Raw genomic sequence first — 72089 nt, forward strand, 5'->3', positions numbered from 1 at the left:
CCAAGCAGAAATGTGCTCCCTCTCTCCCTCCCAATCCCCGGTCAGAATCTGCAACTAGTTTGTGTTTCCCACTCCCCCAAACACTCGGTTGGAGGAGAACATAGTCAGGGACAGTGCTGTGGCGATTCCTAATTGGTTAGTCACAGAAATTAATACCAAAGCTACACCTTACCACACTCAGCTTCTTGCAAAGTTGGAGATATTCAGTTCATACAAACACACACGCATACACACACACAGAGAGATGGGGGGACAGAGGGAGAGAGAGGGAGCGCAGAGGATAATTCCAGAGACCTTAGAAGCTCCGACTGGGCACATCTCCGCTGTGATATTAATCAATGGGTTTGGCAGCAGCTAGTCTCTGCTCTGAAAGATCAAATGCTTTGCAGATGTTTGTGCTTACCAGATAATTCCTTCTGGAGTGCACACCCCTAAATGATAATGATGAATCCAGATTTACATGTGCAAATGTATATTTTGCTGCCAGGAGGAAACATTCATTTTTTTGTTCTTTCTGATTTCCATCTCTTTTTCCCTAGGCCACAGGAGAGGACACCAATCTAAATGACCATCCTTCTAGTCATCTATAGTCCAAGACTACTTTTGTGACGTGACCCATGGAGCAACAAAGGTCAATTGACCAAACTTCAGAGGAAGGATCAGAAGAGACAGGAGAAGAACCCCATGAACCTAAGGCAAGAATGTTTTCAGTAATGGGTTAGCAGTTGAGATTCTGCCTGTCTCATCTCCAAGACATTGAGCCAAACGCTGTTTGTTTGTAATATGGAATGATAGTGACTGCTGTGGCTGGTTCTAACCACCAGCTATAATCTGAGATTGGGCCAGGTTGGGTGTGGGTGATGGGTTGGATGAATGGAGTGTGTGTGTTTCTGAATGGTTGAGGTTATGTTTGAGTTGTGAGCAGGTGTAGAAAGAGTGTGGAAACTTCTGATATTGTAAGGATGTGCTTGGAAAACTCTGACACTGCAATCCATGGATGTGGTACTTCCATTCCAGGGACTTGCAGCAGAAGAGGTTATAGCAGCACGATGGGGTTTGGGCATTAGAATAGAATGGGTTGCACATGTTTATATACAGTTCCACTTTTGCTTGCTGTGAAATCTTAACAAACCCCAGATTTTTTTCTGCACCCACATGTATAAATCAATCAGGTGGATTTTGTTATCGCCCCCCACCCCGCCCAAACTTCAGCTTGAGTATGTTTTATGATGGTTTTAATTTTTGTGAACCGCCCAGAGAGCTTCGGCTATTGGGTCATATAAAAATGTAATAAATAAACAAATAAATAAAAAAATTGAGCACTATGGAAATTCTTGAAAGTTCAAAAGCTTTCAAAGCTTAATAGCCAAACAGTATGTTTCAGTGCCTTTGTCAGGAGCCTGAGGCTTTCAGGGAACTAGAGCTACTACGCAGGTCTGTGCTGCGCAGGGACGTAGGGAGAAAAAACACAAAAGCAGGGAGGAAAGGAATGCCTTGCGCTTTGCAAGTCAGGGATGGAGGTGGTGGACTTCATGTTCTGAAATTAAGGTGGGGGGAGGAAAAGAAGCGGCCCTAGGAAAAGCCAGGTTTTAAAATGTGGGGGAAGAGGCAAGGAGCTGGACTTGTGACTGATGGAAATGCCGTTCAGGGGCAATAGGTGTGAGGAAGCAAGGGCCAAAAGACCTCCATTGCATGGAAGGAAAGTAACCTTCATTCAGCTTCCGTAGGACTGATGTAGCAGAAATAAAAAAACATAGGCGTGGGCACTGGATGTGCTGGGTGTCCCCAGGAACACCCTAATGCCTTTGAGAACACTTCCACTTTAATGTGCCTTTAAGGAGGACGTGAAAGCGCCTTCCCGAATTCTGCCAGGCTCGCTAATGGAGGCTGCCATTATCAAGCGTGGAGGAAATATGCACTTTCTGAAGGCCCCTTTAATCCCCAGTTGGAGCAGAGGAGAGGAGAGCCCACTTTCTGGGGCCTCCAGAAAGTGCCTAATTCAACCCACCATGCTAATGGCAGCCACCATTACTGTGGTGGTGGAGAATTACATACTTTCTCGAGGCCAAGGAAAGTGTGACTTCTCACCCCATTGAAAGGGGACTTGGACAGGGCTCTATCCCCTCCCCTGCTCCAATCAGGGCCTTTAAGAGTGCAGGACCTATGCAAAGAACAGTATGTTTTGTGCTCCGACTACTAGCAGCCTTGGTGACATGGACTTTACAGTGGTATATATAGATATAAATTAGCATATGCAGATTAGGCCCTATATCATCAGGCACAATCAACCTAACCTGAAAGGGCTCCTCTCTCTGGTTTCAGGGAGAATTTGAAGAGGGGGCTGAGAGGTCCACCATTTCAAGCCGGGCTGTGTCTGATGTTGAGCAGAGTTCATGGCGTACAGAAATGGAGGTGGAAGATGAAGATGCTGAGGCCAGACCATCAGGTAAGGGGGAAATATACCATTTTGTTCCTGGGTTCTGGATTGCTCTGAAACTCCCTTCTTGGCTAGATTCAACAATAGCTGCAGCAGCATTGCTTGTTGGAGGATGAAGCAGTAAATAACACACAGACACATAGCTTGGATACAACTTGGGCCTCTTTATTTATAATTAACCGGAGAAATCAACCCTCCCTGGATCTTCCTGTGAATTAATCATCACTCAGGCCATACTGCCTGTCCATATGGGCAAGCCACACTCAAAATGAGCAGCTGGTTAACCCGGCTCCTTGCTTATCAGTCACTTATGTAAGTGTGGGGATACCGCCCTGTTCCACCCCCGCTCGTTGCCATCACGACAGAGAGTAGATTAAACAGGAGGATCTCCAAAGGCATACCATGTCCTCACACGTAAACCGCGGAGCCCCACAGAGCAGGCCGTCTGGATATGCCAATCACCCAAACAGGTGCCAGTGTGCTGACCATCCAAGCTAAACTCTTTAATTCCCGCACATCCCTGCCAACAGATTAACCTATTTGTTCACCCTTCCCCTAAAACCTCCAGTATGGAGTAGTCAAAAAACCTGTGGGTAAAAATTCCTAGTCAGCCCCCTCTCCAAAGAGAACGACTGGCTAATCCCATACTAGAAGTGGAGGGAGGGTTGGGACAGCAAACCTGAAAGAGGCCGAGAGGCTGGTGCGGGCTGCTTATATAGCGCAGCCCCACCCAGCCCCTTGCACGTGACCTGGAAGAAGCTAGAAAGTTCTTTATGGCTCCTCCCCAAACGCAAGGACCGGGTTCCCGCGCAAACCTTCAGCTGGGCGGAGCCGGTTTTCTCTGAAAATCAATCCCCAAGAGTTCTCAGGTACAGCTACCCAATTTGACTTCTATTGACTTTTTCTTAATAAGGCAACTGAAATTGTCACTAATGTGAAAACTGCCAAGTTGATCTGTGATGCGGCGGTTTACTTATTTCTCCAGCAGAAAAAGATGGATTATGGGGAGAAATCTAGGGCAAAAGGAGAAAAGCTTGTGGGATTACATGAATCATCAGTTAGGACTCTAGATGAGAGAAGGAAGGGGATGATCCCGTTTCTTGCAGGTAGGGGGATTCAGAGCTTCAGATTTAGCCTTGATCAGCTTGAGTCAAACCTGCTTTAGACTCCAGATGTGATATTAGATTCAGAAAGCTGAGTTGTTCAGATTTTACATTTTGTCCAATGATTTGCATTGGAAATTAGAAATGCTGACAGTTATAAATTTTTATGATAAATACAAATGAAATTTGTATTTATCATAAAAATTTATGACAAATACAAATGAAATTTGGGGACCTCAGCCTTTTCTCTTTTCCACACTTTTGTACTAGCCACTGGTTAAAGTTGTTTTTTTCCACCCCATGAATATCTATTAAAACAAAGAATTGTTTTTGTGCTTTCACAGAAGTGCTTCGAACTTGTAGATATAGAAAATTTCTGTCAGATAAATCCAGTGGCTTTTGTGTTAGCTACGCATAAAGTTTCCTTTTCTCAAAAACTAAAACAAGAGGTGAAAAAACACCTGTCAAGCCTCATAGGAAATTAGAGTTCCTAATCAGAAAATATTTAATGTGACAATTGGGAAGTCACTATCCCTAATCTCTGGTGTAGGTTTTTCTTACATTTTTATTTTTTCTTTTTTTTTTTTTTTTTTTTTTTTTTGAAGTGCAAAACAAACCTTCTCCCCTAATACTTTCCTTTTGTCTGTCCTTAATCTGCCACTATTCAGCTTCCATGGATGGTCTTCTCATTAAGGAAAGGGAAAAAATGGATAAACCTTTCTTTGGCTGCAATACCCATTACCAACACAAATACCACTAGCTCTAATAAGACTCACATGGAAGAACAAGCAGCAAACAAAGTACATCTTAATAATATTGAGGAAGGATTTAAGGGAAAGGGATGGCTTGAAATGGAATTGAGAATGGCTGGGTAGTTAGCAAGGGATGAATAAACAAGTAAAGCTACACTATCACAACAAGAGAGAGGGCCTTCTCTTTGGTGGCCCCCCAGCTGTGGAACAATCTACCTGACAACTTCTGCCTGGCACTGATATTATTATCTTTTTGGCACCAGGCCAAGACTTTTCTCTTCTCCCAGGAATTTAGTAATATAAAATGAGCCTGGGTCTGTTTTTTTAGGCTCATAATTTTTTTAGTTGTTATAGTGGTTTTATATGTGGTTTTAAATATGTGTGTATATTGTATGTTTTTGTGGTTGTTAATTTTAGTATGTTGTTTTTAAATGTCTTAATATCACTAAAACATCCCATAGAGCTTCGGCTATGGGTCAGTATACAAATGCAATAAATAAATAGATTCGTCTGCATTTTTACAAAGCAATTTTGATCAATTTAAACTACTTCAGACCAGTCTGGTTTGGATCGAGAATCCAAACCAGTTTGGCTCAATTCAGCCTGCTCCGGTTTCAGAATTTGCAGTGGAGCAATGCACATCTTTAACATTTTCTCTTATTTATTCCATCAGATGCTGTGCAGGAGAGTGAGAATGAGGGAGAAAAACTTAGGACATCAGCAGGAAGAGCGAAAGTTGAAGAGGTAAAAGTGGTCTTGTGCAATCAGGATGGATCCAGAAGGCAGAGGGGAAACCATACACAGGAGAAGAAGGATGAATCCATTCCATCCCGCACTGGGCTCCACATTGAACAAGAACAACGGAAAGGAAGGAGACACAGAAAACGCCTCGGTGCTCATTTAAGAATCCACACAGAGGAGGAAGACAGTCAAAGCTTAGAATCTGTGAAAAGCAGCTGTCTGAGCAAACCAACTTTAAAACCTCCAATGCTTGACAAAAAGAGAAAAAGTCATAAATGCATCAAGTGTAAAATGAGGTTCACATGGAGCTCGCAACTTACAAGACACCATCAAGAAATTCATTCTGGAGAGGAAAGGTATGTTTGTACAGAATGCGGAAAGAGCTTCCAACAACAACAAAAACTCACAGAACATCAACGATGCCACAAGACAACCTTTAAGTGCTCATGGTGTGAAAAATGCTTCAGTTATAAAAAACACCTTACCAGACATGAAAGAATTCACACTGGAGAGAAACCCTTTAAATGCTCAACATGTGGAAAATGCTTCAGGGAAAGCTCACACCTTACCAACCATGAAAGAATTCACACAGGAGAGAAACCCTTTAAATGCTCAAAATGTGGGAAATGCTTCAAGCAAAGTGCACAGCTTACCAGACATGAAAGAATTCACACAGAAGAGAAACCTTTTCAATGCTCAAAATGTGGAAAATGCTTCAAGCGAAGTGAACACCTTACCAGTCATGAAAGAATTCACACAGAAGAGAAACCCTTTCCATGCTCAATTTGTGGAAAATGCTTCAAGCGAAGTGAACACCTTACAAGGCATAAAAGAATTCACAAAGGGGAGAAACCCTTTAAGTGTGAGATATGTATGGAAAGCTTCAGTGATGGCTCCAGCTTTCAGAGACATCAACAAACACATTCAGGAAAGAAACCATCTACATCTTGAGAATGTGGAAAGAGCTGAAACCAGAGAGCAACACTCATCAAACATCAGTGCTGCCTCACACAAGAGAGAAACCCTATAAATGCAAAAATGTGGAAAGAGATATGCAGACCCCTCATCCTTTACTGGACATGAAAGAATTCACAAAGGGAGAGAGATGTTAGCAATGTTCTGTGTGCAGTGAAACGTTCTGTTGTAGGAAACCACTTGTTAGACACCAAAGAATTCATACATGGGTGACTCCCTAGAAATGTTCAGTGGGTGAGGAAATCTTCATTGGCCTACTAAACCTCGCAATACATTACAATGACTTCCATAAACTGCAGGGACCATACAAACCCCCTAGTTCTATGATGTGCTTTTATGGTGAATTGATCCGTCATGAACATGAGAATGCAGAAACTCTATCATGGCCTGAAACGTGGTCAAACGTTCAGTCTCTGCTCAAACTTCACATGAAAGAAGCCATGGCTTCTCCCATTTGATCCTTGCAGCATAAGTAGGTTTTAAGCCAGGGGGATCCTTAAGACAGGTCTTGATGTCCTGGAAGGTGATTTCAGGAAGCCAGGCCTTCACAGGGGATGTGATACATGGGACACCCTACCTCTGCTTCAGTGGTTCAATTGCTGTATTACTTCTATGTTTTCATGGGTTGTTTTTATTGCTTCATTGTATTTCATCATTTTAGGAAAATACCAGAAAAGGATATGTCACATGAATGCTCAGAGATCATTTCAGAGTTCAGAACTTTCTGGAGAGCAAAGAATGCACACATGGGAGATTCCCTACATATGCTTATTATGTGGGGAAACTATCACTTGTATAGCAAACTTTACGATACATCTAAGTGTCCATTTAGGGGAAGGGCCACACAAATGTTCACACTGTAGAAATTTTTGGATAGCCAATCCAGCCTCCATGAATTTGGGAGTCCACATAGCAGGGAAATACCTTCACCGTTTGGAAGGTGGTAAAATGCAGTTTCAGCCCAATTATTATTTTCATCCACATTTGGGTGGATGCGATATGTGGAACTCCCTGTCTCTCGTTTTGTGACTGTATTAGACATTTTAGTGGGATGTTTTTAATAGCTTAACAGAGAAACCTTATTTATGTGCTTCTCTGATGTTATTCATTGAATGTTTTATCTGGATGGTTTTAAGAGTGTAATTGTACTGTACCATTTTATGACAACTGCCTTTGGGAGAAGCTGGAGAAATAGAACTTCCCCCTCTGCCAGAGAAATATCAACCAAATTTTGCTCTTTCTTGTTTTATGTGAGGGCCTTTACAAGGCAGGAGCCATACTAAAAAAATACCCAGGCTGGGTTGAGGGGTCTTCGGATTATTTTGCCAAGTTATAAATATCCGAAAGGTATTCCCGAAAGGGAATCCTGAATCCACACACAGGAGATATTAAGATGTGAAATGTTTCAAAGTCTTCTGCAGTTTCTCTCTTCTGGCAGTGAAATGGAAATCTGATCGGGCAGCTGTGGCTGGATTTTAGATGGCTTCTGTAACTTTCAGTGTGTTTGAATACAAATAAAGTTCTGTGTGTGTTTTCTCTGTTTCGTACTCTTGATTTCAATTGCCTCATTAAACAAGAATGGTCCCAGGTTGGATGTTCAGGCTGCCATTTTGTACAGAGCTCCAACCCTTTAGCCACAGGGAACATGGGGGAATTTTATCCTGGGGAAAGAACGGTTGGCTGCATTTTCAATGTACTGGAGCCAAGGGTAATTTCTTAATTCATAACACTTCTTTTATTGAGTGATGTTGTCATACTCTGTGCAAGCAAGGGGAAACTGGAAAATATTGTCCCCCCCTTCTTTTTGGTTCTTTCCACTAGTTGGAAGTCTTTGTGATTTGAAAGTGGAGCAACTGCAAGAAAGATGGACCACTGACTTTGTCACTTTCCACTCCTCTGATGGCATCCAAGTGCTCCTGCCTGCAGTTCCTCTGTACATCCAAATGGGGCAGGATGGTGAGGGTCTGTGTTTATCTTGCAGCCTTCATGTCTCTGTCTTCCTCCATGAAACCAGTATTTATAAAACAAGAACAAACAACGAGAAACCCTGGGTCTCCTGCAACCACTTTTAGATAAGGGCTGGGGGTGTTAACTTTAGATGTAGGGTGGGGATCTTAACAAGCAAATAAACTATAATGGTTCAAAGAAAGAAAAAAATAGAAAACTTTACTGGACAAGTATTAATGGGAAAGGCGTTTTACTTCTGGACAAAATCTACACAGATATTTCCTCTTCAAAAACGTTGGAGCTGTAAGGTAAATATAATAACCAGGAGAAACGCAGACAGCTACACTGAGCCCTGATTCTATCCAAGTTTCTTACCAGTAAGATCTTTTTCCATGGAGCCCAAGGTAGCACATATGATCTCCCTCCTCCACTTTATCCTCACAACAACCCTGTGAGGTGGGTCCGGCTGAGAGTCATTGACTTGGCCAAGGTCACCCAGTGAGCTTCATGGTCAAGAAATAAATTCAAACTTGATCTTCTTCTTTTCAACTGCTACACTAACGGTTACACCCCAGTGATTCCAGTTGGGGCAGGTTGGAGAGGGGCTGCGTTTATCCTGCAACCTTCATTCTCTGTCTTCCTCCATGAAACCACTATTTATAAAACAAACATAAACAAACAAAGAGAAACTCCTGGGTCTTCTGAAACTATTTTTACATAGGGGTGGGTGGGAGTGTTGCCTATTTGATAGGGTGGCCATATGAAAAGGAGGACAAGGCTCCTGTATCTTAAACAGTTGCATAGAAAAGAGAATTTCAGCAGGTGTCCTTTGTATGCATATCACACTTGGTGAAATTTCCTCTTCATCACAACAGTTAAAGCTGCAGGAGGTATACTGTGATCAGGTTTACAAGAGGTCAGGGCACCTGCAGCTTTAACTGTTGTGATGAAGAGGGAATTTCACCAGATTCCCCATATATACAAATGACACCTGCTGTAATTCCCTTTTCTATGCAACTGTTAAAGCTACAGGAGCCCTGTCCACCTTGTCATAGGGCCACCCTACTATTAGATGTAGGGTGGAGACCTTAACAAGAAAATAAACTATAATGGTTCAAAGAAAGAAAAAAGGACAAAACTTTACTGGACAAGTATTTATTAATGGGAAAGGAGTTTCACAACTGGACAAAATCAACATGGATACTCATTCTTCAAAACTATAATTGGCATAAGGTAAATATAATAACTAGGTTAAATGCATACAGCTAGCCTACAAACACTGTTTCCCCATTCTCTCCAAGTTTGTTCCCAGTAAGAACTTTTCCCAAGGAGCCCAAGGTAGCAGATGTGATCTCCCTCCTCCATTTTATTGTCACAAGAACCCTGTGATGTGGGTCAGGCTGAGAGTCAGTGACTCGGCCCAAGTCACCCAGTGATCTTCATGGTCAAGTAGGCACTTGAACCTGGATCTTCTCATTTTCACGAATCCTCTAACCATTACACCATAATGGCTTGTGAATGCAAACGGAATCTCCATGTTCAGGGATCATATATCTCTAAGAACAAGGAACTGGGAGCAACCAACAGTGGTGATGGCGTTGGTAGTGGGGAGGACTTCATGCTTTCCTCTCAGGCTTTTGAGAGACACATGATAGGCTGCGTTAATAGAAGTAGTGCTTCCAAATTATGTGAGTTACTGGTTCCCCTCTGTTCAGCACTGGTTTGGCCTCACATTGAGTATTGCGTCCAGTTCAGGTCTCCACTAATTCAAGAAGGACGCAGACAAACTGGAGGGGGTTCAAAGGAAGGCAATGAAGATGATCAGGTGTCTGCAAACAAAGCCCTATGAAGAGAGAGACTGAGAGAACAGGGCATGTTTAGCTTGGAGAAGAGAAGGCTGAGGGGACACATTATAGCATTGTGGGGTTGTTTAATTACACTGAACTCCATTTCCCTGTAGCCCTTGCAAGTCCCGTGTGAGTGTCCCACACCTGGCCCCATTTAGCTGAGCCAAGTGCTCAGCTTGGAGTGAGAAGACAATTAAGAGGCAGAGGAGAAGGAATAAATCCCCCTTCTGCAGGCCAAGAAAGCAATACAGTCAGCTTTCTGCTCTCTGCTTTCAGTTTTCTGAGGATGAGGGCTGTTTCCTTGATGTTCTCAGGTCAGTGACACCTCCAGGTTTTTGAGGAGCTTTACAGGAGAAACCTCCCTCTGTGAGTCTACGTTCTTACAGCTGTTGTTACCAGCAGCTTTTTCTCCTCCTCCTCCTCCTCCTCCCTGTCTGTTGTTGCTGGCAGCCCATGACACTTTCAAGTAGAGCTGATGAGAATTAAAAGAAAACTTGAAGTACATTTTGAGACTAAACAGGACACTGTAATCTAACCTTAGGCCACACTGCTAAAATCAAACTTACTGATTTGAAATCTCATGCTAGGCCTTCTCTTTGACATTCTTGAGTTTAAGTATGGCAGTGGAAGGCTGGCCTGAAAATATGGAATGGTCTCCACCTGGATTCTAAATATCACTGTATCTGGTGCAATATTTGGGACCATGTCTCCTTTTAGTAGGGCATTTATTGCTGGTATTTGATAGCATTGAGGTGAATGTATGTAGCAGGTGATGTTTGGTCTTGCAATCATTTTGCCAGAGTGGATTGAGGGATGACATTGGCTTCTAGATTTGTTTCAGGAACTGGTCTCTATGCCTTTCCGTCTCTCTTCTGTGGCCTGCTGTTCTGGGTGAAGTGTTTGAGCTTTAGAAGGTGTCTATAAACAAGGATGGATCTACTATCCAAGACCTTATCAGAATACATCAATATGTATTAACAAAACCACAGTGATGCTGGAATATAATTAAATGTTGAGAACTGTGGAAGCTGTGCTGAGATCCTTACATGAGGAACGAAGGAGGAACGTAAATGGGATGATGGCAGTGGTGGCGTTGATAATGATAATTGGGGTGTGCAAAGTGGATCTTCTATCCCTCGAACTTCAATCTGGAGCTCCGTAGAGGTGATTCTCTGCCAGGATTTTGGCGTCCCCCCCATTCCCCTCTCTATTTTTATTATTATTATTATTATTTATTTATATAGCACCATCATTGAATTACCCTTGAAGAACCATTCAGTATTCGGGTAACGGGTATTAACAGAAATGCTTACAGCTCCCTCATTTTTACAGATAAAGAGTTAGAACTTGACACAGTGATAGCTCTAAAGGAGCGCTGTAGCCCCACCAAGCCCCAATCATATTGGTTTATGCTTTATTTTTATCAAAAAATGTAAATGGAAACTAACACAAATGCGTATATCTGTGTACTTTTTATAGAAGGCTGGAGTGGGGAATTTTTTTAAAAAATCTTAAATTCAAGGCATGAATAGATCTGATTCAACTTGGAGAAAGCCCTCCTAAAGAGCTTTCCAAGTTGAATCAGATCTATTCATGCCTTGAGTTTTTAGGATTTTTTAAAAAATTCCCCACTCCAGCCTTCTCCAAACTGTTGCCCTCCAGATCTACCCCACCACTGAAATAAAGAGCTTCCCTGTGTCTAACTCAGGTTTAAAAGCTTTCTCACTCACCATGCTAGCCAGCCAGCACAGCAGTACATTCACACTGTAGAAATGTGGATGACTGACGTTTATGAGTCTGAGCAGAAACTTGCTCCCTCTCTCCCTCCCCCCCTCCAGCCAGAATCAGCAGCCGATTAGTGTTTCCCACTCCCCCAAACACTCGATTGGAGGAGAACATGGTCAGGGACAGTGCTGTGGTGATTCCTAATTGGTTAGCCACAGAAGTCAATATCAAAGCTACACCTGACCACACTCAATATCTTCCAAAGATGGAGATATTCAGTTTATATACACCCACCCACCCACCCACCCACCCACAGAGAGAGAGAGAGAGAGAGAGAGAGAGAGAGAGAGAGAGAGAGAGAGAGGGAGGGAGGGAGGGAGGGAGGGAGGGAGGGATACTTCAAGAGACTTTAGAAGCTCCAACTGGATACGTCTCTGCTGTGATATTCGTCAATAGGTTTGACAGCAGCCAATCTCTGCTCTAGAAGATTGAAGGCCCTGCAGATGTTCATGGTTACCAGATAATTCCTTCTGGAGTGCACACACCTAAATGATAATGATGAATCCTGATTTACATGTGCAAATGTATATTTTGCTGCCAGGAGGAATCATTCCTTTTTCTGTTCATTCTGATTTTCACCTCTTTTTCCCTAGGCCATAGGAGAGCACAACAATCTAAATGACCATCCTTCTACTCATCTATAGTCCAAGACTAATTTTGTGAAGTGAATCATGGAGCAACAAAGGTCCACTGGCCAAAGATCAGAAGAAGGATCAGAAGAGACACAAGAAGAACCTCATGAACCTCAGGCAAGACGGATTTCAGTAACGGGTTAGCAGTTGAGATTCTGCCTGTCTCATCTCCAAGACATTGACCCAAAGGCGGGTTATTTTTCATATGGAATGATAGGACCAGTGTGGCTGGTTCTTACCACAAGCTACAATCTGAGATTGGGCCAGGTTGGTGTGGGTGATCGGTTGGATGAATGGAGTGTGTGAGTTTCTGAAGTGTTGAGGTTATGTTTGAGTTGTGAGCAGGTGCAGAAAGAGTGTGAAAATTTCTGGTGTTGTAAAGATGTGCTTGGAAAACTCTTGACACTGCCATCAATGGAGGTCGTACCTCCGCTCCAGTGACTTGCAGCAGAAGGAGTTATAGTAGCAGGATGGGGTTTGGGCATTAGAGTAGAACGGGTTACACATGTTTATATACAGTTCCACCTTTGCTTGCTCTGAAATCTCAACAAACCCCAGATTTTTTCCTGCACCACATGTATGAAAGATTGATCACTACAGATCAATCAGGTGGATTTTGTTATCCCCTTACTGAACTTCAGCTTGAGCACTACGGAAATTCTTGAAAGTTCAAAAGCTTTCAAAGCTTGAGCTTTAATAGCCAAACTGTCTGTTTCAGTGCCTTTGTCAGGAGCCTGAGTCTTTCAGGGTACTACAGCTACTACGCAGATCTGTGCCGCACAGGCACATAGGCAGAAAAAACACAAAGTCAGGGATGAAAGGAGGGGTAGTGGTAGAGTTGGTGGACAATGTTCTGAAATTGGTGGTGGGGGAGGAGAAGAAAAGCCAGGTTTCAAAATGTGGGGGAAGAGGCAAGGAGCTCGACTGCGGACTGATGGAAATGTTGTTCAGTGGCAATAGCTGTGAGGAAGCAAGGGCCAAAAGACCTACATTGCATTGAAGGAAAGTAACCTTCATACAGCTTCTGCAGCACTGACATAGCAGAAATGAAAAAACCATAGGGGTGGGCACTGGGTGTGCCAGGTGTGCCCGGGAACACCCTAATGCCTTTGAGGACCCTTCCACTTTAAAGTGCCTTTAAGGAGGATGTGGAAGCACTTTCCAGAATCCTGCCAGGCTCGCTAATGAGGGCTGCCACTAGCATGCGTGGTGGAAATACGCACTTTCTGGAGCCCCTTTAATGCCCCAGTTGGAGCAGCGGAGAGCCTGCTTTCTAGGGCCTCTGGAAAGTGCCTAATTCCCCCCACCATGTGAATGGCAGCTACCATTACTGTGGTGGTGGAGAATTACATACTTCCTCGAGGCCAAGGAAAGTGTGACTTCTCACCCCCATTGAAAGGGGACTTGGACAGAGCTCTATCTCCTCCTTTGCTCCAATCAGGGCCTTTAAGACTACTGTTCTATGCAAAGAACAGTATGTTTTGTTTCCGGGCTACTAGCACCATTTATGACATGGACTTTAGTATATATAGATATGAATTAACATATGCAGATTAGGCCTTATATCATCATACACAATCAACCTAACCTGAAAGAGCTTCTCTCTCTGGTTTCAGGGAGAATTTGAAGAGGTAGCTGATAGGTCTTCCATTTCAAGCCAGATTACGTCTGATGATGAGAAGAGTTCATGGTGTCCAGAAACGGATGAGGAAGATGAAGATGCTGAGGCCAGACCATCAGGTGTGTGTGTGGGGTGTGTGTGTGTGATATGCCATTTTGTGTCTGGGTTCTGGATTGCTCTGAAACTCCCTTCTGGGCTAGATTCAACTCTAGCTGCAGCATCATGCTCTGAAAATCAATCCCCAAGTGGTATCAGGTAAAGCTGCCCAATTTGACTTCTACTGACTTTTTCTTAATACAGCAACTGAAATTGTTCCTAGTGCGAATACTACCAGGTTGATTTGTGATGCTGTGCTTTACTTACTTCTCCAGCACAAAAAAGGTGGACTATGGAATTTGGGGACCTTGGCAAACACCCGCCTTTTCTGATTTCCACACTTTTGTGCTAGCCACTGGTAAAGATTGCTTTTTTCACCCCCAGAATATCAAAGCAAAGAATTTTTTTTAATGCTTCCACAGAAGTTCCTGGAATTTGCAGTTATAGCAACCCCTATGGCTGTGACTGAATCTTCCAAATTTCAGTCAGTTAAATCCAGTTAATCAGTTAATTCCTTTTCTCAAAAACTAAAACAAAAGGCAAAAAACCCCACTTGTCAATCCTCACAAGGGAATAGAATTCCTAATCAGAAGATATTTAATGTGACCATTGGGAAGTCACTATCCCTAAACTCTGGTGTAGGTTTTGCTTCCTTTTTTCTTAGTACTTTCCTTTTGTCTGTCCTTAATCTGCCACAATTCAGCTTCAATGGATGGTCTTCTCATTAAGGAAAGAAAGAAGTTAAACCTTTCTTTGGTTGTAACACACATTACCTGGGAGTCAGTCACACTGAATTCAGGGGAGCTTATTTATTGCACTACTTCGCTTTCTCCACTCTGTATCATTTTATAAACCTCCCCCTTTTTTCTAGGTTATACAGACAAACATTGAAGCATTTTCTTGTAAAGGAGTTGTTCCAGACCCCTGCTCATTTTGGCAGCAATTTCCCAAATTTGTAAAAAGAATAGTAAGATGAAGCATTTAAGAAAAGCATTTAAGAAAGGCAAAGGCTATCAATGACGACTAGCCCTGATGGTTGTGTGCTATCTCCAGTGCTCAATTATGTGCATGCTTCACACATGCAGATGCACACGAGCTCAAAAGAAAAGCAGGTACAGAAACAAACAAAAAAGCACAACCTATTCAAGCTATAGTGGGCATAAGGGAAGTAAAACCAACACGAATGTCACTAGCTCTAATAAGACTCACACGGAGGAACAAGCAACAAACCTAAGTACATCTTAATAATATTGAAGAAGGATTTAAGGGAAGGGGATGGCTTGAAATGAAATTGAGAATGGCTGGGTAATTACCGACAGATGAATGAAGAAGTAAAGATGCACTATTGCAACAAGGGGCCTTTTCTGTGGTGGCCCCTCAGCTGTGGAACAATCTCTCTGGCGAGGCCTGCCTGGTGCCGAAATTAATGTTGTTATCATTTTGGCACCAGGTCAAGACTATTCTCTTCTCCCAGGAATTTAGCAATATGAAATGATCCTGGGTCTGTTCTTTTAGGCTAATAATTAAGTTGTTATAGTATTTTTAAATGTGGTTTTAAATATATGTGCATATTCTATGTTTTTTGTGGTTGTTAATTTTTGTATATTATTTTTAAGTCTTAATATTATGAAAACTGCCCAGAGAACTTTGGCTATGGGGTTGCATACAAATGCAACAAATAAATAAATGAATAAATAAATAGATTTGTCTGGAACTGTACAAAGCAATTTGGATCGATTTGGACTGCTTCAAACCAATCTGGTTGGGGTTCAGATCCAGAAGTGCTTCGGTCCAAAACAGCCTGCTTCGGTTTCAGAATTTGGAATGGAGGAATGCAGAGCAGTAACTTTTTATCTTGTTTATTCCATCAGATGCTGTGCAGGAGAGTGAGAATGAGGGAGAAAAACATAGGACATCAGCAGGAAGAGTGAGAATTGAAGAGGTAAAAGTGGTCTTGCGCAATCAGGATAGATCCTGCAGGCAGAGGGGATACCATACACAGAAGAAGAAGGATGAATCCATTCCATCCTGCACTGGGCTCCACATTGAACAAGAACAACAGACAGGAAAGAGACACAGAAAGCATCTTGGTGCTCATTTGAGAATGCACAGAGCGGAGGAACCTAGTCAAAGCTCAAAGTCTGTGAAAAGTGGCTGTCTGAGCAAACCAACTGTAAAGTGTCCAAAGCTTGACACAAAGGAAAAAAGTAATAAATGCTTCAAGTGTGGAATGCGGTTCACATGGATCTCGCAACTTACAAGACATCATCGAAAAATTCATTCTGGAGAAGAACTATATATTTGTACAGAATGCGGAAAGAGCTTCCAACAACAAAAACATCTCACAGCACATCAAGGATGCCATAAGAAATCCTTTAAATGCTCAACATGTGGAAAATGCTACACTAAGAGCTCATACCTTACCAATCATGAAAGAAGTCACACAGGAGAGAAACCCTTTAAATGCTCAACATGTGGAAAATGCTTCAAGGATAGCTCAAGCCTTACCATTCATAAAAGAATTCACACAGGAGAGAAACCCTTTAAATGTTCAACATGTGGAAAATGCTATGCTAAGAGCTCATACCTTACCAATCATGAAAGAAGTCACACAGGAGAGAAACCCCTTAAATGCTCGACTTGTGGAAAATGCTTCAAGGATAGCTCAAGCCTTACCATTCATAAAAGAACTCACACAGGAGAGAAACCCTTTAAATGTTCAACATGTGGAAAATGCTACACTAAGAGCTCATACCTTACCAATCATAAAAGAAGTCACACAGGAGAGAAACCCCTTAAATGCTCGACATGTGGAAAATGCTTCAAGGATAGCTCAAGCCTTACCATTCATAAAAGAATTCACACAGGAGAGAAACCCTTTAAATGTTCAACATGTGGAAAATGCTACGCTAAGAGTTCATATCTTACCAATCATGAAAGAAATCACACTGGAGAGAAACCCTTTAAATGCTCAACATGTGGAAAATGCTTCAGGTGGAGCTCAGGCCTAAAAAGCCATGAAAGAATTCACACAGAAGAGAAAGCATTTAAATGCTCAACATGTGGAAAATGCTTCAGGCGGAGCTCAGACCTTATCAGGCATAAAAGAGTTCACACAGGGGAGAAACCCTTTAAATGCCTAACATTTGGAAAGTGTTTCAGGGATAGCTCCAAACTTACCAAACATGAAAGAATTCACACAGGACAGAAAACTTTTCAGTGCTCGATATGTGGAAAATGCTTCAGGGAGACCTCAAGCCTTACAAGGCATGAAAGGATTCACAAAGGGGAGAAACCTTTTAAGTGTAAGGAATGTGGAGAAAGCTTCAGTGATGGCTCCAAATTTAAGGAACATCAACACATTCATTCAGGAAAGAAACCATCTACACCTTGAGAATGTGGAAAGAGCTTCAACCAGAGAGCAACACTCATCAAACATCAGTGGTGTCATACAGGAGAGAAACTCTATAAATGCAAAGAATGTGGAAAGAGATATGCAGACCCTTCATCCTTTACTCGACATGAAAGTATTCACAAAGGAGAGAGACGTTAGCAATGTTCTTTGTGCAGTGAAACATTCCGTTGCAGGAAACCGCTTGTTAGACATTGAAGAATTCATACACGGGGGACTCCCCAGAAATGTTCAGTGTGTGAGGAAATCTTCACTGGCCTACTAAACCTCGCAATACATTACAATGACTTCCATAAACTGCAGGGACCATACAACCATCCTCATTCTATGATGCGTTTTGATGGTGAATTGATCCGTCATGAACATGAGAATGCAGAAACTCCATCATGGCCTGAAATGTGACCAAAAGTTCAGTCTCTGCTCACACCTCGAAGTAGGTTTTCAGCAATGGGGATCCTTAAGACAGACCTTGATGTCCCGGAAGATGATTTCATGAAGCCAGGCCTTCTGAGGGAATGTGATACATGGGACAGCCTACATCAGCTTCAGCGGTTCAATGGCTGTATTACTTTTATGTTTCATGGGGTGTTTTTAATGCTTCATTGCATTTTATCATTTTAGGAAAATACCAGAAAAGGATATGTCACATGAATGCTCAGACATAATTACAGAGTTCAGAAGTTTCCGGAAAGCAAAGAATGCACACATGGGAAATTCCCTACATATGCTTATTATGTGAGAAAACAGTCACTTGTATAGCAAACCGTAAGATACATCTAAGTATCCATTTAGAGGAAGGGCCACACAAATGTTCATGCTGTAGAAATTTTTTGGATAGCCAATCCAGCCTCCATGAATTTGGGAGTCCACATAACAGGGAAATACCTCCACCGTTTGGAAGGTGGTAAGATGCAGTTTTTGCCCATATGTTATTTTTCATCAAAGGATCCACATTTGGGTGGATGCCATATGTGGAACTCCCTGCCTCACATTCTGTGACTGTATTAGATGTTTTAGAGGGATGGTTTTAATAGCTTTCAATGACCCTTTTCATGTGGTTCTTTGATGCTATTCATTGTATATTTTATCTGGATGGTTTTAAGAGTGTAATTCTACTGTACCGTTTTATGATAATTGCCTTTGGGAGAAGCTGGAGCAATAGAACTTCCCCTCTGCCAGAGAAAGGACAACAAACATTTTTTATTTCTTGACTTATGTGAGGGCGTTTCCAAGGAGCCCTACCAAGAAATGCTCCAGTTGGGTTGAGGGTTCTTCAGATTATTTGGACAGTTATAAATGTCCAAAAGGTCAATGTGGGGAATCCTGAATCCACCCACTGGAGATTTTAAGATATGAAATGTTTCAAAGACTTCTGCAGTTTCTCCCTTCTGGTGTTGAAATGGAAATCTGGTCTTGGAGCTGAGTCTGCTTTTTAGATGGCTTCTGTAACTTTCAATGTATTTGAATACTAATAAAGTTCTGTGTGTGTTTTCTCTGTTTCGTACTCTTGATTTCATTTGCCTCATTAAACAAGAATGGTCCCAGGTTGGATGTTCAGGCTACCATTTTGTACAGAGCTCCAACCCTTTACCCTCAGGGAACATGGGGGAATTTTATCCTGGGGAAAGAATGATTGGACTGCATTTTCAATGCATGGAAGCCAAGGGTAATTCCTTAATTCATAACACTTCTTTTATGGAGTGATGTTGTCATGCTCTGTGCAGGCAAGGGGAAACAGGCAAAATATTGTGCCCTCCTGCTATTTGGTTCTTTCCACCTGTTGGAAGTCTTTGTGATTTGAAAGTGGAGCAACTGCAAGAAAGACGGACCACTGAAGGGTTCACTTCCTACTGCTCTAAAGGGCATCCTAGTGCTCCTGCCTGCAGTTGCTCTGTACATCCAATTGGGGCAGGATGGAGAGGGTCTGTTTTTGTCCTGCAGCCTTCATTTCTCTGTCTTCCTCCATGAAACCAGTATTTATAAAACAAGAACAAACAAAGAGAAACCCTGGGTCTCCTGCAACCACTTTTAGATAAGGGCTGGGGGTGTTGGCTATTAGATGTAGGGTGGGGGTCTTAATGGTTCAAAGAAAGAAAAAATAGAACACTTTACTGGACAAGTATAAATGGGAAAGGAGTTTTACATCTGGACAAAATCTACACAGTTGCTCACTATTCAAAACTGTTAGAGCTGTAAGGTATATGTATTAACCAGGTTAAATGCAGACAGCTACACTGAGCCCTGATTCTATCCAAGTTAATTCCCAGTAAGATCATTTTCCATGGAGCCCAAGGTAGCACATGTATTCACCCTCCTCCATTTTATCCTCACAACAGCCTTGTGAGGTGGGTCAGGCTGAGAGTCAGTGACTCGGCCAAGGTCAACCAGTGAGCTTCATGGTCAAGTATGCACTTGAACCCGGATTTTCTCCTTTCAGCTCGTACTCTAACCATTACACCAAAGAGATTCCTGAGGAGTGATTTCAAATAGAACCTCCATGTTCAGGGATCATATCTCTCTAAGCACAAGGAACTGGGAGCCACCAACGGTGGTGATGGCATTGGTAGAGTGGAGGATTTCATGCTTTCCTTTCAGGCTTTTGAGAGGCACGTGATGCTATTTTCGTCTGCATTAATTGAAGTAGCGCTTCCAAATTGTGTGAGATACTGGTTCCCCTCTGTTCAGCACTCATTAGGCCTCATCTTGTGCATTGCATAGGGTGACCATATGAAAAGGAGGACAGGGCTCCTGTATCTTTAACAGTTGCATAGAAAAGAGAATTTCAGCAGGAGTCCTTTGTATGCATATCGCACTTGGTGAAATTTCTTCTTCATCACAACAGTTAAAGCTTCAGGAGCTATACTGTGATCAGATTTACAAGAGGGCAGGGCACCTGCAGCTTTAACTGTTGTGATGAAGAGGGAATTTCACCAAATTCCCCATATATACAAATGACACCTGCTGAAATTCCCTTTTCAACACAACTTTTAAAGCTACAGGAGCTTGTCCTCCTTTTCATATGGTCCCCCTGGTATTGCTTCCAGTACTGGGTACCACACTTCCAGAAGGATGCAGGCAAGCTGGAGGGGGTTCAGAGGAGGACAAGGAGGATGACTAGGGGTCTGGAAACAAAGCCCTATGAGGAGAGACTGAAAGAACAGGGCATGCTTAGCCTCCTTGAGGGGAGACATGATAGCATTGTGGGATTATTTAATTGCACTGAACTCCATTTCCCAGTAGCCCTTGCAAGTCCTGCGTGAATGTCCCACAGCTGGCCCCATTTCTCTGAGCCAGGTGCTCAGCTTGGAGTAAGAAGACAATTAAGAGGCAAAAGGGAAGGAATAAAACCCCTTTCTGCAGGCCAAGCAAGCAGTGCGGGGAGCTTGCTGCTCTCTCCATTCACTTTTCTGAGGATGAGGGCTGTTTCCTTGATGTTCTCAGGTCAGTGATGCCTCCAGGTTTTTGAGGAGCTTTACAGAAGAATCATCACTCTGTGAGTCTACGTTCTTACTGCTGTATTACCAGCTTTTTCTCCTCCTCCTCCCTGTTCTGACCTGCTTGCTTGGCAGTCAAGAGAGTCACTGAGCAAGAAGACAATGGCATCTCCTGCTCCTCCTTCTCACCACCACCATTGTCTGGGCCAGAAGGAGAAGCAGGTGAATGAACAGGTGGAAATGGTGAAAAGAAGAAGCTGATCCAGGGAGATCTTCCATGTGGGCCCCTGCTGGGGGTAGGACTTCAGTTGGTATCTCACAATGCCTGCCCTTGATGCTGGCTCCATCTAAGGTCATGCTTTGTGGAAAGTGCTGTTTGAAATGCACCAGACAAAAAGGAACGTCTATCCAGGGTCTAAGTTGGGGCTTCCAAATTAATTGGTATGTTAAGTCTGTTGATTGGAGGAGAACATGGTCAGGGACAGTGCTGTGGCGATTCGTAATTGGTTAGTCACAGAAGTCAACACCAAAGCTATACCTCAGCACACTCAGCATCTTTCAAATATGGAGATATTCAGTTCATACAAACACACAGGTAGAGCGAGAGCGAGAGCAAGAGCGAGCGAGAGAGAGAACAGGATAATTCCAGAGACCTTAGAAGCTCTGACTTGGCACATGTCCGCTGTGATATTAATCGATGGGTTTGGTAGCAGCTAGTCTCTGCTCTGGAAGATCGGATGCTCTGCAGATGTTCGTGGTTACCAGATAATTCCTACTGGAGTTCACAAACCTAAATGATAATGATAACGATGAATCCTGATTTACATGTGCGAATGTATATTTTGCTACCAGAAGGAATCATTCCTTTTTCTGTTCTTTCTGATTTCCACTTCGTTTTCCCTAAGCCATAGGAGAGCACAACAATCTAAATGACCATCCTTCCAGTCATCTATAGTTCAAGACTACTTTTGTGAAGTGACCCATGGAGCAACAGATGTCCACAGACCAAAGATCAGAGGAAGGATCAGGAGAGACAGGAGAAGAACCCCATGAACCTCAGGCAAGAATGATTTCAGTAATGGGCTAGCAGTTGAGATTCTGCCTGTCTAATCTAAGACATTGAGCCAAAGGCTGGTTATTTGGAATGTGGAATGATAGTGACTAGTGCGGCTGGTTCTAACCACCAGCTATAATCTGAGATTGGGCCGGGTTGGGTGTGGGTGATTGGTCAGATGAATGGAGTGTGTGTTTCTGAATGTTTAAGTTGTGAGCAGGTGCAGAAAGAGTGTGGAAACTTCTGATGTTGTAAGGATGTGCTTGGAAAACTCTGACACCGCAATCCATGGAGGTGGTATCTCTATTCCAGCGACTTGCTGCAGAAGGTGATATAGCAGCAGGATGGGGTTTGGGCATCAGAGGGGAATGGTTTACACATGTTTATATACACTTCCATCTTTGCTTGCTGCGAAATCTCAACTCAGATTTTTTTCTGCATCACTTCTATAAAAGACAGATCACTACAAATCAATCAGGCGTATTTTGTTATTTACTATGTAAATTCTTGAAATTTCAAAAGCTTTCAAAGCTTGAGCTTCAATAACCAAATAGTATGTTTCAGTGCCCTTGTCAGGAGCCTGAGGCTTTCAGGGAACTAGAGCTACTATGCAGGTCTGTGCCTCACAGCACGTAGGCAGAAAAACACAAAGGCAGGGATGAAAGGAATGCCTTGCGCTTTGTGAGTCAGGGATGGAGGTGGTGGACTTAATGTTCTGAAATTAAGGTGGGGGGAGGAAAAGAAGCGGCCCTAGGAAAAGCCAGGTTTTAAAATGTGGGGGAAGAGGGAATGAGGTGGAGTTGGGACTGATGGAAATGTCGTTCAGGGGCAGTAGGTGTGAGGAAGCAAGCATCAAAAGACCTCCATTGCATTGAAGGAAAGTAACCTTCATTCAGCTTCTGTAGGACTGATGTAGCAGAAATAAAAAAACATAGGCGTGGGCACTGGGTGTGCCGGATATGTGCAGGAACACCCTAATTGCCTTGGGGACACTTCCACTTTAATGTGTCTTTAAGGGGGCCGTGAAAGCGCCTTCCCGAATTCTGCCAGGCTCGCTAATAGGGGCTGCCATTAGCATGCGTGGAGGAAATATGCACTTTCTGAAGGCCCCTTTAATGCCCCTGTTGGAGCAGAGGAGAGGAGAGCGCACTTTCTGGGGTATCCAGAAAGTGCCTAATTCACCCCACCATGCTAATGGCAGCCACCATTACTGTGGTGGTGGAGAATTACATACTTTCTCGAGGCCAAGGGAAGTGTGACCTCACCCCATTGAAAGGGGACTTGGAAAGGGCTCTATCCCCTCCCCTGCTCCAATCAGGACCTTTAAGAGTGCACGCCCTATACAAAGAACACTATATTTTGTGCTCTGACTACTAGCAGCAAGGTGACATGTACTTTACAGTAGTATATATAGATACAAATTAACATATGCAGATTAGGCGCTATATCATCAGGCACAATCACCCTAACCTGAAAGGGCTCCTCTCTCTGGTTTCAGGGAGAATTTGAAGAGGGCGCTGAGAGGTCTTCCATTTCAAGCCAGACTGGGTCTGATGTTGAGCAGAGTTCATGGCGGACAGAAATGGAGGTGGAAGATGAAGATGCTGAGGCCAGACCATCAGGTGAGGGGGGATCCGCCTTTTTGTTCCTGGGTTCTGGATTGCTCTAAAACTCACTTCTGGGCTGGATTCAACTCTAGTTGCAGCAGCATTCTCTGAAAATCGTTCACCAAGAGTTATCAGGTAAAGCTACCCAATTTGACTTCTTTTGACCTTTTCTTAACACAGCAACTGAAATTGTCTCTAATGTGAAAACTGTCAAGTTGATCTGTTATGCTGTGGTTTACTTACTTCTCCAGCAGAAAAAAAGGTGGATTATGGGGAGAAATCTAGGACAAAAGGAGAAAAGCTTGTGGGATTACATTAATCATCAGTTAGGACTGCAGATGAGAGAAGGAAGGGGATGATCCCATTTCTTGTAGGGAGGAGGATTTAGAGCTTCAGTTTTAGCCTTGATCAGCTTGAATCAAACCTACTTCAAACTCCAGATCTGATATTACATTCAGAAAGCTGAATTGTTCAGATTTTACATTTTGTCCAATGATTTGCATTGGAAATTAGAAATACTGTCAGTTATTAATTTTTATGATAAATACATGACATTTGGGGACCTCAGCAACCGCCCGCCTTTTCTCTTTTCCACACTTTTGTACTAGCCACTGTTACAAGTTGCTTTTTCCACCCCACGAATATCTATTAAAACAAAGAATTATTTTTGTGCTTTCACAGAAGAGCTTCGAACTTGTAGATATAGAAAATTTCTGTCAGATAAATCCAGTGGCTTTTGTGTTAGCTATGCATAAAGTTTCCTTTTCTCAAAAACTAAAACAAAAGGTGAAAAAACAACTGCCAAGCCTCATAGGAGATTAGAATTCCTAATCAGAAGATATTTAATGTGACAATTGGGAAGTCACTATCCCTAATCTCTGGTGTAGGTTTTTCTTACATTTTTATTTTTTCTTTCTTTCTTTTTTGAAGTGCAAAACAAACCTTCTCCCCTAATACTTTTCTTTTTTCTGTCCTTAATCTGCCACTGTTCAGCTTCAGTGGATGGTCTTCTCATTAAGGAAATAAAAAAATGGATAAACCTTTCTTTGGCTGCAATACCCATTACCAACACAAATGCCACTAGCTCTAATAAAACTCACATAGAAGAACATGCAGCAAACAAAGTAAATCTTAATAATATTGACGAAGGATTTAAGGGAAAGGGATGGTTTGAAATGGAATTGAGAATGGTGGGTAATTAGCAAGGGATGAATAAACAAGTAAAGCTGCACTATCACAACAAGAGAGAGGGCCTTCTCTTTGGTGGCCCCCCAGCTGTGGAACAATCTACCTGACAACGTCTGCCTGGCACTGAAATTATTATCTTTTTGGCACCAGGTCAAAACTTTTCTCTTCTCCCAGGAATTTAGTAATATGAAATAAGCCTGGGTCTGTTTCTTTCGGCTCATAATTTTTAAAGTTGTTATAGTGGTTTTATATGTGGTTTTTAAATATTTTCTATATTGTATGTTTTTGTGTTTGTTAATTTTTGTATGTTGTTTTTAAGTGTCTTAATATTATGAAAACTGCCCATAGAGCTTCGGCTATGGGTCGGTATACAAATGCAATTAAGAAATAGATTCGTCTGCATTTTTACAAAGCAATTTCGATCAATTTGAACTACTACAGCCCCAACTGGTTGGGGTTTGGATCCAGACCTGCTTCGGTCTGAATCAGCCTGCTTCGGTTTCAGAATTTGGAATGGAAGAATGCACATCTTTAACATTTTCTCTTATTTATTCCATCAGATGCTGTGCAGGAGAATGAGGGAGAAAAACTTAGGACATCAGCAGGAAGAGCGAAAGTTGAAGAGGTAAAAGAGGTCTTGTGCAATCAGGATGGATCCAAAAGGCAGAGGGGAAACCATACACAGGAGAAGAAGGACGAATCCATTCCATCCTGCACTGTGCTCCACATTGAACAAGAACAACGGAAAGGAAAGAGAAACAAAAAGCGCCTTGGTGCTCATTTAAGGATCCACACAGAGGAGGAAGACAGTCAAAGCTTAGAATCTGTGAAAAGCAGCTATCTGAGCAAACCAACTTTAAAACGTCCTTTGCTTGACAATAAGAAAAAAGGTCATAAATGCTTCAAGTGTAAAATGAGGTTCACATGGAGCTTGCAACTTACAAGACATCATCAAGAAATTCATTCTGGAGAGGAACGGTATATTTGTAAAGAATGCGAAAATAGCTTCAAACAACAACGAAATCTCACAGCACATCAAAGATGCCACAAGACAACCTTTAAGTGCTCATGGTGTGAAAAATGTTTCAGGGATAAAAAAGACCTTACCAAACATGAAAGAATTCACACAGGAGAGAAACCTTTTAAATGCTCAAAATGTGGAAAATGCTTCAAGCAAAGTGGACACCTTACCAGTCATGAAAGAATTCACACAGGAGAGAAACCCTTTAAATGCTCAAAATGTGGGAAATGCTTCAAGCAAAGTGGACACCTTACCAGTCATGAAAGAATTCACACAGAAGAGAAACCCTTTCCATGCTCAATTTGCGGGAAATGCTTCAGGAACAATTCAGACCTTACAAGGCATAAAAGAATTCACAATGGGGAGAAACCCTTTAAGTGTAAGAAATGTGGGAGAAGCTTCAGTGATGGCTCCAGCTTTACGAGACATCAACAAATTCATTAAGGAAAGAAACCATCTACATGTTTAGAATGTGGAAACAGTTTCAACCAGAGAGCAACACTCATCAAACATCAGTGCTGCCCCACACAAGAGAGAAACCCTATAAATGCAAAAATGTGGAAAGAGATATGCAGACCCCTCATCCTTTACTGGACTTGAAAGAATTCACGAAGGAGAGAGACGGTAGCAATGTTCTGTGTGCAGTGAAACATTCCGTTGCAGGAAACTACTTGTTATGCATCAAAGAATTCATACACGGGTGACTCCCTAAAATGTTCAGTGTGTGAGGAAATCTTCACTGGTCTACTAAACCTCACAATACATTACAATGAAGTCTATAAACTGTAGGGACCATACAAACACCCTAGTTCTATGATGTGTTTTGATGGTGAATTGATCCGTCATGAACATGAGAATGCAGAAACTCTATCATGGTCAAATGTTCAGTCTCTGCTCAAACGTCACATTAAAGAAGCCATTTCTTCCCCCATTTGATCCTCGCAGCATAAGTAGGTCTTCAGCCGGGGTATCATTAAGACAAGTCTTGATCTCCTGGAAGGTGATCTCATGAAGGCAGGCCTTCTCAGGGGATGTGATACATGGGACAGCCTACTTCAGCTTCAGTGGTTCAATGGCTGTATTACTTCTATGTTTTCATGGGTTGTTTTTATTGCTTCATTGTATTTTATCATTTTAGCAAAACAGCAGAAAAGGATATGTCACATGAATGCTCAGAGATCATTTCAGTGTTCAGAACTTTCTGGAGAGCAAAGAATGCACACATGAGAGATTCCCTACATATGCTTAACATGTGGGGAAACATTCACTTTTATACCAAACTTTACGATACATCTAAGTGTCCATTTAGGGGAAGGGCCACACAAATGTTCACACTGTAGAATTTTTTTGGATAGCCAGTCCAGCCTCCATGAATTTGGGAGTCCACATAGCAGGGAAATACCTTCACCGTTTGGAAGGTGGTAAGATGCAGTTTCAGCCCATATATTGTTTTCATCCACATTTGGGTGGATGCGATATGTGGAACTCCCTGCCTCGCGTTTTGTGACTGTATTAGACGTTTTAGTGGGATGTTTTTAATAGCTTAACAGAGAAACCTTATTTATGTGCTTCTCTGATGTTATTCATTGTATGTTTTATCTGGATGGTTTTAAGAGTGTAATCGTACTGTACCATTTTATGACAACTGCTTTTGGGAGAAGCTGGAGAAATAGAACTTCCCCCTCTGCCAGAGAAAGGACAACCAAATTTTACTCTTTCTTGTCTTATCTGAGGGCCTTTACAAGGCAGAGTACATACTTAGAAATGCTCCAATTGGGTTGAGGGCTCTTCAGATAAGTTGGCCAAGTTATAAATGTCTGAAAGGTCAATGTGGGGAATCCTGAATCCACACACAGGAGATATTAAGATGTGAAATGTTTCAAAGTTTTCTGCAGTTTCTCTCTTCTGGCATTGAAATGAAAATCTGGCCCGGCAGCTGTGGCTGCTTTTTAGATGGCTTCTGTAACTTTCAGTGTGTTTGAATACTAATAAAGTTCTGTGTGTGTTTTCTGTTTCGTACTCTTGATTTCAATTGCCTCATTAAAAAAGAATGATCCAAGGTTGGATTTTCAGGCTGCCATTTTGTACAGAGCTCCAACCCTTTAGCCACAGGGAACATGGGGAATTTTATAATGGGGGAAAAATGGTTGGCTGCATTTTCAATGTACTGAAGCCGAGGGTAATTTCTTAATTCATAACACTTCTTTTATTGAGTAATGTTGTCATACTCTGTTCAAGCAAGGGGAAACTGGAAAATATTGCCCCCCCTTCTTTTTGGTTCTTTCCACTAGTTTGAAGTCTTTGTGATTTGAAAGTGGAGCAACTGCAAGAAAGATGGACCACTGACGTGTTCACTTTCCACTCCTCTGATGGCATCCAAGTGCTCCTGCCTGCAGTTCCTCTGGACATCCAAATGGGGCAGGATGGAGAGGGTCTGTGTTTATCTTGCAGCCTTCATTTCTCTGTCTTCCTCCATGAAACCAGTATTTATAAAACAAGAACAAACAAAGAGAAACCCTGGGTCTCCTGCAACCACTTTTAGATAAGGGCTGGGGGTGTTGCTATTAGATGTAGGGTGGGGATTTTAACAAGGAAATAAACTATAATGGTTCAAAGAAAGAAAAAAGAAAAAAACTTTGATGGACAAGTATTTTTTAATGGGAAAGGAGTTTTACATCTGGACAAAATCTATACAGTTACTCATTATTGAAAACTGTAAGAGCTGTAAGGTATATGTATTAACCAGGTTAAATGCAGACAGCTACACTGAGCCCTGATTCTATCCAAGTTTCTTCCGAGTGAGATCATTTTCCAAGGAGCCAAAAGTAGCACATATAATCACCCTCCTCCATTTTATCCTCACAACAACCCTGTGAGGTAGGTCAGGCTGAGAGTCAGTGTCTTGGCCAAGGTCACCCAGTCATCTTCATGGTCAAGTATGCACTTGAACCTTGATCTTCTCCTTTTCAGCTAGTACTCTAACCATTACACCAAAGTGATTCCTGAGGTGTGATTGCAAATAGAACCTCCATGTTCAGGGATCATATATCTCTAAGTACAAGGAACTGGGAGCCACCAACGGTGGTGATGGCATTGGTAGTGTGGAGGACTTCATGCTTTCTTTTCAGGCTTTTGAAAGGCACAAGATGCTATTTTCGTCTGCGTTAATGAAAATATAGCTTCCAAATTGTATGAGATACTGGTTCCCCTCAGTTCAGCACTTGTTATGCCTCATCTTGTGTATTGCATAGGGTGACCATATGAAAAGGAGGACAGGGCTCCTGTATCTTTAACAGTTGCATAGAAAAGAGAATTTCAGCAGGTGTCCTTTGTATGCATATCACACTTGGTGAAATTTCTTCTTCATCACAACAGTTAAAGCTGCAGGAACTATACTGTGATCAGATTTACAAGAGGGCAGGGCACCTGCAGCTTTAACTGTTGTGATGAAGAGGGAATTTCACCAAATTCTCCATATATACAAATGACACCTGCTGAAATTCCCTTTTCCTACAACTGTTCCTACAACAATTCCCTACAACTGTTGAAGCTACAGGAGCCCTTTCCTCCTTTTCATATGGTCACCCAGATGATCAGGGGTCTGGAAACAAAGCCTTATGAGGAGAGACTGAAAGAATAGGGCATGCTTTGCCTGGAGAAGAGAAGGCTGAGAGGAGACATGATAGCATTGTAGGGTTGTTTAATTGCACTGAACTCTGTTTCCCAGTATCCCTTGCAAGACCTATGTGAATGTCCCACAGCTGGCCCCATTTATCTGATCCAGGTGCTCAGCTTGGAGTGAGAAGACAATTAAGAGGCAGAGGAGAAGGAATAAATCCCCTTTCTGCAGGCCAAGCAAGCTTTGCGGGGAGCTTACTGCATCCTCCATTCACTTTTCTGAGGATAAGGGCTGTTTTCTTGATGTTCTCAGGTCAGTGATGCCTCCAGGTTTTTGAGGAGCTTTACAGAAGAACCCTCCCTCTGTGAGTATACGTACTTACTGCTGTATTATCAGCTTTTTCTCCTCCCTGTTATGACCTGCTTGCTTGGCAGTCAAGAGAGTCACTGAGCAAGAAGACAATTGTGTCTCCTGCTCCTCCTTCCCACCACCACCATTGTCTGGGCCAGAAGGAGAAGCAGGTGAATGAACAGGCTGAAGTGGTGAAGAGGAGAAGCCTGTCTATGGAGATCTTCCCTGTGGGCTCCTGCTGTGGGTCGGCCTTCAGTTGGTATCTCACAATGCCTGCCCTTGATGATGGCTCCATCTAAGGTCAGGCTTTGTGAAAAGTGTTGCTTGAAGTGCACCAGACAAAAAGGAACATCTATCCAGGGTCTAAGTTGGGGCTTCCAAATTAATTGGTATGTTAAGTCTATCAGAGCAGAAACACTTTTCTGAGGATTCAACCACCAAGATTGAATCATATCAAATGCTTATATCTGTGTACTTTTTATACATATTATTATTATTATTATTATTATTATTATTATTATTTATATAGCACCATCAATGTACATGGTGCTGTACAGAGTAAAACAGTAAATAGCAAGACCCTGCCGCATAGGCTTACAATCTAATAAAATCATAGTAAAACAATAAGGAGGGGAAGAGAATGCAAACAGGTACAGGGTAGGGTAAGCAGGCACAGGGTAGGGTAAAACTAACAGTAGAAAGTAACAGTAGAAGTCTGCACAACATCAAGTTTTAAAAGCTTTAAAAACATAAAGATATGAAACATCGTAAGGTGATAGCTCTTAAGGAGGGCTTTTGCCAAGTTGAATCAGATCTATTCATGTCTTGAGTTTTTTTGATTTATTTTTTTTAATTCCCCACTCCAGCCTTCTCCAAGCTGTTGCCCTCCAGATCTACTGGATGGACCTCCCCACCCACCCAACCACTGAAATAAAGAGGCTTCCTGTGCCTAATTCAGGTGTAGAAGCTTTCTCACTCACCATGCCAGTCAGCCAGCCCAGCAGTACTTTCACATTGTGGAAATTTGGATGATTGACTTTTATGAGTCTGAGCAGAAATGTGCTCCTTCTCTCCCTCCCAACCCCAGGTCAGATTCCACAACTAGTTTGTGTTTCCCACTCCCCCAAACACTCGGTTGGAGGAGAACATAGTCAGGGACAGTGCTGTGGCAATTCCTAATTGGTTAGTCACAGAAGTTAATACCAAAGCTACACCTTACCACACTCAGCATCTTGCAAAGTTGGAGATATTCAGTTCATACAAACACACACGCATACACACAGAGAGAGAGATGGGGGGAGAGAGGGAAAGAGAGGGAGCGCAGAGGATAATTCCAGAGACCTTAGAAGCTCCGACTGGGCACATCTCCGCTGTGATATTAATCAATGGGTTTGGCAGCAGCTAGTCTCTGCTCTGGAAGATGGAATGCTCTGCAGATGTTTGTGCTTACCAGATAATTCCTTCTGGAGTGCACACCCCTAAATGATAATGATGAATCCTGATTTACATGTGCAAATGTATATTTTGCTGCCAGGAGGAAACATTCCTTTTTTTGTTCTTTCTGATTTCTACCTCTTTTTCCCTAGGCCATAGGAGAGCACAACAATCTAAATGACCATCCTTCTAGTCATCTATAGTCCAAGACTACTTTTGTGACGTGACCCATGGAGCAACAAAGGTCAATTGACCAAACTTCAGAGGAAGGATCAGAAGAGACAGGAGAAGAACCCCATGAACCTAAGGCAAGAATGTTTTCAGTAATGGGTTAGCAGTTGAGATTCTGCCTGTCTCATCTCCAAGACATTGAGCCAAACGCTGTTTGTTTGTAATATGGAATGATAGTGACTGCTGTGGCTGGTTCTAACCACAAGATACAATCTGAGATTGGGCCAGGTTGGGTGTGGGTAATCGGTTGGATGAATGGAGTGTGTGAGTTTCTGAACGGTTGAGGTTATGTTTGAGTTGTGAGCAGGTGTGGAAAGAGTGTGGAAACTTCTGATATTGTAAGGATGTGCTACACTGCAATCCATGGACGTGGTACCTCCATTCCAGGGACTTGCAGCAGAAGAGGTTATAGCAGCAGGATGGGGTTTGGGCATTAGAGTAGACTGGGTTGCACATGTTTATATACAGTTCCACTTTTGCTTGATGCGAAATCTTAACAAACCCCAGTTTTTTTTCTGCACCCACATGTATAAAAGATTGATCACTACAGATCAATCAGGTGGATTTTGTTATCGCCCCCCACCCCGCCCAAACTTCAGCTTGAGTATGTTTCATGATGGTTTTAATTTTTGTGAACCGCCCAGAGAGCTTCGGCTATTGGGTCGTATAAAAATGTAATAAATAAATAAATAAATAAATAAATTGAGCACTATGGAAATTCTTGAAAGTTCAAAAGCTTTCAAAGCTTGAGCTTTAATAGCCAAACAGTATGTTTCAGTGCCTTTTCCAGGAGCGTGAGGCTTTCAGGGAACTAGAGCTACTACGCAGGTCTGTGCCGCACAGGCAGGGAGGTAGAAAAAACACAAAGGCAGGGATGAAAGTAATGCCTTGCGCTTTGCAAGTCAGAGATGGAGGTGGTGGACTTAATGTTCTGAAATTAAGGTGGGGGGAGGAAAAGAAGCGGCCCTAGGAAAAGCCAAGTTTTAAAATGTGGGGGAAGAGGCAAGGAGCTGGACTTGGGACTGATGGAAATGTCGTTCAGGGGCAATAGGTGTGAGGAAGCAAGCGCCAAAAGACTTCCATTGCATTGAAGGAAAGTAACCTTCATTCGGCTTTTGTTGGACTGATGTAGCAGAAATAAAAAAACATAGGCGTGGGCACTGGGTGTGCCGGATGTGTGCAGGAACACCCTAATTGCCTTGGGGACACTTCCACTTTAATGTGTCTTTAAGGAGGCCGTGAAAGCGCCTTCCCGAATTCTGCCAGGCTCGCTAATAGGGGCTGCCATTAGCATGCGTGGAGGAAATATGCACTTTCTGAAGGCCCCTTTAATGCCCCTGTTGGAGCAGAGGAGAGGAGAGCGCACTTTCTGGGGCCTCCAGAAAGTGCCTAATTTCCCCCACCATGCTAATGGCAGCCACCATTACTGTGGTGGTGGAGAATTATGTACTTTCTCAAGGCGAAGGAAAGTGTGACTTCTCACCCCATTGAAAGGGGACTTGGACAGGGCTCTATCCCCTCCCCTGCTCCAATCAGGGCCTTTAAGAGTGCAGGACCTATGCAAAGAACAGTATGTTTTTTGCTCTGACTACTAGCAGCCTTGGTGACATGGACTTTACAGTAGTATATATAGATATAAATTAGCATATGCAGATTAGGCCCTATATCATCCGGCACAATCAACCTAACCTGAAAGGGCTCCTCTCTCTGGTTTCAGGGAGAATTTGAAGAGGGGGCTGAGAGGTCCACCATTTCAAGCCAGGCTGTGTCTGATGTTGAGCAGAGTTCATGGCGTACAGAAATGGAGGTGGAAGATGAAGATGCTGAGGCCAGACCATCAGGTAAGGGGGAAATATGCCATTTTGTTCCTGGGTTCTGGATGCTCTGAAACTCCCTTCTTGGCTAGATTCAACAATAGCTGCAGCAGCATTGCTTGTTGGAGGATGAAGCAGTAAATAACACACAGACACAGAGCTTGGATACAACTTGGGCCTCTTTATTTATAATTAACCGGAGAAATCAACCCTCCCTGGATCTTCCTGTGAATTAATCATCACTCAGGCCATACTGTCTGTCCATATGGGCAAGCCACACTCAAAGTGAGCAGCTGGTTAACCCGGCTCCTTGCTTATCAGTCACTTATGTAAGTGTGGGGATACCGCCCTGTTCCACCCCCGCTCGTTGCCATCACGACAGAGAGTAGATTAAACAGGAGGGTCTCCAAAGGCATACCATGTCCTCACACGTAAACCGCAGAGCCCCACGGAGCAGGCCGTCTGGATATGCCAATCACCCAAACAGGTGCCAGTGTGCTGACCATCCAAGCTAAACTCTGTAATTCCCGCACATCCCTGCCAACAGATTAACCTATTTGTTCACCCTTCCCCTAAAACCTCCAGTATGGAGTAGTCAAAAAACCCGTGGTTAAAAATTCCTACTCAGCCCCCTCTCCAAAGAGAACGACTGGCTAATCCCATACTAGAAGCGGAGGGAGTGTGGGGCCAGCAAACCTGAAAGAGGCCGAGAGGCTGGTGCGGGCTGCTTATATAGCGCAGCCCCACCCAGCCCCTTGCACGTGACCCGGAAGAAGCTAGAAAGTTCTTTATGGCTCCTCCCCAAATGCAAGGACCGGCTTCCCGCGCAAACCTTCAGCTGGGCGGAGCCGGTTTTCTCTGAAAATCGATCCTCAAGAGTTCTCAGGTACAGCTACCCAATTTGACTTCTATTGACTTTTTCTTAATAAGGCAACTGAAATTGTCACTAATGTGAAAACTGCCAAGTTGATCTGTGATGCGGCGGTTTACTTATTTCTCCAGCAGAAAAAGATGGATTATGGGGAGAAATCTAGGGCAAAAGGAGAAAAGCTTGTGGGATTACATGAATCATCAGTTAGGACTCTAGATGAGAGAAGGAAGGGGATGATCCCGTTTCTTGCAGGGAGGGGGATTCAGAGCTTCAGATTTAGCCTTGATCAGCTTGAGTCAAACCTGCTTCAGACTCCAGATGTGATATTAGATTCAGAAAGCTGAGTTGTTCAGATTTTACATTTTGTCCAATGATTTGTATCGGAAATTAGAAACGCTGACAGTTATTAATTTTTATGATAAGTACGTGAAATTTGGGGACCTCAGCAACCGCCCGCCTTTTCTCTTTTCCACACTTTTGTACTAGCCACTGGTAAAAGTTGTTTTTTCCACCACACAAATATCTATTAAAACAATTAATTATTTTTGTGCTTTCACAGAAGTGCTTGGAACTTGCAGATATAAAAAATTTCTGTAAGATAAATCCAGTGGCTTTTGTGTTAGCTATGCATAAAGTTTCCTTTTCTCAAAAACTAAAACAAAAGGTGAAAAAACACCTGCCAAGCTTCATAGGAGATTAGAGTTTCTAATCAGAAGATATTTTATTTGACAATTGGGAAGTCACTGTCCCTAATCTCTGGTGTAGGTTTTTCTTACATTTTTCTTTCTTTTTTTTTGAAGTGCAAAACAAACCTTCTTCCCTAATACTTAATCTGTCCTTAATCTGCCACTATTCAGCTTCAGTGGATGATCTTCTCATTAAGGAAAGAAAAAAAATATGGATAAACCTTTCTTTGGCTGCAATACCCATTACCAACACAAATGCCACTAGCTCTAATAAGACTCACATGGAAGAACAAGCAGCAAACAAAGTACATCTTAATAATATTGACAAAGGATTTAAGGAAAAGGGATGGTTTGAAATGGAATTGAGAATGGCTGGGTAATTAGCAAGGGATGAATAAACAAGTAAAGCTGCACTATCACAACAAGAGAGACGGCCTTCTCTTTGGTGGCCCCCCAGCTGTGGAACAATCTACCTGACAACTTCTGCCTGGCACTGAAATTATTATCTTTTTGGCACCAGGCCAAAACTTTTCTCTTCTCCCAGGAATTTAGTAATATAAAATGAGCCTGGGTCTGTTTTTTTAGGCTCATAATTTTTTAAGTTGTTATAGTGGTTTTATATGTGGTTTTAAATATGTGTGTATATTGTATGTTTTTGTGGTTGTTATTTTTAGTATGTTGTTTTTAAATGTCTTAATATCATGAAAACAGCCCATAGAGCTTCGGCTATGGGTCGGTATACAAATGCAATTAAGAAATAGATTCGTCTGCATTTTTACAAAGCAATTTCGATCAATTTGAACTACTACAGACCAGTCTGGTTTGGATTCAGATCCAGAATCCAAACCGGTTTGGCTCAATTCAGCCTGCTTCGGTTTCAGAATTTGCAGTGGAGCAATGCACATCTTTAACATTTTCTCTTATTTATTCCATCAGATGCTGTGCAGGAGAGTGAGGATGAGGGAGAAAAACATAGGACATCAGCAGGAAGAGTGAGAGTTGAAGAGGTAAAAGTGGTCTTGTGCAATCAGGATGGATCCAGAAGGCAGAGGGGAAACCATACACAGGAGAAGAAGGATGAATCCATTCCATCCTGCACTGGGCTCCACATTGAACAAGAACAACGGAAAGGAAGGAGACACAGAAAGCGCCTTGGTGCTCATTTAAGAATCAACACAGAGGAGGAAGACAGTCAAAGCTTAGAATCTGTGAAAAGCAGCTGTCGGAGCAAACTGACTTTAAAACCTCCAATGCTTGACAATAAGAGAAAAGGTCATAAATGCTTCAAGTGTAAAATGAGGTTCACATGGAGCTCGCAACTTACAAGACATCATCAAGAAATTCATTCTAGAGAGGAACGGTATGTTTGTAAAGAATGCGGAAAGAGCTTCCAACAACAACAAAAACTCACAGAACATCAAGGATGCCACAAGACAACCTTTAAGTGCTCATGGTGTGAAAAATGCTTCAGTTATAAAAAAGACCTTACCAGACATGAAAGAATTCACACTGGAGAGAGACCCTTTAAATGCTCAACATGTGGAAAATGCTTCAAGGAAATCTCACACCTTAACAGGCATCAAAGAGTTCACACAACAGAGAAACCCTTTAAATGCTCAAAATGTGGAAAATGCTTCGGGTATCGCTCAGTCCTTACCAAACATGAAAGAATTCACACAGAAGAAAAACCCTTTCCATGCTCAATATGTGGAAAATGCTTCAGGACGAACTCAAACCTTACAAGGCATAAAATAATTCACAAAGGGGAGAAGCCCTTTAAGTGTAAAATATGTGGGAAAAGCTTCAGTGATAGCTCCAACTTTAAGAAACATCAACAAATTCATTCAGGAAAGAAACCATCTACATCTTGAGAATGTGGAAAGAGCTTCAACCAGAGAGCAACACTCATCAAACATCAGTGCTGCCTCACAAGAGAGAAACCCTATAAATGCAAAAATGTGGAAAGAGATATGCAGACCCCTCATCCTTTACTGGACATGAAAGAATTCACAAAGGAGAGAGATGTTAGCAATGTTCTGTGTGCAGTGAAACATTCCGTTGTAGGAAACCGCTTGTTAGACATCAAAGAATTCATACACGGGGGACTCCCTAGAAATGTTCAGTGGGTGAGGAAATGACGTCCATAAACTACAGAGACCATACAAACACCCTAGTTCTATGATGTGCTTTTATGGTGAATTGATCTGTCATGAACATGAGAATGCGGAAACTCTATCATGGCCTGAAACGTGGTGAAACATTCAGTCTCTACTCAAACTTCATTAAAGAAGCCATGTCTTCTCCCATTTGATCCTTGCAGTATAAGTAGGTTTTAAGCCAGGCGGATCCTTAAGACAGGTCTTGATGTCCTGGAAGGTGATTTCATGAAGCCAGGCCTTCTCAGGGGATGTGATACATGGGACACCCTACCTCTGCTTCAGTGGTTCAATGGCTGTATTACTTCTATGTTTTCATGGGTTGTATTTATTGCTTCATTGTATTTTATCATTTTAGGAGAATACCAGAAAAGGATATTTTACATGAATGCTCAGAGATCATTTCAGTGTTCAGAACTTTCTGGAGAGCAAAGAATGCACACATGAGAGATTCCCTACATATGCTTATTATGTGGGAAAACAGTCACTTGTATAGCAAACTGTACGATACATCTAAGTGTCCATTTAGGGGAAGGGCCACACAAATGTTCACACTGTAGAAATTTTTTGGATAGCCAATCCAGCCTCCATGAATTTGGGACTCCACATAGCAGGGAAATACCTTCACTTTTTGGAAGGTGGTAAAATGCATTTTCAGCCCATATATTGTTTTCATCCACATTTGGGTGGATGTGATATGTGGAACTCCCTGCCTCGTGTTTTGTGACTGTATTAGACATTTTAGTGGGATGTTTTTAATAGCTTAAAAGAGAAACCTTATTTATGTGCTTCTCTGATGTTATTCATTGTATGTTTTATCTGGATGGTTTTAAGAGTGTAATCGTACTGTACCATTTTATGACAACTGCCTTTGGGAGAAGCTGGAGAAATAGAACTTTCCCCCTCTTCCAGAGAAATGACAACCAAGTTTTACTCTTTCTTGTCTTATCTGAGGGCCTTTACAAGGCAGGAGCCATACTTAAAAATGTTCTAGTTAGGTTGAGGGTTCTTCAGATAAGTTTGCCAAGTTATAAATGTCTGAAAGGTCAATGTGGGGAATCCTGAATCCACGCACAGGAGATATTAAGATGTGAAATGTTTCAAAGTCTTCTGCAGTTTCTCTCTTCTGGCAGTGAAATGGAAATCTGGTCCAGCAGCTGTGGCTGGTTTTTAGATGGCTTCTGTAACTTTCAATGTGTTTGAATACTAATAAAGTTCAGTGTGTGTTTTCTCTGTTTCGTACTCTTGATTTCATTTGCCTTTTCAATTGTATGATTTTCTATGGATGTATTTGTCATGGCCTTCGGCTAGCACAATAAACTGATGATGATGATGATGATGATGATTTGCCTCATTAAACAAGAATGGTCCCAGGTGGGATTTTCAGGCTGCCATTTTGTACAGAGCTCCAACCCTTTAGCCACAGGGAACATGGGGGAATTTTATCCTGGGGAAAGAACGGTTGGACTGCATTTTCAATGCATTGAAGCCAAGGGTAATTTCTTAATTCATAACACTTCTTTTATGGAGTGATGTTGTCATACTCTGTTCAAGCAAGGGGAAACTGGAAAATATTGTCCCCTCCTTCTTTTTGATTCTTTCCACTACTTGGAAGTCTTTGTGATTTGAAAGTGGAGCAACTGCAAGAAAGATGGACCACTGACGTGTTCACTTTCCACTCCTCTGACGGGCATCCAAGTGCTCCTGCCTGCAGTTCCTCTGGACATCCAATAAGGACAGGATGGAGAGGGTCTGTTTTTGTCCTGCAATCTTCATTTCTCTGTCTTCCTCCATGAAACAAGTATTTATAAAACAAGATCAAACAAAGAGAAACCCTGGGTCTCCTGCAACCAGTTTTAGATAAGGGGTGGGGGTGTTGGCTATTAGATGTAGGGTGGGGGTCTTAATGGTTCAAAGAAAGAAAAAATAGAAAATTTTACTGGACAAGTATTTTTTAATGGGAAAAGAGTTTTACTTCTGGACAAAATCTACACAGATACTCCCTCTTCAAATTGTAAGAGCTGTAAAGTATATGTAATAACCAGGTTCAATGAGACAGCTACACTGAGCCCTGATTCTATCCAAGTTTCTTACCAGTAAGATCTTTTTCCATGGAGCCCAAGGTAGCACATATGATCTCCCTCCTCCACTTTATCCTCACAACAACCCTGTGAGGTGGGTCAGGCTGAGAGTCAGTGACTTGGCCAAGGTCACCCAGTGAGCTTCATGGTCAAGTAAGTAATTCAAACTTGATCTTCTCCTTTTCAGCTGCTACACTAACGGTTACACCCCAGTGATTCCAGTTGGGGCAGGATGGAGAGGGGCTGCGTTTATCCTGCAACCTTCGTTCTCTGTCTTCCTCCATGAAACCACTATTTATAAAACAAACATAAACAAAGAGAAACTCCTGGGTCTTCTGCAACCATTTTTACATAGGGGTGGGTGGGTGCATTGCCTATTTGATAGGGTGGCCATATGAAAAGGAGGACAGGGCTCCTGTATCTTTAACAGTTGCATAGAAAAGAGAATTTCAGCAGGAGTCCTTTGTATGCATGTCACAGTTGGTGAAATTTCCTCTTCATCACAACAGTTAAAGCTGCAGGAGCTATACTGTGATCGGATTTACAAGAGGGCAGGGCACCTGCAGCTTTAACTGTTGTGATGAAGAGGGAATTTCACCAGATTCCCCATATATACAAATGACACCTGCTGTAATTCCCTTTTCAATACAACTGTTAAAGCTACTGGAGCCCTGTCCTCCCTGTTATATGGTCACCCTAATATTAGATGTAGGGGGGAGATCTTAACAAGAAAATAAACTATAATGGTTCAAAGAAACAAAAGAAATAAAAAAAAACTTTACTGGACAAGTATTTATTAACGGGAAAGGACTTTCACAACTGGACAAAATCAACATGGATACTCACTCTTCAAAACTATAAGAGGCATAAGGTAAATATAATAACAAGGTGAAATGCATACAGCTAGCCTACTAACACTGTTTCCCCATTCTCTCCAAGTTTGTTCCCAGTAAGAACTTTTCCCAAGGAGCCTGAGGTAGCACATGTGATCTCCCTCCTCCATTTTATCCTCACAACAACCCTGTGAGGCAGGTCAGGCTGAGAGTCAGTGACCTTCATGGTCAGGTATGCACTTGAACCTGGATCTTCCCATTTTCACGAATCCTCTAACCGTTACACCATAATGGCTCGTAAACGCAAATGGAACCTCCATGTTCAGGGATCATATATCTCTAAGCAGAAGGAACTGGGAGCAACCAACAGTGGTGATGGCATTGGTAGTGGGGAGGACTTCATGCTTTCCTCTCAAGCTTTTGAGAGACACATGATAGGCTGTGTTAATAGAAGTACAGCTTCCAAATTATGTGAGTTACTGGTTCCCCTCTGTTCAGCACTGGTTTGGCCTCACATTGGGTATTGCGTCCAGTTCAGGTCTCCACAATTCAAGAAGGACGCAGACAAACTGGACCGTGTTCAAAGGAAGGCAATGAAGATGATCAGGTGTCTGGAAACAAAGCCCTATGAAGAGAACAGGGCATGTTTAGCTTGGTGAAGAGAAGGCTGAGGGGAGACATGATAGCATTGTGGGGTTGTTTAATTGCACTGAACTCCATTTCCCAGTAGCCCTTGCAAGTCCCATGTGAGTGTCCCACACCTGGCCCCATTTAGCTGAGCCAGGTGCTCAGCTTGGAGTGAGAAGACAATTAAGAGGCAGAGGAGAAGGAATAAATCCCCCTTCTGCAGCCAAGAAAGCAGTACAGTCAGCTTTCTGCTCTCTGCTTTCATTTTTCTGAGGATGAGGGCTGTTTCCTTGATGTTCTCAGGTCAGTGACACCTCCTAGTTTTTGAGGAGCTTTGCAGGAGAACCCTCCCTCTGTGAGTCTACGTTCTTACTGCTGTTGTTACCAGCAGCTTTTTCTCTTCCTCCTCCTCCTCCCCCCTGTCTGTTGTTGCTAGCAGCCCATGACACTTTCAAGTAGAGCTGATGAGAATTAAAAGAAAACTTGAAGTACATTTTGAGAATAAACAGGACACTGTAATCTAACCTTAGGCCACACTGCTAAAATCAAACTTACTGATTTGAAATCTCATGCTGGGGCTTCTCTTTGACATTCTTGAGTTTAAGTATGGCAGTGGAAGGCTGGCCTGAAAATATGGAATGGTCTCCACCTGGATTCTAAATATCACCATATCTGGTGCAATATTTGGGCCCATGTCTTCCTTTGGAGCAGGGCATTTATTGTTGGTATTTGATAGCATTGAGGTGAATGTATGTAGCAGGTGATGTTTGGTCTTGCAAACATTTTGCCAGAATGGATTGAGGGATGACATTGGCTTCTAGATTTGTTTCAGGAACTGGTCTCTATGCCTTTCCGTCTCTCTTCTGTGGCCTGCTGTTCTGGGTGAAGTGTTTGAGCTTTAGGAGGTGTCTATAAACAAGGATGGATCTACTATCCAAGACCTTATCAGAATACGTCAATATGTATTAACAAAACCAAAGTGATGCTGGAAAATAATTAAATGTTGAGGACTGTGGAAGCTGCGCTGAGATCCTTGAAAGAGGAATGAAGGAGGAACATAAATGGGATGGTGGCAGTGGTGGCGTTGATAATGATAATTGGGGTGTGCAAAGTGGGCCTTCTATCCCTCGAACTTTGATCTGGAGCTCCGTAGAGGTGATTCTCTGCCAGGATTTTGGCGTGCCCCCCCCCTTCCCCTCTCTCTGCCTCATTGAATTACCCTCTGAGAACCATTCAGTATTCATGTAACCGGTATTAACAGAAATGCATACAGCTCCCTCATTTTTAAAGATAAAGACTTAGAACTTGGCACAGTGTTAGCTCTTAAGGAGCTCTGTAGCCCCATCAAGCCTGAATCATATTGGTTTATGCTTTATTTTTTCCAAAAAAATGTAAATGGAAACTAACACAAATGCTTACATCTGTGTACTTTTTATAGAAGGCTGGAGTGCGGAATTAAAAAAAAACTCCTAAAAACTGAAGGCATGAATAGATCTGTTCAACTTGAAGAAAGCCCTCCTAAAGAGCTTGCCAAGTTGAATCAGATCTATTCATGCCTTGAGTTTTTAGGATTTTTTTTTAAATCCCCCACTCCAGCCTTCTCCAAGCTGTTGCCCTCCAGATCTACTGGATGGACCTCCCCAACCAACCAACCACTGAAATAAAGAGGCTTCCTGTGTCTAACTCAGGTGTAGAAACTTTCTCACTCACCATTCCAGCCAGCCAGCCAGCACAGCAGTACTTTCACACTGTAGAAATGTGGATGATTGACTTTTATGAGTCTGAGCAGAAACTTGCTCCCCCTCTCCCTCGCCCTCCCCCCCCCCCCTGGCCAGAATCAGCAGGCGGTTAGTTTTTCCCACTCCCCCAAACACTCGATTGGAGGAGAACATGGTCAGGGACAGTGCTGTTGTGATTCCTAATTGGTTAGCCAGAGAAGTCAATATCAAAGCTACACCTCACCACACTCAGTATCTTCCAAAGATGGAGATATTCAGTTTATATATACCCACCCACACAGATAGAGAGAGAGAGAGAGAGAGAGAGAGAGAGAGAAGGATAATTCCAGAGACTTTAGAAGCCAGTCTCTGCTCTGAAAGATTGAAGGCTCTGCAGATGTTCGTAGTTACAAGATAATTCTGCCTGGAGTGCAAACCCCTAAATTATAATGATGAATCCTGATTTACATGTGCAAATGTATATTTTGCTGCCAGGAGGAATCATTCCTTTTTCTGTTCATTCTGATTTCCACCTCTTTTTCCCTAGGCCATAGGAGAGCACAACAATCTAAATGACCATCCTTTTACTCATCTATAGTCCAAGACTTATTTTGTGAAGTGACCCATGGAGCAACAAAGGTCCACAGGCCAAAAATCAGAGGAAGGATCAGAAGAGACACGAGAAGAACCCCATGTACCTCAGGCAAGAAGGATTTCAGTAATGGGCTAGCAGTTGAGATTCTGCCTGTCTCATCTCCAAGACATTGAGCCGAAGGCGGGTTATTTGTAATATGGAATGATAGGACCAGTGTGGCTGGTTCTAACCACAAGATACAATCTGAGATTGGGCCAGATTGGTGTGGGTGATCGGTTGGATGAATGGAGTGTGTGAGTTTCTGAAGTGTTGAGGTTATGTCTGAGTTGTGAGCAGGTGCTGAAAGAGTATGGAAATTTCTGGTGTTGTAAAGATGTGCTTGGAAAACTCTTGACACTGCAATCCATGGAGGTCGTACCTCCGTTCCAGTGACTTCCAGCAGAAGGAGTTATAGTAGCAGGATGGGGTTTGGGCATTAGAGTAGAATGGGTTACACATGTTTATATACAGTTCCACCTTTGCCTGCTCTGAAATCTCAACAAACCCCAGATTTTTTTCCTGCACCACATGTATGAAAGATTGATCACTACAGATCAACAGGCCGATTTTGTTATCCCCTCCTTAAACTTCAGCTTTAGCACTATGGAAATTCTTGAAAGTTCAAAAGCTTTCAAAGCTTGAGCTTTAATAGCCAAACTGCCTGTTTCAGTCCCTTTGTCAGGAGCCTGAGTCTTTCAGGGTACTACAGCTACTACGCAGATCTGTGCCGCACAGGCACATAGGCAGAAAAAACACAAAGTCAGGGATGAAAGGAGGGGTAGTGGTAGAGTTGGTGGACAATGTTCTGAAATTGGTGGTGGGGGAGGAGAAGAAAAGCCAGGTTTTAAAATGTGGGGTAAGAGGCAAGGAGCTGGACTGGGGACTGATGGTAATGTTGTTCAGTGGCAATAGCTGTGAGGAAGCAAGGGCCAAAAGACCTCCATTGCATTGAAGGAAAGTAACCTTCATACAGCTTCTGCAGCACTGACATAGCAGAAATGAAAAAACCATAGGGGTGGGCACTGGGTGTGCCAGGTGTGCCCTGATGTAGCAGAAATTAAGAACCATAAGCATTGGCACTGGATGTCCCCAGGAACACCCTAATGCCTTTGAGGACCCTTCCACTTTAAAGTGCCTTTAAGGAGGATGTGGAAGCACTTTCCAGAATCCTGCCAGGCTCGCTAATGAGGGCTGCCACTAGCATGCGTGGTGGAAATACGCACTTTCTAGAGCCCCTTTAATGCCCCAGTTGGAGCAGAGGAGAGCCTGCTTTCTAGGGCTTCCGGAAAGTGCCTAATTCCCCCCACCGTGTGAACGGCAGCCACCATTACTGTGGTGGTGGAGAATTACGTACTTCCTCGAGGCCAAGGAAAGTGTGACTTCTCACCCCATTGAAGGGGGACTTGGACAGAGCTCTATCCCCTCCTTTGCTCCAATCAGGGCCTTTAAGAGTACTGTTCTATGCAAAGAACAGTATGTTTTGTTTCTGGGCTACTAGCACCATTTATGACATGGACTTTAGTATATATAGATATAAATTAGCATATGCAGATTAGGCCTTATATCATCATACACAATCAACCTAACCTGAAAGGGCTTCTCTCTCTGGTTTCAGGGAGAATTTGAAGAGGTGGCTGAAAGGTCTTCCATTTCAAGCCAGACTACGTCTGATGTTGAGAAGAGTTCATGGTGTCCAGAAATGGATGAGGAAGATGAAGATGCTGAGGCCAGACCATCAGGTGTGTGTGGAGTGTGTGTGTGAGATATGCCATTTTGTGTCTGGGTTCTGGATTGCTCTGAAACTCCCTTCTGGGCTAGATTCAACTCTAGCTGCAGCATCATGCTCTGAAAATCAATCCCCAAGTGGTATCAGGTAAACCTGCCCAATTTGACTTCTACTGACTTTTTCTTAATACAGCAACTGAAATTGTTTCTAGTGCGAATACTACCAGGTTGATTTGTGATGCTGTGCTTTACTTACTTCTCCAGCACAAAAAAGGTGGACTATGGAATTTGGAGACCTTGGCAAACACCCACCTTTTCTGATTTCCACACTTTTGTGCTAACCACTGGTAAAGATTGTTTTTTCACCCCCAGAATATCAAAGCAAAGAATTCTTTTAATGCTTCCACAGAAGTTCCTGGAATTTGCAGTTATAGCAACCCCTATGACTGAATCTTCCAAATTTCAGTCAGTTAAATCCAGTTAATCAGTTAATTCCTTTTCTCAAAAACTAAAACAAAAGGCAAAAAAAAAACCCCACTTGTCAATCCTCACAGGGGAATAGAATTCCTAATCAGAAGATATTTAATGTGACCATTGGGAAGTCACTATCCCTAAACTCTGGTGTAGGTTTTGCTTCCTTTTTTCTTAGTACTTTCCTTTTGTCTGTCCTTAATCTGCCACAATTCAGCTTCAATGGATGGTCTTCTCATTAAGGAAAGAAAGAAGTTAAACCTTTCTTTGGTTGTAACACACATTACCTGGGAGTCAGTCACACTGAATTCAGGGGAGCTTATTTATTGCACTACTTCGCTTTCTCCACTCTGTATCGTTTTATAAACCTCCCCCTTTTTTCTAGGTTATACAGACAAACATTGAAGCATTTTCTTGTAAAGGAGTTGTTCCAGACCCCTGCTCATTTTGGCAGCAATTTCCCAAATTTGTAAAAAGAACAGTAAGATGAAGCATTTAAGAAATGCATTTAAGAAAGGCAAAGGCTATCAATGACGACTAGCCCTGATGGTTGTGTGCTATCTCCAGTATTCGAAGTAGGAAGCCTGTGTGCATCAGTTTATTTATTTATTGCATTTATATAATGCCCCATAGTGGAAGCTGTCTGGGAGGTTTACAAAAGTTAAAAACAGTAAACTTTAAAAACAAATATACAAAGTTTAAACACATAAAAAGCATAAAAACAACAGTATTCCTATAAAAACAATTGCTGGGGAACATGGGCGGGAGGGTGCTGTTGCACCATGTCCTGCTTGTTCATCCCTGACCAATAGCTGGTTGGCCATTGTGTGAAGAGAGTGCTGGACTAGATGGCCTCATGGTCTGATCCAGCAAGGCAATTCTTATGTTCTTATAAAGCCTAGTATATCATGTTCTTGTTATCGACATTTGATGTCCACAAGGGCAAACACACGACAAGGTACCCTGCGTTTCTTTTTCTTTCTTTTTTTAAGTAAAATAAAACAAAGGGTCATTTTACAGGGAGCTAAGTCATAGTCACCAGCATGACCGGTCAGCCACCACTAAGGTGGGCACTTTCAAGGCTGGCACAGTCCCTCTGTCAGTGGAGGAACCGTGCATCGCAGCATGGGTGGCAGAAGCTGGTGGAGGAGGAGGGCAGGAGAAAGGAGGGCACCGTGCAGGCCTGGGGTGGGCAGGGTGGCTGGCAGAGAGGGAGCTATTAAGCCATAAGCCCATGGCATTGAAGTCTCCAAGCCCAATTAACCACTACAGAAGAAGGAGGAGATGTTCCCCTTAGCAGGCTGCTGCTACTGAAAGCAGAGAACAGGAGGCATGTGGGTATGGTGTGTAGTGCTTTGTCCCACAGTATATATTGGACTGCTTTGGCCGTACGCTGTTTGCCTGTGCACAATTAGGTGCATGCTTCACACATGCTCACGCACACAAGGTCAAAAGAAAAGCAGGTACAGAAACAATCAAAAAAGCCCACCGTATTCAAGCTATAGTGGGGATAAGGGAAGTAAAACAAACACAAATGCCACTAGCTCTAATAAGACTCACATGGAAGAACAAGCAGCAAACCTTTTTGGAGCCAAGTCACGCAATTTAATGATATGAAATGTTCCCATGTCTGTTTTATTTAAATCATTTAAATGTGGTTTTAAATATATGTGTATATTGCATGATTTTGTGGTTGTTAATCCTTGTATGTTGTTTTTAAGTGTCTTAATATTATGAAAACTGCCCAGACAACTTCGGCTATGGGTCGGTATACAAATGCAATAAATAAATAGATTTGTCTGGATTTTTACAAAGCAATTTGGATTAATTTGGAGTGCTTCAGACCAATCGGGTTGGGATTCGGATCCAGACCTGCTTTGGTCCAAATCAGCCTGCTTCACTTTCCGAATTTGCAGTGGAGCAATGCTTCTTTAACATTTTCTTTTATTTATTCCATCAGATGCAGTAGAGGAGAGAGAGAATGATGGAGAAAAACATAGGACATCAGCAGGAAGAGTGAGAGATGAAGAGGTAATAGTGGTCTTGTGCAATCAGGGTGGACCCAGAAGGCAGAGGGGAAACCATACACAGGAGAAGAAGGAGAAATCCATTCCATCCTGCACTGGTCTCCACATTGAACAAGAGCAACAGACAGGAAGGAAATACAGAAAGCACCTTGGTGCTCATTTGAGAAGGCACAGAGAGGAGAAACCCAGTCAAAGCTCAGAGACTGTGAAAAGTGGCTGTCTGAGCAAACCAACTTTAAAATGTCCAGTGCTTGACATAAAGGAGAAAGGTAATAAATGCTTCAAGTGTGGAATGAGGTTCACATGGGCCTCACAACTAACAAGGCATCATCAAGAAAATCATTCTGGAGAGGAAATGCATATTTGTACAGAATGTGGAAAGGGCTTCCAACAACAACAACATGTCATAGCACATCAAGGATGCCATAAGAAATCCTTTAAGTGCTCATGGTGTGAAAAAAGCTTCAGTGATTATTCATACCTTACTAGTCATGAAAGAATTCACACAGGGGAGAAACCCTTTAAATGCTCAATATGTGGAAAATGCTTCAAGAAAAGCTCACAACTTACCATTCATGAAAGAATTCACACAGGAGAGAAACCCTTTAAATGCTCAACATGTGGAAAATGCTTCAAGCAAAGCTCACACCTTACCATTCATGAAAGAATTCACACAGGGGAGAAACCCTTTAAATGCTCAACATGTGAAAAATGCTTCACGAATAGCTCAGACCTTACCAACCATAAAAGAGTTCACACAGGAGAGAAACCTTTTAAATGCTCAACATGTGGAAAATGCTTCAAGAAAAGCTCACACCTCACCAGTCATGAAAGAATTCACACAGGAGAGAAACCCTTTAAATGTTCAACATGTGAAAAATGCTTCAAGGATAGCTCAGGCCTTACCATCCATGAAAGAATTCACACAGGAGAGAAACCCTTTAAATGCTCAACATGTGAAAAATGCTTCACGAATAGCTCAGACCTTACCAACCATAAAAGAGTTCACACAGGAGAGAAACCTTTTAAATGCTCAACATGTGGAAAATGCTTCAAGCAAAGCTCACACCTCACCATCCATGAAAGAATTCACACAGGAGAGAAACCCTTTAAATGCTCAACATGTGGAAAATGCTACACTAAGAGCTCATACCTTACCAACCATGAAAGAATTCACACAGAAGAGAAACCCTTTCAATGCTCGAAATGTGGAAAACGCTTCGGAGAGAACTCAAACCTGACAATGCATAAAAGAATTCACGAAGGGGGGAAACCCTTCAAGTGTACAGAATGTGGAGAAAGCTTCAGTGATGGCTCCAAATTTAAGGAACACCAACAAATTCATCCAATCCAGCCTCCATGAATTTGGGAGTCCACAGAGCAGGGAAATACCTTCACCGTTTGGAAGTTGGTAAGATGCAGTTTTGCCCCATATATTATTTTTTATCAAAGGATCCACATTTGGATGGATCCGATATCTGGAACTCCCTGTCTTGTGTTCTGTGACTGCTATATATGTTTTAGTGGGATGGTTTTAATAGCTTAACAGAGAAAACCTCTTTATATAGTTTTCTGATGTTATTCATTGAATGTTTTATCTGGATGGTTTTAAGAGCATAATTGTACTGCAGCATTTTATGATAATTGCCTTTGGGAGAAGCTCGAGGAATAGAACTTTCCCCCTCTGCCAGAGAAATGACAACGAACGTTTTCTCTTTCTTGTCTTACGTGAGGGGATTTCCAAGGCAGGAGCCCTACCAAGAAATGCTCCAGTTGGGTTGAGGGTGCTTCAGATTATTTGGCTATGTTATAAATGTCTGCAAGGTCAATGTGGGGAATCCTGAATCCACCCACAGGAGAAAGTAAGATATGAAACGTTTCAAAGTCTTCTGCAGTTTCTCCCTTCTGGCATTGAAATGGAAATCTGGTCTGTCAGCTGTGGCTGCTTTTTAGATGGCTTCTGTAACTTTCAATGTGTTTGAATATTAATAAAGTTCTGCGTGTTTTTTCTCTGTTTCATAGTCTTGATTTCATTTGCTACATTAAACAAGAATGGTCCCAGGTTAGATGTCCAGGCTGCCGTTTTGTACAGAGCTCAAACCACTGGGAACATGGGGGAATTTTATCCTGGAGAAAGAAGGGTTGGACTGCATTTTCAATACATTGAAGCCAAGAGTAATTTCTTAATTTACAACACTTCTTTTATGGAGTGATGTTGTCATGCTCTGTGCTGGCAAGGGGAAACAGGCAAAATATTGTGCCCTCCTGCTATTTGGTTCTTTCCACCCATTGGAAGTCTTTGTGATTTGAAAGTAGAGCAACTGCAAGAAAGCGGACCACTTCCTACTCTTCTGATGGGCATCCAAGTGCTCTTGCCTGAAGTTCCTCCAGACATCCAATTGGGGCAGGATGGATAATGTCTGTTTTTCTCCTGCAACCTTCATGTCTCTGTCTTCCTCCATCAAACCAGTATTAATAAAACAAGGACAAACAAAGAGAATCCCTGGGTCTCCTGCAACCACTTTGAGATAAAGGTTTGGGGGGTGTTGGCTATTAGATGTAGGGTGCGGATTTTAATGGTTCAAAGAAAGAAAAAAGTAGAAAACTTTACTGGACAAGTATTTTTTATTGGGAAAGGAGTTTTACATCTGGACAAAATCTACACAGTTGCTTACTATTCAAAACTGTAAGAGCTGGAAGGTATATGTAATAACCAGGTTAAATGCAGACAGCTACACTGAGCCCTGATTCTATCCAAGTTTCTTCCCAGTGAGAACATTTTCCAAGGAGCCCAAGGTAGCACATATATTTGCGCTCCTCCATTTTATCCTCACAACAACCCTGTGAGGTGGGTCAGGCTAAGAGTCAGTGACTCGGCCAAGGTCACCTAGAGAGCTTCATGGTCAAGTATGCACTTCAACCTGGATCTTCTCCTTTTCAGCTACTACTCTAACCGTTACACCAAAGTGATTCCTGAGGTGTGATTGCAAATAGAACCTCCATGCTCAGGGATCATATATCTCTAAGCACAAGGAACTGGGAGCCACCAACGGTGGTGATGGCATTGGTAGTGTGGAGGATTTCATACTTTCCTTTCAGGCTTTTGAGAGGCACCTGATGCTATTTTCGGCTGCGTTAAAGGACGTATAGCTTCCAAATTGTGTGAGATACTGGTTCCCCTCTGTTCAGCACTCGTTAGGCCTCATCTTGTGCATTGCATAGGGTGACCATATGAAAAGGAGGACAGGGCTCCGTTATCTTTAACAGTTGCATAGAAAAGAGAATTTCAGCAGGAGTCCTTTGTATGCATATCGCACTTGGTGAAATTTCTTCTTCATCACAACAGTTAAAGCAGCAGGAGCTATACTGTGATGAGATTTAAAAGGAGGGCAGGGCACCTGCAGCTTTAACTGTTGTGATGAAGAGGGAATTTCACCAGATTCCCCATATATACAAATGACAACTGCTAAAATTCCATTTTCCTACAACTGTTCCTACAACAATTCCCTACAACTGTTAAAGATACAGGAGCCCTGTCCTCCTTTTCATATGGTCCCCCTGGTATTGCTTCCAGTACTGGGTACCACACTTCCAGAAGGATGCAGGCAAGCTGGAGGGGGTTCAGAGGAGGACAAGGAGGATGACCAGAGGTCTGGAAAAAAAGCCCTATGAGGAGAGACTGAAAGAACAGGGCATGCTTAGCCTGGAGAAGAGAAGGCTGAGAGGAGACATAAAAGCATTGTGGGATTATTTAATAGCACTGAACTCCATTTCCCAGTAGCCCTTGCAAGTCCTATGTGAATGTCCCACAGCTGGCCCCATTTATCTGAGCCAGGTGCTCAGCTTGGAGTGAGAAGACAATTAAGAGGCAAAAGGGAAGTTATAAATCCCCTTTCTGCAGGCCAAGCAAGCAGTGTGGGGAGCTTGCTGTTCTCTCCATTCCCTTTTCTGAGGATGAGGGCTGTTTCCTTGATGTTCTCAGGTCAGTGATGCTTCCAGGTTTTTGAGGAGCTTTACAGAAGAACCCTCCCTCTGTGAGTATATGTTCTTACTGCTGTATTACCAGCTTTTTCTCCTCCTCCTCCTCCCTGTTATGACCTGCTTGCTTGGCAGTCAAGAGAATCACTGAACAAGAAGACAATGGCGTCTCCTGCTCCTCCTTCTCACCACCACCATTGTCTGGGCCAGAAGAAGCAGCAGGTGAATGAACAGGTGGAAATAGTGAAGAGAAGAAGCCGGTCAAGGGAGATCTTCCCTGTGGGCCCCTGCTGGGGGTGGGCCTTCAGTTGGTATCTCACAATGCCTGCCCTTGATGCTGGCTCCATCTAAGGTCAGGCTTTGTGGAAAGTGCTGCTTGAAGTGAACCAGACAAAAAGGAACACCTATCCAGGGTCTAAGTTGGGGCTTCCAAATTAATTGGTATGTTAAGTCTGTCAGAGAGGAAACACTTTTCTGAGGAAGGGTTTTTTCTTCTTCTTGATGTTCTCAGGTCAATGATGCCTCCAGGTTTTTGAGGAGCTTTACAGAAGAACCAGCTCCCTCTTTGACAATTTCAAGTAGAGCTTATGAGAATTAAGAGAAAACTTGAAGTACATTTTCAGAACCATCAGGACAGCGTTATCTCACCTTAGGCCGCACTGCTAAAATCAAACTTGCTGATTAGCAATCTTATGCTAGGGCTTCTCTTTGACATTCTTGTGTTTAAGTACGGCAGAGGAAGGTTGTCCTGAAAATATGGAATGGCATCCCCCTGTTGCCTCTCCCCCTCTCTTTGTCTTGTTGAATTACCCTCGAAGAACCGTTCAGTATTCAGGTAACTGGTATTAACAGAAATGCTTAAAGCTCCCTCATTTTTAAAGATAAAGAGATAGAACATGTCACAGGGATAGCTCTTAAGGAGCACTGTAGAACCACCAAGATTGAATCATATTGGTTCATGCTTTGATTTTTTAGGAATTTTTAAAGGGAAGATAACAAAAATGCTTACATCTATGTATTTTTTATACATAAAGATATGAAACATGGTAAGGTGATAGCTCTTAAGGAGGGCTTTTGCCAAGTTGAATCAGATCTATTCATGCCTTGAGTTTTTAGGATTTTTCATAAAAATTCCCCACTCCAGCCTTCTCCAAGCTGTTGCCCTCCAGATCTCCTCAATGGACCCCACCACCCATCCAACCACTGAAATAAAGAAGCTTCCTGTGCCTAACTCAGGTGTAGAAGCTTTCTCACTCACCATGCCAGTCAGCCAGCCCAGCAGTACTTTCACATTGTGGAAATTTGGATGATTGACTTTTATGAGTCTGAGCAGAAACTTGCTCCCTCTCTCCCTCCCAACCCCAGGTCAGATTCCGCAGCCAGTTTGTGTTTCCCACTCCCCCAAACACTCGATTGGAGGAGAACATGGTCAGGGACAGTGCTGTGGCGATTCCTAATTGGTTAGTCACAGAAGTCAATACCAAAGCTACACCTTACCACACTCAGCATCTTGCAAAGTTGGAGATATTCAGTTCATACAAACACACACACATACAGAGAGAGAGAGAGAGAGATGGGGGGGGAGAGAGGGGAAGAGAGAGAGCGCAGAGGATAATTCCGGAGACCTTAGAAGCTCCGACTGGGCACATCTCCGCTGTGATATTAATCAATGGGTTTGGCAGCAGCTAGTCCCTGCTCTGGAAGATCGAATGCTCTGCAGATGTTCGTGGTTACCAGATAATTATTTCTGGAGTGCACACACCTAAATGATAATGATGAATCCTGATTTACATGTGCAAATGTATATTTTGCTGCCAGGAGGAATCATTCCTTTTTCTGTTCTTTCTGATTTCCACCTCTTTTTCCCTAGGCCACAGGAGAGGACACCAATGTCAATGACCATCCTTCTAGTCATCTATAGTCCAAGACTACTTTTGTGAATTGACCCATGGAGCAACAAAGGTCAATTGACCAAACTTCAGAGGAAGGATCAGAAGAGACAGGAGAAGAACCCCATGAACCTCAGGCAAGAAGGATTTCAGTAATGGGTTAGCAGTTGAGATTCTGTCTCATCTCCAAGACATTGAGCCAAAGGCTGTTTATTTGTCATATGGAATGATAGTGACTGCTGTGGCTGGTTCTAACCACAAGATACAATCTGAGATTGGGCCAGGTTGGATGTGCGTGAATGGTTGGATGAATGGAGTGTGTGAGTTTCTGAACGGTTGAGGTTATGTTTGAGTTGTGAGCAGGTGAAGAAAGAGTGTGGAAATTTCTGGTGTTGTAAAGATGTGTTTGGAAAGGTCTCAAACTGCAATCCATGGACGTGGTACCTCCATTCCAGGGACTTGCAGCAAAAAGGGTTATAGCAGCAGGATGGGGTTTGGGCATCAGAGTAGAATGGGTTGCACATGTTTATATACAGTTCCACTTTTGCTTGCTGCGAAATCTCAATAAACCCCAGATTTTTTTTTACACCCACGTGTATAAAAGATTGATCACTGCAGATCAATCAGGTGGAATTTGTTCTCCCCCCCCCCCCGCCCAAACTTCAGCTTGAGTATGGTTTTAATTTTTGTGAACCGCCCAGAGAGCTTTGGCCATTGGGCGGTATAAAAATGTAATAAATAAATAAATAAATAAATTGAGCACTATGGAAATTCTTGAAAGTTCAAAAGCTTTCAAAGCTTGAGCTTTAATAGCCAAACAGTATGTTTCAGTGCCTTTGCCAGGAGCCTGAGGCCTTCCGGGAACTAGAGCTACTAGTCAGGTCTGTGCCTCACAGCACGTAGGCAGAAAAACACAAAGGCAGGGATGAAAGGAATGCCTTGCGCTTTGCAAGTCAGGGATGGAGGTGGTGGACTTCATGTTCTGAAATTAAGGTGGGGGGAGGAAAAGAAGCGGCCCTAGGAAAAGCCAGGTTTTAAAATGTGGGGGAAGAGGGAATGAGGTGGACTTGGGACTGATGGTAATGTTGTTCAGGGGCAATAGGTGTGAGGAAGCAAGGGCCAAAAGACCTCCATTGCATGGAAGGAAAGTAACCTTCATATATCTCCTGGAGGACTGACATCGCAGAAATCAAAGAACCATAAGCGTTGGCACTAGATGTCCCCAGGAACACCCTAATGCCTTTGAGAACACTCCCACTTTAATGTGTCTTTAAGGAGGACGTGAAAGCGCTTTCCCGAATTCTGCCAGGCTCGCTAATGGGGCTGCCATTAGCACGCGTGGAGGAAATATGCACTTTCTGAAGGCCCCTTTAATCCCAAGTTGGAGCAGAGGAGGGGAGAGCGCACTTTCTGGGGCCTCCAGAAAGTGCCTAATTCACCCCACCATGCTAATGGCAGCCACCATTACTGTGGTGGTGGAGAATTACATACTTTCTCGAGGCCAAGGAAAGTGTGACTTCTCACCCCATTGAAAGGGGACTTGGATAGGGCTCTATCCCCTCCCCTGCTCCAATCAGGACCTTTAAGAGTGCACGCCCTATGCAAAGAACAGTATATTTTGTGCTCTGACTGCTAGCAGAAAGGTGACATGGACTTTACAGTAGTATATATAGATATAAATTAGCATACGCAGATTAGGCCTTATATCATCAGGCACAATCAACCTAACTTGAAAGGGCTCCTCTCTCTGGTTTCAGGGAGAATTTGAAGAGGGGGCTGAGAGGTCTTCCATTTCCAGCCAGACTGGGTCTGATGTTGAGCAGAGTTCATGGCGGACAGAAATGGAGGTGGAAGATGAAGATGCTGAGGCCAGACCATCAGGTAAGGGGGAAATATGCCATTTTGTTCCTGGGTTCTGGATTGCTCTGAAACTCCTTTCTTGGCTAGATTCAACTCTAGCTGCGGCAGTATTCTCTGAAAATCGATCCCCAAGAGTTATCAGGTAAAGCTGCCCAATTCGACTTCTATTGACTTTTTTTTTTTAATACAGCAACTGAAATTGTCTCCAATGTGAAAACTGCCAAGTTGATCTCCAGATCTGATATTAGATTCAGAAAGCTGAATTGTTCAGATTTTACATTTTGTCCAATGATTTGCATTGGAAATTAGAAACACTGACAGTTATTAATTTTTATGATAAATACATGAAATTTGGTGACCTCAGCAACCGCCCACCTTTTCTCTTTTCCACACTTTTGTACTAGCCACTGGTAAAAGTTGCTTTTTCCACCCCACGAATATCTATTAAAACAAAGAATTATTTTTGTGCTTTCACAGAAGAGCTTCGAACTTGCAGATATAAAAAAATTCTGTCAGTTAAATCCAGTGGCATTTGTGTTAGCTATGCATAAAATTTCCTTTTCTCAAAAACTGAAACAAAAGGTGAAAAAACACCTGTCAAGCCTCATAGGAGATTAGAGTTCCTAATCAGAAGATATTTAATGTGACTATTGGGAAGTCACTATCCCTAATCTCTGGTGTAGGTTTTTCTTACATTTTTTCTTTTTTCTTTTTCTTTTCTTTTCTTTTTTGAAGTGCAAAACAAACCTTCTCCCCTAATACTTTCCTTTTGTCTGTCCTTAATCTGCCACTATTCGGCTTCAATGGATGGTCTTCTCATTAAGGAAAGGGAAAAAATGGATAAACCTTTCTTTGCCTGCAATACCCATTACCAACACAAATGCCACTAGCTCTAATAAGACTCACATGGAAGAACAAGCAGCAAACAAAGTACATCTTAATAATATTGAGGAAGGATTTAAGTGAAAGGGATGGCTTGAAATGGAATTGAGAATGGTGGGTAATTAGCAAGGGATGAATAAACAAGTAAAGCTGCACTATCACAACAAGAGAGACGACCTTCTCTGAGGTTGCCCCTCAGTTGTGGAACAATCTACCTGACAATGTCTGCCTGGCACTGAAATTATTGTCTTTTTGGCACCAGGTCAAGACTTTTCTCTTCTCCCAGGAATTTAGTAATATGAAATGAGCCTGGGTCTGTTTTTTTAAGCTCATAATTTTTTAAGTTGTTATAGTGGTTTTATATGTGGTTTTAAATATATGTGTATATTGTATGTTTTTGTGGTTGTTAATTTTAGTATGTAGTTTTAAATGTCTTAATATCATGAAAACTGCCCAGGGAGCTACGGCTATGGGTCGGAATACAAATGCAATAAATAAATAGATTCGTCTGCATTTTTACAAAGCAATTTCAATCAATTTGAACTACTTCAGACCAGTCTGGTTTGGATTCGGATCCAGAATCCAAACCAGTTTGGCTCAATTCAGCCTGCTTCGGTTTCAGAATTTGCAGTGGAGCAATGCACACCTTTAACATTTTCTCTTAATTATTCCATCAGATGCTGTGCAGGAGAGTGAGAATGAGAGAGAAAAACTTAGGACATCAGCAGGAAGAGCGAGAGTTGAAGAGGTAAAAGTGGTCTTGTGCAATCAGGATGGATCCAAAAGGCAGAGGGGAAACCATACACATGAGAAGAAGGACAAATCCATTCCATCCTGCACTGGGCTCCACATTGAACAAGAACAACGGAAAGGAAGGAGATACAGAAAGCACGTTGGTGCTCATTTGAGGATCCACAGAGAGGACGAACCCAGTCAAAGCTTAGAATCTGTGAAAAGCAGCTGTCTGAGCAAACTGACTTTAAAACCTCCAATGCTTGACAATAAGAGAAAAGGTCATAAATGCTTCAAGTGTAAAATGAGGTTCACATGGAGCTCGCAACTTACAAGACATCATCAAGTATTTCATTCTGGAGAGGAACGGTATATTTGTAAAGAATGCGGAAAGAGCTTCCAACAACAACAAAAACTCAGAGAACATCAAAGATGCCATAAGAAAACCTTTAAGTGCTCATGGTGTGAAAAACACTTCAGGGATAACGCACACCTTAACAATCATGAAAGAATTCACACAGGAGAGAAACCCTTTAAATGCTCAACATGTGGAAAATGCTTCAGGGAAAGCTCACACCTTAACAGGCATAAAAGAGTTCACACAGCGGAGAAACCCTTTAAATGCTCAAAATGTGGAAAACGCTTCAAGCAAAGTGAACACCTTACCAAACATGAAAGAATTCACACAGAAGAGAAACCCTTTCAATGCTCTATTTGTGGAAAATGCTTCAGGGACAACTCAAACCTTACAGGGCATAAAAGAATTCACAAAGGGGAGAAACCTTTTAAGTGTAAGGAATGTGGGAAAAGCTTCAGTGATGGCTCCAACTTTAAGAGACATCAACAAACTCATTCAGGAAAGAAACCATCTACATCTTGAGAATATGGAAAGAGCTTCAACCAGAAAGCAACACTCAACAAACATCAGTGCTGTCCCACACAAGAGAGAAACCCTACAAATGCAAAAATGTGGAAAGAGATATGCAGACCCCTCAACCTTTACTGGACATGAAAGATTTCACGAAGGAGAGAGACGTTAGCAATGTTCTGTGTGCAGTGAAACATTCCGTTGCAGGAAATTGCTTGTTATGCATCAAAGAATTCATACACGGGTGACTCCCTAAAATGTTCACTGTGTGAGGAAATCTTCACTGGCCTACTAAACCTCGCAATCCATTACAATGACGTCCATAAACTGCAGGGACCATACAAACACCCTAGTTCTATGATGTGCTTTTATGGTGAATTGATCCGTCATGAACATGAGAATGCAGAAAGTCTATCATGGCCTGAAATGTGGTCAAATGTTCAGTCTCTGCTCACTCTTCACATTAAAGAAGCCAGGTCTTCTCCCGTTTGATCCTCGCAGCATAAGTAGGTTTTCAGCCAGGGGGATCCTTAAGACAGGTCTTGATGTCCTGGAAGGTGATTTCAGGAAGCCAGGCCTTCTGAGGGGATGGATACATGGGACACCCTACCTCTGCTTCAGTGGTTCAATGGCTGTATTACTTCTATGTTTTCATGGGTTGTTTTTATTGCTTCATCATATTTTATCATTTTAGGAAAATGCAAGAAAATGATATGTCATATGAATGCTCAGAGATCATTTCAGAGTTCAGAACTTTCTGGAGAGCAAAGAATGCACACATGGGAGATTCCCTACATATGCTTATTATGTGGGAAAACAGTCACTTGTATAGCAAACCGTACGATACATCCAAGTGTCCATTTAGGGGAAGGGCCACACAAATGTTCACACTGTAGAATTTTTTTGGATAGCCAATCCAGCCTCCATGAATTTGGGAGTCCACATAGCAGGGAAATACCTTCACTGTTTGGAAGGTGGTGAAATGCGGTTTCAGCCCATATATTGTTTTCATCCACATTTGGGTGGATGAGATATGTGGAATTCCCGGCCTTGCGTTTTGTGACTATATTAGATGTTTTAGTGGGATGTTTTTAATAGCTTAAAAGAGAAACCCTATTTATGTGCTTCTCTGATGTTATTCAGTGTATGTTTTATCTGGATGGTTTTAAGAGTGTAATCGTACTGTACCATTTTATGATAACTGCCTTTGGGAGAAGCTGGAGAAATAGAACTTCCCCCTCTGCCAGAGAAGTGACAACCAACTTTTTCAGTTTCTTGTCTTATGTGAGGGCCTTTACAAGGCAGGAGCCATACTAAGAAATGCCCAGGCAGGGTTGAGGGGTCTTCGGATTATTTGGCCAAGTTATAAATGTCTGAAAGGTCAATGTGGGGAATCCTGAATCCACACACAGGAGATATTAAGATGTCAAACGTTTCAAAGTCTTCTGCAGTTTCTCTCTTCTGGCAGTGAAATGGAAATCTGGTCCGGCAGCTGTGGCTGGTTTTTAGATGGCTCCTGTAACTTTCAATGTCTTTGAATACTAATAAAGTTCTGTGTGTGTTTTCTCTGTTTCGTACTCTTGATTTCATTTGCCTCATTAAACAAGAATGGTCCCAGGTTGGATGTTCAGGCTGCCATTTTGTACAGAGCTCCAACCCTTTACCCACAGGGAACATGGGAGAATTTTATCCTGGGGAAAGAACGGTTGGCTGCATTTTCAATGCACTGAAGCCAAGGGTAATTTCTTAATTTACCAGACTTCTTTTATTGAGTGATGTTGTCATACTCTGTGCAAGCAAGGGGAAACTGGAAAATATTGTCCCCCCCTTCTTTTTGGTTCTTTCCACTAGTTTGAAGTCTTTGTGATTTGAAAGTGGAGCAACTGCAAGAAAGATGGACCACTGACTTTGTCACTTTCCACTCCTCTGATGGCATCCAAGTGCTCCTGCCTGCAGTTCCTCTGGACATCCAAATGGGGCAGGATGGTGAGGGTCTGTGTTTATCTTGCAGCCTTCATGTCTCTGTCTTCCTCCATGAAACCAGTACTTATAAAACAAGAACAAACAAAGAGAAACCCTGGGTCTCCTGCAACCACCTTTAGAGAAGGGGTGGGGGTGTTAACTGTAGATGTAGGGTGGGGATCTTAACAAGCAAATAAACTATAATGGTTCAAAGAAAGAAAAAATAGAAAACTTTACTGGACAAGTATTAATGGGAAAGGCGTTTTACTTCTGGACAAAATCTACACAGATATTTCCTCTTCAAAAACGTTGGAGCTGTAAGGTAAATATAATAACCAGGTGAAACGCAGACAGCTACACTGAGCCCTGATTCTATCCAAGTTTCTTACCAGTAAGATCTTTTTCCATGGAGCCCAAGGTAGCACATATGATCTCCCTCCTCCACTTTATCCTCACAACAACCCTGTGAGGTGGGTCCGGATGAGAGTCATTGACTTGGCCAAGGTCACCCAGTGAGCTTCATGGTCAAGAAAGAAATTCAAACTTATCTTCTCCTTTTCAGCTGCTACACTAACGGTTACACCCCAGTGATTCCAGTTGGGGCAGGACGGAGAGGGGCTGCGTTTATCCTGCAACCTTCATTCTCTGTCTTCCTCCATGAAACCACTATTTATAAAACAAAAATAAACAAACAAAGAGAAATTCCTGGGTCTTCTGCAACCATTTTTACATAGGGGTGGGTGGGGGTGTTGCCTATTAGATGTAGGGTGGAGAGCTTAACAAGAAAATAAACTATAATGGTTCAAAGAAACAAAAGAAATAAAAAAACTTACTTGACAAGTATTTATTAATGGGAAAGGAGTTTCACAACTGGACAAAATCAACATGGATACTCACTCTTCAAAACTGTAAGAGGCATAAGGTAAATATAATAACTAGGTTAAATGCATACAGCTAGCCTACCAACACTGTTTCCCCATTCTCTCCAAGTTTGTTCCCAGTAAGAACTTTTCCCAAGGAGCCCGAGGTAGCACATGTGATCTCCCTCCTCCATTTTATCCTCACAACAACCCTGTGAGGTGGGTCAGGCTGAGAGTCAGTGACTCGGCCAAGGTCAACCAGTGAGCTTCATGGCCAAGTAGGCACTTGAACCTGGATCTTCCCATTTTCACTAATCCTCTAACCATTACACCATAATGGCTCGTGAATGCAAATGGAACCTCCATGTTCAGGGATCATATATCTCTAAGCACAAGGAACTGGGAGCCACCAACGGTGGTGATGGCATTGGTAGTGGGAAGGACTGTTAGATCAATGTTCTTTTCACCCAAGGACGAAATCTAAACAGCCCGTAAGCATGACTCTACCATTCCAGCGACAGAGGGTTCAAAAGCGCTTTATTGATTAGTAATCAAGGCCTGGTCTCTTCAAAGGGAGCAATCAGACAAAAAACATAGGGAATACGGTACAGTATTTGAGCTTTCAAAGGGCAGGGCCCAGCAGCAGCATTAACCAATCAGAACATAACACTGGGGCATAGCTAATTATGCTAAACAGTTCTGTAAACAATACCTTTGGCCTGACAGTAAGTTATAGAAGTTAACTTCGACACAGCAGCACTTGGAGCCAGTGGCTCTTGTTTATATTAGATAAGAAGGATGCAAGGATGCACACAAGGAGACATTCTCATACAGGGCATCATGGCGTTTTGCTTGGTGTGCAATGGAGACTTTACAGTTTCCTGTTAAAAATGGAGGTGGTTATGCTAACAGGTGTTCTTGCTTTCATTTCAGGCTTTTGAGAGGCACATGATAGGCTGCGTTAATAGAAGTATAGCTGCCAAATTGTGTGAGGTCCTGGTTCCCCCCTGTTCAGAACTGGTTAGATCTCATCTTGAGTATTGCGTCCAGTTCTTGGCTCCACATTTCAAGAAGGGCACAGAAAAACTGGAGGTGGTTCAGAGAAGGGCAGCAAGGATGATCAGGGGTCTGGAAACAAAGCCCTATGAGGAGAGACAGAGAGAACAGGGCACGTTTAGCCCAGAGAAGAGAAGGCTGAGGGGAGACATGATAGCATTGTGGGCTTATTTAATTGCACTTAACTACAGCTCCCAGTAGCCCTTGCAAGTCCTGTGTGAATGTCCCACAGCTGGCCCCATTTATCTGAGCCAGGTGCTCAGCTTGGAGTGAGAAGACAATTAAAAGGCAGAGGAGAAGGAATAAATCCCCCTTCTGCAGGCCAAGAAAGCAGTGCAGGGAGCTTGCTGCTCTCTGCTTTCATTTTTCTGAGGATGAGGGCTGTTTCCTTGATGTTCTTAGGTCTGTGACGCCTCCAGGTTTTTGAGGAGCTTTACAGAAGAAAAGCTGTGAGTCTACGTTCTTACTGCTGTATTACCAGCTTTTTCTCCTCCTCCTCCTCCCTGTTATGACCTGCTTGCTCCCCAGTCAAGACAGTCACTGAGTAAGAAGACAATGGCGTCTCCTGCTCCTCCTTCTCACCACCACCATTGTCTGGGCCAGAAGGAGAAGCAGGTGAATGAACAGGTTGAAAAGGTGAAGAGAAGAAGCCGGTCCAGGGAGATCTTCCCTGTGGGCCCCTGCTGGGGCTGGGCCTTCGGCTGGTATCTCACAATGCCTGCCCTTGATGCTGGCTCCATCTAAGGTCATGCTTTGTGGAAAGTGCTGCTTGAAGTGAACCAGACAAAAAGGAACGTCTATCCAGGGTCTAAGTTGGGGCTTCCAAATTAATTGGTATGTTAAGTCTGTCAGAGCAGAAACACTTTTCTGAGGAAGGGTTTTTTTTTCTTGATGTTCTCAGGTCAGTGATGCCTCCAGGTTTTTGAGGAGCTTTAAAGGAGAACCAGCTCCCTCTATGACAATTTCAAGTAGAGCTGATGAAAATTGAGGGAAAACTTGAAGTACATTTTGAAAACCATCAGGACAGCATTATCTCACTTTAGGCCACACTACTAAAATCAAACTTGCAGATTAGCAATCTCATGCTAGGGCTTCTCTTTGACATTCTTGTGTTTAAGTATGGCAGAGGAAGGTTGTCCTGAAAATATGGAATGGCATCCCCCTGTTGCCTCTCCCCCTCTCTTTGTCTTGTTGAATTACCCTCAACGAACCGGTCAGTATTCAGGTAACCGGTATTAACAGAAATGCTTACAGCTCCCTCATTTTTAAAGATAAAGAGATAGAACATGGCACAGTGATAGCTCTTAAAGAGCACTGTAGAACCACCAAGATTGAATCATATTCGTTCCTGCTTTGATTTTTTAGGAATTTTTAAAGGGAAGATAACAAAAATGCTTACGTCTGTGTACTTTTTATACATGAAGATATGAAACATGGTAAGGTGATAGCTCTTAAGGAGGGCTTTTGCTAAGTTGAATCAGATCTATTCATGCCTTGAGTTTTTAAGATTTTTCATAAAAATTCCCCACTCCAGCCTTCTCCAAGCTGTTGCCCTCCAGATCTACTGGATGGACCTCCCCACCCACCCAACCACTGAAATAAAGAGCCTGCCTGTGCCTAACTCAGGTGTAGAACATTTCTCACTCACTTTGCCAGGCAGTACTTTTACACTGTGGAAATGTGGATGGTTGTCTTTTATGAGTCCGAGAAGAAATGTGCTCCCTCTCTCCCTCCCCACCCCTAGCCAGAATCAGCAGCCAATTCGTGTTTCCCACTCCCCCAAACACTCGATTGGAGGAGAATATGGTCATGGACAGCGCTGCAGCCATTCCTAAATGTTTAACCACAGCAGTCAATATCAAAGCTACACCTCACCACGCTCAGCATCTTATATTCAGTTCATACAAACACAGAGAGAGAGAGAGAGGGAGAGAGAGAGAGTGCACAGGATAATTCCAGAGACCTTAGAAGCTCTGACTGGGCACATCTCCGCTGTGATATTAATCAATGGGTTTGGCAGCAGCTAGTCCCTGCTCTGGAAGACCGAATGCTCTGCAGCTGTTCGTGGTTACCAGATAATTCCTTCTGGAGTGCACACCCCTAAATGAAAATTATAAAGATGAATCCTGATTTACATGTGCAAATGTATATTTGCTTCCAGGAGGAATCATTCCTTTTACTGTTCATTCTGATTTCCACCTCTTTTCCCCTAGGCCGTAGGAGAGCACAAGAATCTAAATGACCATCCTTCTAGTCATCTATTATCCAAGACTACTTTTGTGAAGTGACCCATGGAGCAACAAAGGTCCACAGACCAAAGATCAGAGGAAGGATCAAGAGAGACAGGAGAAGAACCGCTTGAACTTCAGGCAAGAAGGATTTCAGTAATGGGCTAGCAGTTGAGATTCAACTGTTGAGATTCAATGTCTTGAGACCAAGACATTGAGCCAAAGGCTGGTTATTTGTCATATGGAATGATAGTGACTGCTGTGGCTGGTTCTAACCACCAGCTATAATCTGAGATTGGGCCAAGTTGGGCGTGGGTGATTGGTCAGATGCATGGAGTGTGTGTTTCTGAATGTTTGAGTTGTGAGCAGGTGCGGAAAGAGTGTGGAATCTTCTGATATTGTAAGGATGTGCTTGGAAAACTCTGATACCACAATCCATGGAGGTTGTACCTCCATTCCAGCGACTTGCGGCAGAAGGAGACATAGCAGCAGGATGGGGTTTGGGCATCAGAGGGGAATGGTTTACACATGTTTATATACACTTCCATCTTTGCTTGCTGCGAAATCTCAACCCAGATTTTTTTCTGCACCACTTCTATAAAACACAGATCACTACAAATCAATCAGGCGTATTTTGTTATTTACTATGTAAATTCTTGAAATTTCAAAAGCTTTCAAAGCTTGAGCTTCAATAACCAAATAGTATGTTTCAGTGCCCTTGTCAGGAGCCTGAGGCTTTCAGGGTACTACAGCTACTACGCTGATCTGTGCCGCACAGGCTCGGAGGCAGAAAAACACAAAGGCGGGGGTGAAAGGAGGGTCTTGTGCTTTGCAAGGCAGGGATGATGGTGGAGTTGGTGGACAATGTTCTGAAATTGGGGGGGGGGGAGAAGAAAAGAAGTGGCCCTAGGAAAAGCCAGGTTTTAACATGTCGGGGAAGAGGGAATGAGGTCAACTTTGGACTGATGGAAATGTCAATCAGGGGCAATAGGTGTGAGGAAGCAAGGGACAAAAGACCTCCATTGCATTGAAGGAAGGTAACCTTCGTACAGCTTCTGCAGGACTGACATAGCAGAAATCAAGAAAACAGAGGCGTGGGTACTGGGTGTGCCAGGTGTGCCCAAGAACACACTATTTACTTTGAGGCCACCTCCATTTTAATGCAACTTTAAGGAGGATGCAGAAGCGCTTTCCAGAATACTGCCAAGCTTCCTAATGGGGGCTGCCACTAGGATGTGTGGAGGAAATATTCGCTTTCTGAAGGCCCCTTTAATGCCCCAGTTGGAGCAGAGGAGAGCTTGCTGTCTGGGGCCTACAGAAAGTGCCTGATTCCCCCCACCACGCTAATAGCTACCATTAATGTGGTGGTAGAGAATTGGGTACTCTCTCGAGACCAAGGATAGTGCTACGTCTCCCCCCCCCATTGATCGGGTCCTTGGAGAGAGCTTTATCCCCTCCTCTGCTGCATTCAGGGCCTTCAAGAGTGCACACCCTATGTAAAGAACAGTATGTTTTGTTCTCCAACTACTAGCACCCTTGGTGACATAGACTTAAGGGTAGTATATATATAGATATAATTTAGCATATGCAGATTAGGCCCAATATCATCAGGCACAATCAACCTAACCTGAAAGGGCTCCTCTCTCTGGTTTCAGAGAGAATTTGAAGAGGGGGCTGAGAGGTTTTCCATTTCAAGCCAGGCTGTGTCTGATGTTGAGCAGAGTTCATGGCAGACAGAAATGGAAGTGGAAGATGAAGATGCTGAGGCCAGACCATCAGGTAAGGGGGAAATATGCCATTTTGTTCCTGTATTCTGGATTGCTCTGAAACTCCCTTTTGGGTTGGATTCAACTCTAACTGCAGTATAATTCTAGGAAAATCGATTCCCAAGAGTTATCAGGTAAAGCTACCCAGTTTGACTTCTATTGACCTTCTCTTAAAACATCAACTGAAATTGTACCTAATGTGAAAACTGCTAAGCTGATCTGTGATGCTGTAGTTTACTTACTTCTCCAGCAGAGTAAAGGTGGATTATGGGGAGAATCTAGGACAAAAAGAGAAAAGCTTGTGCGATCATATGAAATCAGTTAGGATTCTAGATGAGAGAAGCAAGTGGATGAGAGAAGGAAGTGGATGATTGTATTGCGTCCAGTTCTGGGCTCCACAATTCAAGAAGGATGCAGACAAGCTGGAGCATGTTCAGACGAGAGCAACCAGGATGATCAGGGGTTTGGAAACAAAGCCTATGAAGAGACACTGAAATAACTGGGCATGTTTAACCTGGAGAAGAGAAGATTGAGGGGAGACATGATAGCACACTTTAAATACCAACTCTGCTATTTTAGTTTTCTTGATAAATACATGAAATTTTGGGACCTCGGCAACTTCCTGCCTTTTCTCTTTTCCACACTTTTGTACTAGCCACTGGTAAAAATTGCTTTTTTCTCCTCAATAATATCTATCAAAGCAAAAATATTATTTTCTGTATGCTTCCACAGAAGTGCCTGGAATTTGAAGATATAGCAACCCCTAAGGCTGTGACTGAATCTTCCACATTTCAGTCAGTTAAATCCAGTGGCTTTTGTGTTAGCTATGCATAAAGTTTCTTTTTCTCAAAAACTAAAACAAAAGGAAAACACACACACCACACACCTGTCAAGCCTCACTGGGGATTAGAGTTCCTAATCAGAAGATATTTAATGTGTCAATTGGGAAGTCACTATCCCTAATCTCTGTGTAGGTTTTTCTTTCTTTTTTCTCTCTTTTTTTGAAGTGCAAAACAAACTTTCTCCTGTAGTATTTTCCTTTTATCTGTCCTTAATCTGCCACTATTCAGCTTCAATGGATGGTCTTCTCATTAAGGAAAGAAAAAAAAGGTTAAACCTTTCTTTTGCTGCAATACCCATTACCTGGGAGTCAGTCACACTGAACTCAGTGGAGCTTATTTATTGAACTGCTCCACTTTCTCCACTCCATATCGTTTTATAAACCTCCCCCCTTTTTTTCTAAATTATACAGCCAAACATTGAAGCATTTTCTTATAAAGGAGTTGTTCCAGACCCCTGCTCATTTTGGCAGCAATGTCCCAAATTTGTAAAAGGAATAGTAAGATGAAGCATTTCAGAAATGCATTTAAGAAAGGCAAAGGCTATTAATGGCTTCTAGCCCTGGTGGTTGTGTGCCATCACCAGTATTTGAGGAAATAAGCCTGTGTTGACCAATGTATTTATTGCTTTCATATACCGTCCCATAGCCGAAGCTTTCTGGGAGGTTTGCAAAAGTTAAAAACAGGAAACATTAAAAACAAATATACAAAGTTTAAAAACATAAAAAGCATGAAAACAACAGTATTCTTATAAAAACAGTTGCTGGGGAACATGGGCTGGAGGGTGCTGTTGCCCCATGTCCTGCTTCCTTGGTCCTTGGCCGATGGCTGTTTGGCCACTGTATGAACAGAGTGCTAGACTAGATGGACCCTTGGTCTGATCCAGCAGGGCACTTCTTATGTTGTTATGTTCTTCTATAGCCTAGTACATCATATTCTTGTTATGGACATTTGATGCCCACAAGGGCAAACACACAACAGGTAAAAACAAGCGACAGACTCTTACCACAGGTACAAAGTACCCCATGTTTGTTTTTCTTAATAAAAAAAGTTAACTAAAACGAACTGTCATTTTACAGGGAGCTAAGTCATAGCCTCCAGAACTCCCAGTCAGCCACCACTAAGGTGGGCACTTTCAAGGCTGGCACAGTCCCTCTGGCAGTGGAGGAACCATGCATCACAGCATGAGTGGCAGAAGCTGGCAGAGAAGGGCAGGAGCAAGGAGGGCATTGTGCAAGCCTGGGGTGGGCAGGCTGGCTGGCAAAGAAGCAGCTATTATGCTATAAGCCCATGGCATTGAAGTCTCCAAGCCCAATTAACCACTACAGAAGGAGGAGGAGATGTTCCCCTTTGCAGGCTGCTGCTTCTACGAGAGAACTGGAGGCATGTTGGTATTATGTGTAGTGCTTTGTCCCACAGTATATATTGGACTGTGTTTGGACTGCTTCCGGCTGGGCCAAGGAAGTGATGAATGGGAGTGGTCCCAGACCGTCTGAAAGAGGCGGTAGTGAGATCACTCCTGAAGAAAACTTCCTTTCGACCCGGAAAATCTTAGTAACTACAGGCAGGTAGCAAATGTTCCATTCCTGGGCAAGGTCCTTGAGCGGGTGGTGGCGGGCCAGCTCCAGACACTCTAGAGCTCCAGACACTCCAATCACTCATGAGACTGATTATCTGGATCCATTTCAGTCGGGTTTCAGGCCTGCCTTTGGCACGGAAACAGCCTTGGTCTCCCTGTATGATGACCTATGTCGGGAGAAAGACAGGGGTGTGTGTGACTCTGTTGATTCTCCTTGATCTCTCAGCGGCTTTCGATACCATCGACCATGGTATCCTTCTGGAACGTGTGGCTGAGTTGGGAGGGGGGGCACTGCATTGCAGAGGTTCCGCTCCTACTTGGCAGGTTGGCTCCAGAAGGTAGTGCTTGGGGGACATTACTCGGCCCCGTGGACTCTCCAGTATGGGGTTCCGCAGGGGTCGGTCTTGCCCCCCATGCTGTTTAACATGTACATGAAACCGTTGGGTGCGGTCATCCGGAGTTTTGGAGTGCGCTGTTATCAGTACGCTGATGACACGCAGCTCTATTGCTCCTTTTCATCCTCATCAGTTGTGGATGTTAGGGGTGTGCATGGACCCCCCGCTCCGCTTCACTTCCAGATCTATGATTTGCGGATCGGACCGCTTCGCTCCGCCCATGTCCGCTCCGCTCCGCTGCAGAGCTCCGGATCGGAGCTCCGTTTCCCCCCCCATAGGCTTGCATTAAGCTTAAAAAGTATACAACTTTTTTTTCTGTGAAAGTTAGAAACCTCATGTTTGGCACCATCACACCACATGGAGGTATACTCACGTACGCCAAGACTCAAGGCAATCCCATCATCCCCTGATTTTTGGGGAATTTATGAAAATCGGGCACCCCATTCACACCCCTTTCGATAGATCCGTCAATTTGCATGTTAGAAACCTCAAACTCGCCACCATGATAGCTTATCCAGGGACACACACGCACACCCAGACTCAAGGCGGTCCTATCATCCCCTGATTTTTGGGGAATTTATGAAAATCGGGCACCCCATTCACACCCCTTTCGATAGCTCTGTCAATTTGCACATCAAAAACCTCAAACTTACCACCATGATAGCTTATCCAGGGACACACACGCACACCCAGATTCAAGGCAGTCCCATCATCCCCTGTGTTTTGGCGGGGCTTAAACCTGCAGACATCTCAATGGGGCCATTTCAAAGGAAATCCCAACATGCCATGAATTGGGGAGTAGAGATAAACCTATCTTCTTCCATACTTGAAAAATGGATTTGGAACTTGAGCACAGGAAGGACTTCTCCCCTGAGTCAAAGCCAGACACACACAACATCCCTGAGAGGGAAGGCAGGCAGGCAGCAGACATTTCTGGGGGCATAAGGAAATGAGCCAAGGATAAGCCAGTAATGCATATAAAATAGAATAAATAAATAAATAAATAAATGAAGGAGGGGTGGAATTAAAAGCAGCAGTGTTGCTGAATAAACAACAAGAAGAACTTTTTTAAAAAGGCTATATCTGTCTTTTACCAGCAATAGGGGGATGTGCCCAGGGGAGGGGGAAGCAGCTGCCAATTTGACTGGTCCTAGTGACCAGTCAAACGCTGTCAGTTCAACTCATGAAAGCCATTGCTCCACCACGAGAGCTCTGAGGAGTAGAACTCTCACTTCAACTCATCATAGGCATTGCTCCACCGGGTTACTCTCTTTGGAGGGCTGTGATGGCCCTCTAAGTACAGGAGAGAGTGAGGGCATGTCCACATGGGATGCCCTAGGGGAGCTCATCCCCTTGCACCACATCTTTTCAGTTGTTCCCCAAAGTTAGGGTGGGTAGCAGTGCTGTGTTTCTATTTCTTATTATTGGCTTAGTATATGATTTCACAGGTTGTGTTTGTGCATTTGGTGGGGCTACTGTTTTAAAAAACACTGGGAAAACTCCGTTCAGAGTAGAAAGAGAAGTTTCCCAGAATCCCAAGTTACCCGTTTTGCCTATCCCCTCCTCCAACTTTGGGATAATGTGATCATGACCGGGAGTTGACTCTGCCCCTCAGCCCTTCGGAAAAGGTATTTTCCCCGCTGGTTTTTTAAAAAATTCTAGCACACGAACCGCAGAGAGCTGAGAGTAGGCTCAAAATGACCCCCATCCACGACTCTCCAAGCGCAAGAATTTTCAGAAAGATAGCTTCAAAAACAACACAGTTATCCCCCTTTCTTTTCCGCAATGCAATCCTATGGGCGAAATGTTTCAAGATGGTGATCGGATCGGACCGCGGAAACCGGAGCGCTCCGAAAATGGGCGCTTCTCTTCGCCTTGCTTCTAGGGGTCCACGGTCCGCTTCTACTCTGCCTCTGGGCAAGGCGGAGCAGGCCAATTCGCTCCTGCTTCTGCGCTTCTAATCGGAGCGGAGCACATGCCTAGTGGATGTGGATGTGCTGAACCAGTGCTTAGCTGTGACAATTGACTGGATGAGGGCTAATAAACTGAAACTCAATCCCGACAAGACTGAGATGCTGCTGGTGGGTGGTTCATCTGATCGGATGGGGGGCGTTCAACCAGTTCTGGATGGGGTTGCACTCCCCCTGAAGGAGCAGATTCATAGCTTGGGGGTTCTCCTAGAACCATCTTTGTCATTTGAAGCTCAGGTGGCCTCGGTGGCACGGAGTGCTTTCTACCAACTCCGGTTGGTGGCCCAGCTACGCCCCTATCTGGACAGGGATAACCTAGCTTCAGTTGTCCATACTTTGGTAACTTCCAAATTAGATTACTGCAATGCCCTCTACATGGGGCAGCCTTTGAAGACGGTCCGGAAGCTGCAGCTTGTGCAAAATGTGGCGGCCAGATTGATAGCTGGAACAGGGAGGTTTGAGCATATAACACCAATTCTGGCCCGCTTGCATTGGCTGCCTATATGTTTCCGAGCCCAATTCAAGGAGCTGGTCTTAACCTATAAAGCCCTACATGGCTTGGGACCACAATACCTGATGGAATGCCTCTCCCAACATGAACCTACCCGTACAATGCGCTCAACATCTAAGGTCCTCCTCCGAGTGCCTACTCCGAGGGAAGCTTGGAGGATGGCAACAAGGGAGAGGGCCTTCTCAGTGGTGGCCCCCCGACTGTGGAATGATCTTCCCGATGAGGCTCGCCTGGCGCCAACATTGTTATCTTTTTGGAGCCAGGTCAAGACTTTTCTCTTCTCCCAGGCATTTTAACAGCATTTAACAACATTAAGGTTTTTTTAATGGACCCCAGAATTGTTATTTTTAAAGGGATACTGTTGTTTTTATACTGTTTTATGTTTTTTTTAATTTTTGTATACTTTTAATGTTTACTATTTTTAATTGTTGTAAACCGCCCAGAGAGCTTCGGCTGTGAGGTGGTATATAAATGTAATAAAATAAATAAATAAATAAATAACAAGCAGCAAACAAAGTACATCTTAATAATATTGAAGAAGGATTTTAGGGAAAGGGATGGATTGAAATGGAATTGAGAATGGCTGGGTAGTCAGTGAGGGATGAATAAACAAGTAAAGCTGCACTATCACAACAAGAGAGAGGGCCTTCTCTGAGGTGGCCCATCAGCTGTGGAACAATCTCTCTGACGACGCCTGCCTGGTGCCGAAATTAATATTATTATCTTTTTGGCGCCAGGTCAAGACTATTCTCATCTCCCAGGAATACAACAATATGAAAAGAGCCTGGGTCTGTTTTTTTAGGCTTATAATTTTTAAAGTTGTTATAGTGGTTTTATATGTGGTTTTAAATATATGTGTATATTGTATGGTTTTTGTGGTTGTTACTGTTTGTATGTTGTTTTTAAGTGTCTTAACATTATGAAATTTGCCCTGAGAGTTTCCGTTATGGAGTGATATACAAATGCAATCAATCAATGAATCAATCAATAGATTTGTCCAGATCTGTACAAAGCCATTTGGATCAATTTGGACTGCTTCAGACCAAACTGGTTGGGGTTCGGATCCAGACCGGCTTAGGTCCGAATCAGCCTGCTTCGGTTTCAGAATTTGGAATGGAGGAATGCACAGCTTTAACATTTCCTGTTATTTATTCCATCAGATGCTGTGCAGGAGATTGAGAATGAGGGAGAAAAACGTAGGACATCAACAGGAAGAGCAAGAGTTGAAGAGGTAAAAGAGGTCTTGTGCAATCAGGATGGATCCAGAAGGCAGAGGGGAAACCATACACAAGAGAAGAAGGACAAATCCATTCCATCCTGCACTGGGCTCCACATTGAACAAGAACAACGGAAAGGAAGGAGACACAGAAAGCGCCTTGGTGCTCATTTAAGAATCCACAGAGAGGAGGAAGACAGTCAAAGCTTAGAATCTGTGAAAAGCAGCTGTCTGAGCAAACTGACTTTAAAACCTCCAATGCTTGACAAAAACAGAAAAGCTCATAAATGCTTCAAGTGTAAAATGAGGTTCACATGGAACTCGCAACTTATAAGACATCATCAAGAAATTCATTCTGGAGAGGAACGGTATATTTGTAAAGAATGCGGAAAGAGCTTCCAACAACAACAAAAACTCATAGTACATCAAAAATGCCATAAGAAAACCTTTAAGTGCTCATGGTGTGAAAAATGCTTCAGGGATAACAGACAGCTTACCAGCCATGAAAGAATTCACACAGGAGAGAAACCCTTTAAATGCTCAACATGTGGAAAATGCTTCAAGCAAA

The 72089-nt window shown here is 42.9% G+C and overlaps 2 protein-coding genes across 2 annotated transcripts; both read left to right on the forward strand.

Annotated features, from left to right (window-relative positions):
* The first annotated feature begins 12258 nt into the window (after positions 1 to 12258).
* On the forward strand, positions 12259 to 36529 carry LOC134395693 (zinc finger protein 184-like). The gene is made up of 8 exons (XM_063121855.1): positions 12259 to 12336; positions 13836 to 13959; positions 15808 to 15878; positions 23335 to 23458; positions 25192 to 25457; positions 33005 to 33128; positions 35595 to 36018; positions 36235 to 36529. The coding sequence occupies exons 1-8, from the start codon at positions 12259 to 12261 to the stop codon at positions 36527 to 36529; spliced, it is 1506 nt and encodes a 501-aa protein (XP_062977925.1).
* A 6169-nt stretch (positions 36530 to 42698) lies between these two features.
* On the forward strand, positions 42699 to 48293 carry LOC134395694 (zinc finger protein OZF-like). The gene is made up of 3 exons (XM_063121856.1): positions 42699 to 42776; positions 44323 to 44446; positions 46864 to 48293. The coding sequence occupies exons 1-3, from the start codon at positions 42699 to 42701 to the stop codon at positions 48291 to 48293; spliced, it is 1632 nt and encodes a 543-aa protein (XP_062977926.1).
* The last annotated feature ends 23796 nt before the right edge of the window (positions 48294 to 72089 follow it).

This window comes from Elgaria multicarinata, chromosome 3 (genome assembly GCF_023053635.1).
Source record: "Elgaria multicarinata webbii isolate HBS135686 ecotype San Diego chromosome 3, rElgMul1.1.pri, whole genome shotgun sequence".
NCBI lineage: Eukaryota > Metazoa > Chordata > Lepidosauria > Squamata > Anguidae > Elgaria > Elgaria multicarinata.

What these genes read in the sequence shown, in the direction of transcription:
- LOC134395693 (XM_063121855.1), top strand. Translation starts at nt 12,259, where the DNA reads ATGGAGCAACAAAGGTCCACTGGCCAAAGATCAGAAGAAGGATCAGAA. An exon ending in TGCTGAGGCCAGACCATCAG is followed by an intron (nt 13,960 to 15,807) that starts GTGTGTGTGTGG and finishes TTATTCCATCAG; the next exon opens with ATGCTGTGCAGGAGAGTGAG. An exon ending in TGCTGAGGCCAGACCATCAG is followed by an intron (nt 23,459 to 25,191) that starts GTGAGGGGGGAT and finishes TTATTCCATCAG; the next exon opens with ATGCTGTGCAGGAGAATGAG.
- LOC134395694 (XM_063121856.1), top strand. Translation starts at nt 42,699, where the DNA reads ATGGAGCAACAAAGGTCCACAGGCCAAAAATCAGAGGAAGGATCAGAA. An exon ending in AAGAACCCCATGTACCTCAG is followed by an intron (nt 42,777 to 44,322) that starts GCAAGAAGGATT and finishes CTCTGGTTTCAG; the next exon opens with GGAGAATTTGAAGAGGTGGC. An exon ending in TGCTGAGGCCAGACCATCAG is followed by an intron (nt 44,447 to 46,863) that starts GTGTGTGTGGAG and finishes TTATTCCATCAG; the next exon opens with ATGCAGTAGAGGAGAGAGAG.